The sequence below is a fragment of the Rattus norvegicus genome, chromosome X (assembly GCF_021556685.1).
Source record: "Rattus norvegicus strain SHRSP/BbbUtx chromosome X, alternate assembly SHRSP_T2T, whole genome shotgun sequence".
NCBI lineage: Eukaryota > Metazoa > Chordata > Mammalia > Rodentia > Muridae > Rattus > Rattus norvegicus.
In genome coordinates this window covers 103,256,529-103,328,617 of record NC_141554.1, presented here as the reverse complement: position 1 = coordinate 103,328,617, position 72,089 = coordinate 103,256,529, and the positions used below count along the sequence as shown (strand labels likewise).

The 72,089-nt window shown below is 36.4% G+C and overlaps 1 pseudogene; it reads left to right on the top strand.

The window, feature by feature from the left end:
• Positions 1–21,812: 21,812 nt before the first annotated feature.
• Add1-ps1 (adducin 1, pseudogene 1) lies at positions 21,813–57,822 on the top strand (annotated as a pseudogene).
• The last annotated feature ends 14,267 nt before the right edge of the window (positions 57,823–72,089 follow it).

Genomic DNA, 72,089 nt, shown 5'->3' with positions numbered 1-72,089 from the left:
GCATGTCCCAAAATCTCTGAAGATACGTTGCCAGCCCATAGATAATTTATATTTATATTGTTTTTGCTTACTAGAATACACATGTTATGCTATTAAGGAAGGGGAGGGGGGAGGGGGATGTTTGCCCGGATACCAGGAAAGGGAATAACACTTGAAATGTATACAAGAAATACTCAAGTTAATAAAAAAAAAATATCGAAGAAAAAAAAAAGTGAATAATCGAGAAAAAGAAAAAAATCATCAATAATATTTATGAGCAATAGAAAATCTACCTGTATTTTACATACGAGCAAAACAGTACATATTAAGACATCTATTAAATTATGATCAAGTTTACTCATTTATGAGTTAATATAATGTAGATTCAAAGGTAGAATGTTCTCTGCTAGAAGAATGAAATAAGCATATAAATGTGTCTATGATATCGATATTACATGTTTATATATTATATATATTATATATTTCATACAATTTTATAAATATTTTCTAATATTTATATAAGTATTATTATAGATATTATATTTTATTATATTATATCTATATATCATATATGATTATATAGTATAAATAATATGTGCATAGTGCATAATTAATAATATCTTTATATATTTTATACATTATATTTAGCTAATAATGTAAATATAATTAATAATATATAATTAATATATAATATTTTATAATAAATAATTGTATTGTATATAAATATATTGTGCAAATAAAATATATTATGAATTGAATTATAACATGCACATATATATATGGTCAAAAGAAAACGGAAATAATATAATTATACTTTAATTTTTAAAAATATAAAAATATTTAAAAAACATGTATACAAAATAATGGCAAGAAACATACAATATAATAGATGAAGTCCTTGCTACAACTGAAAAGGGAAACAATAAGCCTTATGAAACTTCATGGAGGCAGTTATATCAATCTGGGTCTTGATATAGACATACAAGGTTTTAGGGAAATAAATACTATTGTGTACTAAATGTCATGAGTACGACTATGCATTTCCTAGTGTTGATATTTTACATTTATCACACACTCTGTTATCATTGGAAACATCTGGGTATAACATAAATATGAAAAGAGATAGCCTACCTAAAAAAAACCCAATCAATTCAGAATTTAGTTTGCAAAAGTAAAAATATTTTACAGGGCAATAAACATAAATTATTATGACAGAATTCTCAAGTCCTGTGTACATTACATTAAAGATTTGGATTTCATTCTCTAATCAATTGGAAGTCTTTGTCAATGGAAGGTATCAAGTGTGATCTGTTATGGTCATAATTGTGTTAGAAAGAAATTCCTGCTTTCAGTGTAATGATTAGGTAGTGAAGAGTAGCCTGTGTACCCTTCATCAATGCATATATGAGAACAAGTAAAATGATAAAGGTTAAAATGAAATTATTACAATAGGAATGTAGTAAAGTTGGAAAACATATTATAGATAGACTAGCTGAGCAAATATATAAGGATTGTAAAAATTAAGAGAAATGATGAGACCAAATTTCTTAAGGTAATAGCCTAAAAGGTTATCACCTTACTTATTACTCATAAAGGTTACTACTCATTAAGTATAAAAGGACCTTTAGGTGGTCAAGTGTTAAGAAGAGAAGCATAAACAGTAATATTTTATTGACAGGAACTGTCTGTAATATATTTAAATATGGTAGGTGATATACACACAGGAATTTAGGATGAAGGTGAGGTAAAGATGTTAAGATACCACCATAGGAACATTTTTGAAGTGAGAAATAAGAGTCCTCCAACAAAGAGCTCAGAATAGGGGAGGGCATATGAAAATGGACAAACATACAAAAGAATATAGAAGAGAGAAAAAAAGTTTAGAATACACTCAAATAACATAAGAACAAATGATAATTAATTTTCTTGTTTTCATGCTATATAATGATTGCATAAGCTACCAATATTGGGGCAAAGGGGGTAACACATATAGTATAGTACTATTATCTAAGAACACCCCCCCATTTTTAAGGGTAATTTGAGTTGGTTGCTATTATTTTAATTTTTCAAGAACCATTAAATTCAATGGGTCATTGTTTTAAACATAAAAATATCTTTTTCAATCGGAGATGCCACAGTTTTATTTGATATCCAGCAGAAACATGACCTCCAGAACACATTTTAAATGGTGTTTGTTTATTTTCATAGATCTGAATTCCTTATCATTTCACAATATTGATTTTTATTGGCTATTTTATGTATTTATATTTCAAATGTAATCTCCTTTCCCAGTTTCCCCTCTGCAAATGCCCTATTCCATCCCACTTGCACCTGCTTTTATGAGGGTGTTCTCCCACCCACCTACCCACTCCCACCTCACCGTCCTGGCATTCCTCTACACTAGGGTATCGAGCCTTCACAGGACCAAGGGCCTCTTATCCCACTGATGGCAGATAAGGCCATCCTCTGCTATATATGCAGCAGAGGCCATGGGTATCTGGGAGCTCTGGAAGGTGGGGTCTGGTTGGTTGATATTATTGTTCTTCCTATGGGACTGCAAACCCCCTCAATTCCTTCAGTCCTTTCCCTCTCTCCTCGATTGGGGTCCCTATGCTCAGTCCAATTGTTGGCTGCAAGCAATTTGTAAATTCATTTGGAATAACCAAAAACCAGTACAGCAAAATCTATTCTTAACCATAAAAGAACTTCTGGGGGAATCACCATCCCTGACCTCAAGCTGTATTACAGAGCAGTCAGGAAAAAACTGCATGGAATTGGTACAGAGACAGGCAGGTAGATCAATGGAATAGAATTCAAGAGCGAGAAATGAACCCACACGCCTATGATCTTTGACAAAGGAGGTAAAACCATCCAGTGGAAAAAAAGATGACATTTTATACAAATGATGCTGGTTGAACTGGCAGTCAGCATGTAGAAGAATACAAATCAAACCTTTCTTATCTCCTTGTAGAAAGCTCAGGTCCCAGTGGATCAAGGACCTCCACATAAAACCAGATACACTCAAACTAATAGAAGAAAAAGTGGGGAAGAGCCTCAAACACATGGGCACTAGGGAAAATTTCCTGAACAAAATATCAATGTTTTTTGCTATAAGATCAAGAATCAACAAGTGGGACCTCATAAAACTGCAAAGCTTCTGTAAGCCAAATAACACTGTTAATAGTACACACAGCAGCCAATAGATTGGGAAAAGATCTTTACCAATCCTACATCGATAGAGGGCTAATATCCAATATATACAAGGAACTCAAGAAGTTAGACTCTAGAGAACCAAATAACCCCATTAAAATGGAGTACAGAGCTAAACTGTACTTTAATTTTAATATAGGATTTCCTGTCTTAAAAATGAAAGCTTATCTGGGACTTCCCTCTCTCTTCCAGTGCTAGATTTACAAGAATAGATTCACACTGCTGGCTTTTCTTGATATCATTGAGCATGTTAATAAAGAAATAAAACTAATAATTAACTTTTAACCATACTGAAGTCTTGAAAATAATTACTTAGAATCTAAAAAGAAAAACCATATTTTTTTCAGGTATTGAGAGATAGAATAGCAACTCTTCCAGCTCTTCCTGAGAGTCTCAGCTCTTCCTGAGAGTCTGGGATTGTTTCCCAGCACTCACATGTTGATTCACAACCACCTATGATTCTAGTTTCAGAAGATCTGATTCCCTCTTCTGACCTCTGCCAACTATCAGGCACTAATATGATAGACATACATATATGCAGTCAAAATACTGATAATATAATCATGTCTAATACATACATTTTTAATTTATAAAAAGTCGTATCACTTAAAGCAAGAAAAGGAGCAACTTTCCTGTATCATCATGTCTCATGAAAATCTTCTGGTGTAACAACCTGACATAAGTCTTAGGAAAATCTTCAGATGTAACAGGCTGGACAGACAAGGACTCAACACAAGTAAGGTCTCATCAGAAACTTCTGCAGAAAGCTCCATGCCCAAAAGGTCTAATTTGTGTTGATCCATGTCTGGGTACCTTCCTGTATTTTATAAGTTAAAAGCTTTCTCACACATACATTTGGCAAGGAAATCTACACCTTCCAAGTTGCATGAAACCTTCAAGCAAACAGCCAGTGTTAGAACAGTGCCCTAATGAAAGTTGCAAAGAATTCCCAGATGAAATCTGAAATAAAATGAATTTACAATAAAAATTGTTATAGGATACATGAAAAAGTAAGTCACAATAAATGATAATAAGCAGTAAAAATAAGCCAGAGGCTGAATGATAATTATAGATATTGAAAAAATTCACATTTAGAAGATAAAATTAGTTTTATATAATGCTTTAGGAAATGAATAAAATTTAAAATTTAAAAACAAGACTTTCATTATGATTTTCAGTTCATTTCAGTTGGCTACATTTTTGTAAAGTAAGTGATAGTTTAATCATTCTCCCTGTGGACAGTCATCCTGGTTTTCCAATACCACTTATGGAAAGGACACTTTTCTCTAGTGTATGTTTTTGGTGTCTTTGTAAAAAAACAAAACAAAACAAAGCAAAAAAACAGATGGTTGTACCTCCTCAGATTTATTTCTGAACCTCAGACTAAAACTTTTGGTCTTTTTGTCTGTTTATGTGCCAGAAATGTGAGAGATTTTGTTACTATGGTACTATGCTATAGTTTGAAATCAAGTATTGCAATAATTTTATTATCACTCATTTTGTTCATGGCTATTTATTTGAGTTTAGATATTAGGCATATATTGAGCAGAGAAGGCCTAAAAGCCCCCCTCCCCTGCAGTGTCACATTTCCTCCAACAAGGCCAGGAATCTTCATAGTGCCACTCCCTATGGGCCAAGCATTCAAACACTTGTGTCTATGGAGGCCATACTTATACAAACCACCCCAATATCAGATAACAACGTTGAGAAGTCAGACCTGTCCTTGCACCTTTGCCTAGTGTGTGGGGATTAGATTCAAGTCTCCATGATTGCATAGCAACACAATTTTCCATCAAGCTAACTCATAGGACTCATAACATGGTCATTTTAATATTAGTCCTGTTATATCCATCACTATCGGTGACCTATTTTTAAAGTTTTAAAATGTATGTTTATACATAAATATTATTATGCTTTTGTATCTGTACATGTATTTGGGTGCCCTTGAAGTCTAGAAGTGGACATTAGTTATCTTAGAGGTGGAGCTATAGGTAATGTGCACATGTAATGTGGGTGTTCAGAAACCATCTTCAGTCTTCTGAGAAATAGCAAGTGCTCTTGACAACTGAGACACTACTATCAGAGATTATCTACTAGAAAACTTACCTCTTGTGTGCTTTATAAACGTAACATTTTTTGGTTGAGATTATGCTGTGTATTTTATTTAACCTAAGAAAAAGGTTTTAATAACTAAATCTAGGGAAAGGCTTTCTGAATCATACTTCAGTAGCTTAAGAAATATGAATAACAACTAAAAGATGGGGCCATGTCAAATTAAAAGTCTTAAAACCCAAAAGTTAGAAAATTGAATACTAAACAAAATGAGTTACAGTTCTGCCTTATCAATGAAATTTGTTGGGAACTAGGATTCTGAAGAATCATTAGTGTTAGAGAGAGTCAAATTCAGCTAATTTCACCTCCTGGGGGTATGTGCCATTACTGTGAAGGTAAAAAGGTACTGTTGTATGGTCAACAACAACAACCACCACCACCACAACAACAAAAACATAGCTACAATATGCTCCTGTGAGAGCTTAGACCTAGATAATTGAATCCAAGAAATACAAGCTTGTGTTCATTGAAGGCCTACCTATTGACCGTCATGGCGACTTTCTTTGTTATGGCCCCAGATTTAGAATAATTCAACTAAAATCAACTCTGCTGCAACCATACAATATAATATTGCTAAACAAGTTTTTGATATACATGTATGAGTCGGGTGAATTTCAAAGGCATTAAAGCAAGTGAAAGAACTCAGAGGTTAAAGATAAAATACTACATATTGTTGCAAGATGTTTGATCATATTGTGAACTTTAAGAATCAGTTTCCAATTATGGATCAGGCTTTGGTCCTAGAACTTTTTGTTTAGTGTAAACAAGTACTTTTGGTGTGGCTCACCCTAGCATACACCTTTAATACTAGACCTAAATAAAGTCAACTCTAGGTCAAGAGGCAAAGCAAACAATCAGCTGGTAAGGAGTGAACATATGTAAACACAAAGGAGGGTCTTTGAATTAAAAGGTATTTAAGACAGCATGGAGAAAGAGAAAGCATTTTTTTCCCGTGAGACTTCAGTGGAGTAGGAAAGTCAGCTTATAACCCAGTCAAAAAAGAACACACGTGATACGAACTCACTGATAAGTGGATATTAACACAACAGCTCAGAATACCCTAGATACAATCCACAGACTATGTGAAGCTCAAGAGTAACAAAATGTTGACGTGTCAGTCCTTCTTTGAAGGGGAAACAAAATAATCTCAGGAGTTAGAGGGTGGGAGGGACTTGGGAGGAAGAGAGGAGGAGGGAAAGGGGCGTTAGAATCAGGTAGGAGACAGAGATGGGGATGATATTCAGAGGGTCAGAGATTTGAACAGATGTATGTAGCAATGGGGGGTGGAAATGGGGGTAGACCTCGACAATTCCCAAATATTAGGAAAGGAAGAGGCTCCCAGGAACCAACAGGGATGAGATTAGATGAAATTCCAACAAAGGAGAAGGAGAACCTGTAGAGACCATATCCAGAGGTTAGGCAAGGCACCCGGTTGGGGGATGGAGCCACCCTCCCGTCTCAAAATTTTAACCCAGAATTGTTCCTGTCTAAAGGGAATACCGGGACAAAATGTGGAGCAGAGACTGAAGGAAAGGCCATCCGGACTGCCCCACCTGGGGCTCCATCCCCTATGAAGCCACCAAACCCAGTCACTATTTCTGATGCCACAAAGTGCTTGCTATCGGGAGCCTGATATAGCTGTCACCTGAGAGGCTCTGCCAAAGCCTTACTGATACAGATCAGGATGTTTGCAGCCAACCATCATACTAAACACAGGGACCCCGATGGAGGAGTTAGAGAAAGGACAGAAGGAGCTGAAGGGGTTTGCAACCCCATAGGAAGAACAACAATATCAACCAACCAGACACCCGAGAGCTCCCAGGGACTAAAGCACAAACCAAAGAGGGACGGAGGGACCCATGGCTCCAGCCGCATGTAGTAGAGGATAGCATTGTCTGGCATTAATAGGAGGAGAAGCCCTAGCATTCCCCAGTGTAGGGGAATGCCAGGGCAGAGAGGTGGGAATGAGTGGGTGTGAGGGGGAGCATCCTCATAGAAGCTATAGGAGAGGGGAGAATGGAAAGTGGATAACATTTGAAGTGTAATTATATAAAATATCCAATAAAAAGAGAAAAAAGTCAAGTGGGCTCTTTCTCCGCATCTCCGCGCTAGCAGGCTTTCAACACAGCACTTGGCTCCTCAGTCTTCATTTGCTAAAGTCGAATGTTTGGAATGCTTTTTAACGTAACAATGTACTCCCACTTAAATAAAAGCTCATATAAAGTACCACGTAATTACTGTTAGGAAACATATCAAAAGTTCCTTGGAGTTGAGAGTGGTATAAAAAGTTATAAAGTGATGGACAATATATTATTCTGACTGTGATAATGCATAAATGGGAGTATGCACATGTGGAACCTATCAAATTGCATATTTAAACATATATACTTTATGCCAATTATTTCTCAATAAAGCTCTTCAAGTTAGAGTATGAGGCAAGTTGCATGTGTATATATGTGAGCATTTCTTTCTGTGTTTTATATAGCTCAATAAATTTTGCTTTAAAAGTATCTCTAAACCAGCATATTTATCTAATTTTAAAACCAAGTATGACCCAATTTTTAAACATTTGTGACAGATTCTCTCAGTAAACTTTGTTATACTATAAAATGCTATAAATTGAGATAGTTATTGCAGTTAAATTAAATTCTTGCTTTTATGCCATGATCTGGAGTACTAGTTTACCATGAATAATAAAAATAAAACAGATAACAGAGGAAAATTATCACATATCACTTTAAGGTAGCCTTTCATGTAATAGCCATCTTTTATTTCATCCTTGTAAGTGAGCATGTGAATCCTCTTTTACTCACATGTTGCATTTCTCTCAGTCACTCATAATATATGTAGGTTAATTAAAATAAACAAATTGCTGTGTGACATTTACATTTGGAAGTGAACTTGGATTTTATTCTTGTAAAATCCAGTGAGAAATGAGCTTTGATTGAATTGTAGTTCAGAATTCTATACACTACCCCAGCTACTATAATTTCAATATGATTAATCCTCTCTGATACTCATATTGAATTATAATATTTATTATAGAATACTGAGAGGCAGGGCCAAATAAGACATTAAAAGATGTTTAGGACTCCATTATAAGATGTAATTAATATAATAATAAATTAGTAGTTTCAAAGACTTGTCTTTCATTATGTGATACCTTGTGCCACCTGGATTCTGTTAACAAAAAAGTAAACCCTAGTCATATTTTGTGACCGTGGATTAGAAGTATGAGCCAAAATACACATTTACATTTACTCATGTTAAAGTTTTCCCAGAACTTATTTTCATTTTTATTTGTTTTAAGAATTTCTAGAATTTAAAAAAAATGTAGTCCTACCAATTTAGCTACAAATAAGTATACTTTCAATGATCTTTCCATACCTATACATGTTGAAAACTCGGTATAACTCCATTCCCTATATTCAGTACATATTATCACTATGTAATTGAATGAAAAAAATGTCATAATGATAACCTTCTTTGATTCTCTCCACTAAGGAAAATGCATGCCAAAAATTGGTGCTTTATTATTGGCACCAAAGTACTTTTGAATTCCCTCCTAACTTTAATACATTGATAGTTATTTGTGAAGCACTGCTTTGTGCTAGCACTAAGGTTGTGATGAAATTTTCTATTGTTAATCTGATTCCTAATAATATCTTGATTTTTATGAAGAAAAAATATAATATTAAGGTGTCATTTTAGATATACTGGTTCTTTTCAAATCTTTCCCCTTACTTTTCTTCCTCCCTTTTCCTCCCTGTTAGTTAAATTAAACTCTTGCTTCTAGGCAATGATGTAGAAAGCTAGTTTATCTGAAGTACAAAAGAAGTTAACATTGAAAACTTTTTTTAATGTTAGGCTTTGGAGTAGTGGCCAGCCATTTACTCAGACTTTTAAAGAGAGAGTGAGAATATTCCTTATGCATAATGTCCTTCTCTGATAACATTCATAGTGTTTATATATTTTTATTCTCTTCCTTTCCCAGTATATTCCTGAAAGAGTAGCAGTGTAAAGTATCATGTGCACTTCTAAGTTGTAGATAATCTGCAATTGCCATTACCAGGGGACAAGGGGACAACTTAGGTTATATGTGCATAAATGCATAGGTCCAGTAATCTCAAGTAAAGCACTAGTAAAGGAATCACATGTGCATTAAGAACTCACATTGAAAGAAAAGAGACTTTGCATGAGAATGTCAGCCCAAAGTGTATATCAGTGGATGTCAGGGCTGCATGACCAAAAATCAGAGTCTGAACTAAGGAGCACATATCGCTGCAGAGAAACTCTTAGGGGGTTGGCAGCAAAGGAAACCTGTGAAAGCTACACACAATGGAATGAAGAGATATAAGAAGCAATGAATGTCGAGAAGTGTTTGCCAATGAGAAAGAGGTGTGGCACAGTGAGTCAGAATATATGTGAGGTGAGCAAGCCACAACACACAAATTTTAATGACTGTAAAGTTTTGTTGACACACTCATGAGTTTTTCATTTCACCCTTACCTATGGGCTGCTTCCATACTCTAACTGAAGTTCATCAGAAGCTGCCTCAGGTATATTACAACCAGAAAATCCTAAACATTTACTGTTGGTTGGACCCTTTACATAAAGTTTTTCAACTTCAAGTCTTGATGTTTTGTTATCAAATGTTGCTGGTATCATAAATTAAATTCAGAAGTATTCTCTATTTTTATTCTGTGAAAGAGTTTCTGCAAGATTGATGCTGTTTCTTTTTTAAGAGTTTGAATCATTGGTGAAGCCATCTGGATGAGAAAATTTCAATGTGATAAAATTTAGAGTTATAGAAGAAATTTCTTAAATTCAGGATTTTCCAAAGAGGAACTCTGGTAGCCCCAAGAATTCTTGAATTTCCCCAAATAGTTGAGTCTATTATAGAGATGCTGTTTTTTTTTTTATTTCTAACTCATTCTCACTGTAGATAGATAGGATATGAATGATTCCATTCTTTTAATTCTTTCAATTCAAATTATATTTCAGTAGTCAGCACCTAACTCTGTCAAAGATAATCATATTTTGGAGCGGGAACCATTGCTGATTTATTGTGCATGTTTGGTCTGATTTAATGTGAAAATATGTTCAACACTCCCATTATGTGGACTGAATGTCTACCTTGTTTTTTATTTTGTCAATGTGTTCTAAAGTGAAGCTTAAGTATAGAAAATTTTTAGGTTCTTGTATTTCTTTATGGTAGGTGATCTGTTTTGCTTATGAAATGTTTTTACCTTGATTTGTTTTTATTTCAGTACTGAGTCTAATCAGCATTTTTGGTTTCAATCATAACAGTCAGATACACTGTCTCATGTTGCTTTTAGAGTTCTAAAATACTATTTCCTACAAACACAGTTTAAATAATTTGGAAAGAAATCCTAGTCCTGTAGACATTTGAGTTTAACATACATGAAAATTTTATCATTTTATGTATGTATTTATGTACGTTTGTTTGTATATATGTATGTGTATGTGAATATGCTCTACCATGTATGTTTGTGTGTGTATATGTGTGTGTGTATGTGTGTGTATGTGTGTGTGTATGTGTGTGTGTATGTGTGTGTGTGTGTGTGTGTGTGTGTGTGTGTGTGTGTGTGTGTGTGTGTGTGTAGGCAGGTGGCATGAATTATTCCTTTTCTTTTATTCTGTAGGTCCTGTTGGATAAACTCAGGTTGCCTAGCTCATCTGCAATCCATCTTGCTGGCACCTCAATTCTTTTTGCCTATTTCATCTGCAATGGAAATAATTATGTCAGTTTTCTTTGAGTTTGCATATTATATAGGTTTTTACTTTTTATTTTAAATATCATTAAATATTCTTATCTGAGTGGTATATAATGGTATTCAGTTTGACAATAGTGTCAGCTCATTGTCACTTTTATCCCTTTATAGTGTATACAGCCACTAATATGGCTGGATTTATATCTACTTTCTTTTTTGTTTACTTAGAATTTGATTAACTTTTAAAATTAATGTAATTTTAACTGGTATGAATAGAATATGTGTTCTATTTTCCTATTCCCTCCATTAGAATTTTATGTTTGTGTATTTTCATAATCTATTTCCTGGTTTATTTTGATATCTTCCCCCTTCTCTTTCTACCCTCTACATCCTCTCATATTTCTCTGCCATCCCTTCAAATTTGTGGCTTTGTTTTACATTAATTGTTTTTGCATGTGTAATTCTGTATGTCTATATTCATAAATATATTTTTTGAGGATGTACAATGTTACTTGGCTACATTTTTTCAATACTGACCATTTGGCATTGTCCAAACAATTGGTTTGATCTTCTGTGAGGAGAACCACCTCTTCTTGAAGTTTTCTTTAGTTGCCTATATAGTTTCTCATCTACTATTGAGGTTTTTTGAGCTTTCCCGCTTTAATATTAGCATGCCTGTTGGAGTTATCCTTGTTATGCTGCTGAGTCATGTTGGTGAGACTTTATGGGTGTAGCTTCCATCATTACTAAAAGACAAAGTCACAGAAAAGCTCCTGATCATGTGGCATTTTATAATCTGTCTAGTCCCTCTTGCTCAAGGTTTTCATAGATGCTCCCATTGGAACTGGTGTCTGTATTTTGATTAGTTGTGGTTTTCTGTAGTGTTCTCTGTTTCAAAGAGAAGTTTCCTTGGTGAGAAGTAAAGACTACATATGTTTGTGAGTATAAGGACAGATGTTAATGAAATGTTAAGGATTCTTCTGCTTTACTAAACTAATACTGAGTAGACTAGTTGGTAAACACATTAAGAGTTGGGAAACACAGGTACAGTTGCTGCCATGATGCTGCAGAAGAATCCAGATAACAGATCACTGCATGGAAGTGGCTGATTGAAAACTAGCCTAGAGATTATAGTGATCCAATTTTTATCAAAGGAAAAAGTACGTATATTTCTTGCTTTGTTAAAGATGAATGTAAATTAGGTTGCTCTTATTCCTTCTCAAATATTATTAAATATATCAAAACCATTAAACATTTTCTTGATGTTTCTGTCATTGTTATATTAAAATTTAATTGTTTTCTTTTATGTTGAAACCATTATAGATTTATAATAGAATTACAAAGAAAGGTACAAGAAAGTCCTGTGTACCTTCTATCTCTACTCCCATAAATTTCATATCTTGCATAAAACTATTATACAATACTGAATCCAGATGAATGTACGGATCTAAATGATGTAGGCAAATTGGTTAAGTTGTACATACTTCTTCCCACCCCTGTGTGTCTGCACTACTTTAGTTATTCTATCATGTAAATAGATTTATGGGGGCATTCCCGCAAACATGACATGCAACAGTGATATAAACAAGGCAGATGCCTTGTGCTAACATTTTATAGTCACTGTTATCTCTATATCCCTATATATATTCTGATCCCTGGAAACCACTAATACTTCATCTTTCTGACACTGCTTACTCCACAACATTGTCCTGTAAAATTCATGACACTGATTCTAGTTGTTTAATGTTTCAATAATCTATTTCTTTTTATTGTTGTGATATGTCTGTGCCAGAATTACTCTCACCTAATGGAGGCATATTCATTGTTTCCACTCTGGGCTATTCTGAAAAATATATGACATAATCATTTCTGAACTGATTTTTACATGTCCATACGTTTTTATTTCTCTGGGAAGGATGACCAGGAGTAAATTTGCTAAGTTGTATTATAATTGCATGTTAAGTGGTTTAAGAAACTGCCAACTTGTCAGAGTAGCTCTACTATTGTATATTTATACCAACAATGCTAAATTTTCACATAATTTCTAGAGTTTGTTGTTTTCTCTTTTTTCGTTAATTTGAGTCCTCTAGAGAAAAGAATAATGGACTCATTTTGGATTTCATTTGAATTTACTAATAGATTATGCTGTTTGCCATCTTTCATTTGACATTTTATGTATTTATTTGCTCAGAGACATAACTGTGTATTTTTATATCTTTTATTATTGACTATTGAAAGGTTGTCATATGGTCTAAATATGAGACTTTTTCATTTTCATGTATATTTTCATAAATAGTTTTTCTGTTGAGAAATTTATCATTGTATCTGTTAAGGTCACTATATAACTATTATTACTAAATTTATAAATTAGAGACTTCTTAATATTAGATAATAAATATTTCCTCCTTTATTTTTTTCTAAATACTATACTTTGATTTTTAATTCTTTTTCATTTACATTAATGATATTATTTGTTAATTTCTCCATATTATTTGAAACTTACATAAAATTCAGTTGTCTACATGCAGATTTCCCATTTGCTACATCATTAGCTGTTTAATATTCATTCTTTACTGATGTTTTTGAATGTTTGTAAAGTAAACAATACTGGCTAAAGTAATTTGAGTACTTTTGGGGTGTCATGGTCTTCTATTAATCTAGGTGGCAGTTTTTCCATTAATGTCACACATTGCAGATTAGTTAAGGCTAGAACAAGTTTTGAAATCACAAGAATGACTTCATAATCTATTAGTCATTTTAAATTTGTTATTTTACTTTGTTTACTTTTCGATATAATTCTCAGAATAATGTATCCTTAGCTATGTAAACGTTTCTTAGAATATGATTTTTAATTATGTATCAGCTTGAGAAAGATTGGGATCGTTCCATTGCATGGAACATGTTGCAAATTCTATTCTTTTCTTCATTGCTTTTCCTTTTCAACTAGTCCAATTTCTCCCTATTTCTATGCTTTGTACTACTTTCATATTGTCTTTATTTAGACTCTAGAAACAAAATCAAACATGTAGTGTATGGCTAAATTTATTTCCCATAATTATCTCTAGTTTGATTTATTGTGTCACAAATTATTGTTTCTTCTCTTTTATGAATAAATAATACTTCCTGTATATAGACACACATATGTATTTATGTGTGTGTGCATGAATGTGTACATATAAGGGTATTTGTATGTATGTTTGTGTGCAATGCATACATTCTACCTTCTTTATACATTAATATAAGGATACATACCTATACTCTTTCCATAACTTGATTATAGTGAATGTTGCCACAATAAACATGGGTTTTACTTATAAATCCAGAAATAAGGTAGATGAATAAGTTAAAGGTTCTATTTATATTTTTAAAGAAACTTCCATCTTGTTTTCTGTAATAATTCAATCACTTACATCCTCACCAGCATTTTCTGTTGTTTTCATGCTTCATTTTGTTCTCATGATGATAGCAATTTTGACTGAGATGAGATGAAATATAAAGTTAGTTTTGAATTATATTTTTCTGATAGCCACAGATGTTTAGCCTTTCATATGTCTATTGGTTATTTGTACTTAGTAGGATGAATTCCTCTTTATTGTATTTGCAAATATCTTGACTGAATTATGTATTTCATTTATAAGCTTTTAGTGTGTATGTAAAGGCAAAGAATTTCAAGATTTCTTTCACTCTGTTAGTCTCCTACTTGATGTGCAAAGCTTATTAATATGACTTTAATTATTAAAGTTTATCTTTTTCGTAAACTATTGGCGTATGTTTCTGCCAGAATTGTATTGTTTGATTATATTCTACTCAAGATAATCTATTACTTCAGTTCTTACATTAAGGTATCTAGTTTATTTTTATACATAGGACAAGATGGTGGTCTCATTTCAATCTTCTACATATGGTGTGCTTTTCATCAAGTATCATTTGTTGAAGAGGCTCCTTTCTATCAATGTCTTTTAGACAACTATGTCAAAAATATCATCGCTGTACATATAAGGGTTTATTTATGGATTTTACATTCTGTTCTATTGGTTTTCATGTCTGCTTCTATGTGCATTCCACGCTGTTCGTTTTGCAATGGCTTACAATACATTTTTTAAAAGCTAGAATAGTGGTGTTTCCTGCATTGACTTTTTTAACTGGAAAACATTAGGTATTTTGAAAATTTCTGTGCTTCTATATAATGTTCAGATAATTATTTATACTTTTGTACTCAGTGTTAATACTTTCATTTGTTTTCAATGAATTAATCAATACTTTCTGGTAATATGATGATTTATAAAATAGCAATTCTTGGTTGGCATGGTGGCACATACCTTTAACACTAGCATTCAGGAGGCAGAGGCAGGTGAACCTCTATGAGGTTGAGACAAGACTGTTCTATAAAACATGTTCTAGGACAGCCAAGCTGTTCCACAGAGAAACCCTGTCTCAAAAACAAAAACAAAAGCAAACCAACAACAACAAAAGTAATTCTCCCAATCCATTAACGCAGAAGGTCCTTCTATTCCCTGATGGCTTCAGTTTCTTTCTTCAGTGTTTCATAATTTTTCATTTTGAAGCTATGGGTTTGATTAGGGGTATCCCTGGGTATTTTCAAAAATAAAGTTTTTATTGACTGTATTATTTTTTTCTCCTTGGGTGGATATGAGACAGAGAGAGGGAAAGAGAGGGAGGGAGGGAGAGAGAGGAGAGGGGGAGGGAGAGAGAGAGAGAGAGAGAGAGAGAGAGAGAGAGAGAGAGAGAGAGATTTTGTGAATGTATGCCACAATATGTTTAGAGCCAGGAGGACAACTATGCTACTATGTAGAATTTCTTTTTTTAATTGGATTTTTTTATTTACATTTCCAATGTTATTCCCTTTCCCAGTTTCCTGTCCATAAGCCCCCTATTGCATCACCCTCCCTTCTTCTATAAGGGTATTCCCCTTCCCAAATCACCCTCCCCTTTCCACCTTCCCACACTGACATTCCCCTACACTGGGGGTTCCAGCCTTGGCAGGACCAAGGGCTTCTCCTTCCACTGGTGCCCCACAAGATCATCCTCTGTTACATATGCAACTGTAGACTTCTTTACATAGGTTTTGGAGATTGAAGTCAGATCATCAGATCATCAGGGTAATAGAGCAATCATCTTGACCTGATGAGTCAACTCACAGGCCAATCCCATAGCATTTTAAGGCTATTGGAACACAAAACAAAGCAAAGCAAAGCAAAAACAAAACAACATCTATTAACTTTCTCATGGATTTCTTGGCAATATTGTCATTATCCTATTTAAAGGTTCTAATTTTTCTATTGATTTAGTATCCTGCTACTTTGCTAAGTCTTTTTGTTAAATCAGTAATTTAGTAGATACATTCAAGTCTTTTACCCATAGGATCATATCATTTTCAAGAAAATATTAATTGTATATCTCCTTTTCCTATTTGTACCATCTTCTTTTCATTCACCTGATTCCTCTGACTAAAAATTTCAAATATTTTATTGAATAAGAGTCTTGTGAACAGAACTTATCTCATTCTTGATTTTTAAAGAACTATTTTCCAATTGTTGTATTCAGTATGATGACGTCTATGGCTTTGAAATATATAACATATAACATGTATAGTCAAGATCTTTCTATTTATTGTTTAGTCAGGGCTTTTATCAGCAAAGTATTCTGTACCTTCCAAATGTTTTATCTGCACTACAACAAAAAGCACCATGTGAAATACAGGATTTTTTTTTACCTTACACAATAGTCCACCGATAAGAGAAGGCAAAAGTTCAAACTGGAACTGAAGGAAAACATATTGGGGAAATCTGCTTTCTCTCTCTCTCTCTCTCTCTCTCTCTCTCTCTCTCTCTCTCTCTCTCTCTCTCTCTCTCTCTCTCTCTCTCTCCTTCCTTCCTATATTTTTAAAATGTATTTATGTATCACATTGCAAATATCCCACCTTCAGGGTCCCCCCTCCATGAGTTCTTCATTCCATCGCCCTTCCCCTTTGCATCTGAGAGGGTGTTCCCCATTCCCCAAACCCAACCTCCACCCCCACCTCATGTCACCAGCATCCTTCTTCCCTGGGGCAACAAGTCTCTACAAGATAAGGTACATACTCTCTCACTCAGGCCAGAGAAAGCCTGCTCTATAAGTGCTCTTTGGTAGCTTAGTCTCTGGGCTCTCCCAGAGATCTATGTTACTGAATACTGTTGGTCTTCCTTTGGGTTTACCAATCCCTCTAGTTCCTTCAATCCTTCTCCTAACTCTGACACATGGGTCACAGACTTCAGTCTAATGGTTGGCTGTAAGTATCTGTATCTGTCTCAATCAGCTGTTGGTAGAGCCTCTCAGAGGACAGCTATGCTAGGCTCTTGTAAGTAACAGTTTTTGGGATAGCTCCTGCTCCAGGTGCTCAGGACCCACATGAATGGTCATGCTGCAGCTATGTAACTTCTCCTCATCTTGCTTTCTTATACAGCTCAGGATTTCCTGATTGTGTAATGGTACTACCCACAGTGTGCTTGGCCATCCTTCATCAGTTGCCAATCAAGAAAATGCCCACGAATTGTGCCCATAGACCAACCCTGGTTGAAACTCAAATTCCTTTGTACTATTTGACAGCTGAAGCTGATGAGAAAATTATTGCCCTTAATCCTATTTCGGCACTGTCTTAGTTGGTTCAGTATTGTTGAACTATCCTTGTATACAGAGAATGAAACCATTCTAAGCTTGCTTTTTAGTAATACACCACATTTTCCACAAATTTTTTGCATACTGCACTTCCATTTTCACATGATTCTAAAACTATTTTAATTCCTTCCTGTTTTGTTCAGTGATTCACACCTCATTTTAAACTGTAATACTTTATCTGCATGTATTTGCATTATTTACTGTAGCTTTTCATTATATAGATTTCTACTTACTTTCTATTACCTTCTGATATAATGTACAAATATCACTTTTTCCCTATTTTTCCCCTGGTTTTCTTTGTAGCCCAAATGTAATATGTATGAGGAGCAAATTGCATATGTTAGAAGAATGTGTGATCTAGTATCGTGTTGAGTACTTTGTAGATGTCAGTAAAAGCTTTTTGATATGTGGTATAGTTTTAATCTGCTAATTTGACCATAAAAATTATTAATGTGAGCAGAGTATGCATTTATACAACTTGTATATGGAACTTACCTATCCAAATATGCTAATAGTATTTTTTAAATGAATTAGGTACACTGTTGTATGATTTAAAAACCATTACATTTTTCATTTTACCCCTTACCAAATATCATAGTTTTAACTTTTCTGAACTATTTTCACTGAAAGGGAGTTAAATTTCCTGATTCTGTTTTGTTTTTATGTGTTACTATTTCCACTTTTTGTGTATGTGTTTTCATACAACGCAATGGTTCTAAACCTTTCTAATGTGCAGCACTTTTATGCAGTTCCTCATGTTGTGGTGACCCTCAATCATAAAATTATTTTCATTGTTACATTATAACTCTAATTTTTCTAGCTATGGATTATAATACAAGCATTTAATATTCAGGATATCTGCAATGCAATACCTGAGAAAGAATTGACGCCCAAAGAGATTGTGACCCAAAGGTTGAGAACTCTTTTGTCATTTTTAAAACTTAATTCTTTTGTTTATTCCTTTTGTATCACTTTCACTGTCCCCTCACATTCACCCCTCCCACAATCCTTCCCCAATCTCCCTCTTTTTTTCTCCTCCGAGTGGGTAGGGGTCCCTCTGGCACTTCAAGTGTCTACCAGGCTAGGTACCTCCTCTCCCACTGAGGCCAGACAAGTCCAACCAGCTAAAAGAACTTATCCCACAGACAAGCAGCAGCTGTTGGGATAGCCACCAATCCAGTTTCTCAGGATCCACATGAAGACCAAGCTGCAAATCTGATACATATGAGCTGGGAGACAGTCCTCCTCCTCCTTTTCCAGTCTTATGAAAAACAAAAGAGGTCAGAACTAAACGTATGTATGTCAAAGATGTTCCTTTCTGTGATCCCTTTGCCTACCACATCTTTGGAGAGAGCATATAGGTTGTATGCTGTTCTTCCTTTTATTTTTTTTTTTCTTTAGCTTCCTCAGCAACCAAAGGGAGTGGTTTGTAGAGAGAGCCAATTGTAATAAAGTTTGCTCTGCCCTACACCTGAGCAAAAGCTAAAGCAGAATAAGATCCCCAGAGGCAGTGCTTTTGTCTGGTTTTATTTTTTGTGTGTGTCCTTAGACAAAATTAAAGTTGGTTACTACAACACTTCTCGGCATCTGGTACTTTTTGCAAGGCTTAGTGCAGCGTGGTGAGGATAAGAATTGCTTCAGAGTTGTAGCATTTGCTCAAATGGGACAGCAAGACTCTAGTTTCTTTTCAGATCACATAAAGTTTTGCCTTTGCAATGGACAGCTGTAAGTCCCATGAATATTCCTCAATTCAGAGCTCTGGTACTCCAAAATGTAGCTTCTATACCTAATCACAAACTTCATTCTACCAACCCCTTCTCTGATCTTTAAATAGTTTTCCAATTTAACAATACTCAGTGAAGTGTATCCTCACTCTCTATGTGTCATGGACTGAGTCTGCATCATCTGTGGTCCTACCTAGTTTTGGTTGAAAAGCTTACCCATATAACTAAACTAGAAAACTCTCAAGGACAATGCTTTCTGTACTACTGTTATGAAATTTGATTCTGGTTAGTTTTAACAGGAATTGTAAGACCAGTTGATTCCTGTAGCAGTAAGCCATCTCAGTGTAGTTCCCTAAGACTGGGCAAAGACTAAAAGCTAGGGAAATAGAACTTGCACAGTATCATGGTATGAAGATTTCAGGCCCCTGCCTGGTTAGACTGAATGAATGTATGTATGGTACTTAAACCTGTATTAGTTGTGTCTTCTTAGTTTCCCAATATATATATTCCCAATATATATATATATATATATGTATATATATATATATATATGTATGTATATGTGTGTGTGTGTGTGTGTGTGTGTGTGTGTGTGTGTGTGTGTGTGTGTGTGTGTATGCTGTACCTTCTACTTTTGCCATTCAGTGAATACCTGGTGTTACAGTGTTGAATTTCATTTTCTGTTCTATTCACCAGTGTTTAGTTCTCTAGGAAGTTTTCTTTTCCAATCTCTGTTTATTCAAAACTAAACTTCAACACATCCTGTAGTCAATCCCATGAAATATATCCATCTGTTGTGATGTGATTCCCAGGAGGACCTACTGATCACTTGAACTTCTAATCAGGCATCTTCCCTTATCTGTATTTTTGTTACATTCGATTGAGTCTAGAAAATTCCAATGTATTCTCACATGGCTAAGAGTCTTTACATTGAATAGATAACAAACTTTGTCAAATCTCCTTTCTATATTTGTTGCTATCTTTATTTTCTTAAATCATTTAATATAATGGATTTTATTAGGTAATGGGAAAATTAGTTAGCCTTACATACACTTGAATAGGATATTATTTATTTATTGCTAATATTCATCAGATATTACTTTATATTTGTCTAAATTTTAAGGGATACTAATAAATTTCTTTTTAATTCATTTTTCTGTTTTTGATGTCAGTATAACACTGATCTGATATACATTGTGACATGTTCTATCCTTTTATTTTTAGCAAAATTTGGAGTCAATTTCTTCTTTCAAAGTTTGGCAATAGCCAGTGAGTTCATATGAGCCTAGATCTCTTTACAGAGTAGCTTTATTTACAAATTTAGTTATTTCTTCTAACGTGTTGGGTGTATGTAGTTTCAAGGTCTGCAGCAGTATTCTGTGCTTCTTTTTTTCCATTGATAATCATGATCTCATGATCTCTCTCTCTCTCTCTCTCTCTCTCTCTCTCTCTCTCTCTCTCTCTCTCTCCTTTTCTCTCTCTGTCATTGTGATGATCTTGCTAGGTGACATTTGAATTCTTACAGAAAACTACCACTTTATCTCATTGATTTCCTCTATTACATCAGTTTTCATAAATTCACCACTCTCTGTTCTTTACTGTTCATCTACCCATTTACTCTCAATAGATTTTCCTCCTTTTCTTCCATCTTCTGTTTTTGCTTCAGGGCCTTTCATTAGCATGTAAGTGCTTTACTCCTGAGCCACAGCCCATGGTTTCCCCAATGTCAGGTTTATTCTTTGATTTGAGATCTTATTTTTTTCTGTATAATATAATTTAATGTGAATATGTATCATCCTGAACTGTATTAGTTGCATTCTATGTATTTTATTAAGTGGATTCTTGTTTTATTCAGGTCACAATATTTTTTGATTTTGCTATTATTTCTTTGATTCAGGGATTGTGTTGAAATGAGTTATTCAGTTACTAGTTGTTTCAACATCTACCCTTTGTCTTTATATTACTGATTTGTAGTTTGATTTCATTATTATCAAAGAACACACACCTTGTGATTACATTAATTTGAATTTCTTCAGTTAGGTTTGTAGATGCTTGGAAATTGTGTGTTATTGGGTAAAATACTCCCAAATACCAATTTTATCACACTATTCAGCTATTCTCTAGTTTTGCTGGGTGATTTATGTGTGTATATATAATTAGGTATTCTAATAATTGTGACATATAAAGCAATTAACTCAGAAAGTTATTAACTGCTTTCCTTCGGTTCTTAATTTTTGTGTGATGCTGGGTACAGAACCTAGAGATTTATGCATATTAGGCATATCAGACAATTACTTTATTTCTGGGTAATATTTGCAGTCCTCTTTTCTCTTTCTTTTGTAATTGGTTCTATGAGGTTCAAGCTCAGATAGCAGGGATGAAGGAGAGTTCACAAGAGACTGAGAGGTTGAAGAGAACTTCGAGGGTCATAGGCAAATCAGACATGTTCATTTACTATCATGAAGACGGGTACAAGCACACATGCAGATCCCTTCATAGGCAGCACAAGGAAAGGTACTCACGTCTGACTTAAAGTCCACATATATATAATCACACATAAGTGGATTACCTGATGGTTTACTTTTACTTTTCCTAAAAACTTTACTTCAGCCATTTCTTGCTGACTTACAGCCTTCTAGACAATGTCACATACCCAAATCAGTGTAATATTATTTAAATATAAACATACACCTTCAGGTCACAAGAAATTGCTCAAGATAGACTTGAACGCACTGTATCCCAAGAAAGCATTAAACTTGTGATTTTAATCCTTTTCCCTCACTATCTATATCAGCTTCTCAGCTTCTCTACCATGCCCATTTTATTTCTTCTTTTTTAAATTTATTACTCTGTAACTTCCTCTTCTCTGTTACCTTTTATCAGAAAATGTTGATATTGATATATGGTTTTCTACATAGTAACCCAGCGTTTTGATTAGGATAAGGCAAAAAAAAAAAAAAAAAGGATAAAGATGAAAGCTAGCTACACCTTTAAAAAGCAGATTACTTCATTATATATAGATACAATAAATAATTTATAACAGTCAAGATTATTTGAAAATGGTTGTGCATTAAAATATCACAAGTAAGGCTTTTTGGGAGGGTCATCATACCTTTCTTCATTTGTTTTCAACACCTTTATGCACATACTGGGTAACACTGGAAGAATGCCTGTGACTGGTTTTACACTGGTTTCTACCTGTATTTGGACAATTAACCATATATGAAAGTAGTAAATATAATTGAAGAACTCAATAAAATTGGTAAAAATTTCACAGAACTTCCTGGTGTTCAGTCTTCTGAAAGCCCACCACTACTTTGAATTACAATGGAAATTAAAGAGTGGGGTGATTAATTTAAAGTATTTTCCATTTTAAGATTTATTTTTATTAGTGCTGATTATGATTTGGGGTAGACTGGTATGTGACTGTAAGTTCATGTGCCCAGAGAAACAAGACAGATATATCAGATTTTCCAGAAGCAGTTACTGAGTACCCATCATTGGGTCTCCAGAAAAGCACAAATGCTGTTAACCACTGAGTCATGTCTCCAGCCTTAAATATCTCACATCAAATATAACTTTGCAGAATATTAATGAACAAAAAGGAAAACGGATTAATATTACTTAAAATTAAGCAAAGCTACAGTCAAAATAATAAATGGATAAGTGAATAAACACATATCTAAGTCATAGGAATTGACCAACTAAGACTAATTCTTAACCTTGATATTGTTATTCTACTATAAAGATTTTGTTTCTTTAAATAAATTCCAATTAAACATATATACAGCCTTTGAAAGTAATATCTCATTCTGGCTAAATTATAGAAAGCTCTTCCAGGTTAAAGATATTGAAAATAACTCTGAAAGCAATGTAAATGTTTGGATATTATTATTTGTACCCCAGATATATCTTTTTCACCAGTGTTGTATTTTCAGCAAGAAATTCTAATCCCATTGTTTAGAGCTTAGTTGATTAATTTCGCTTCAAAGTATATGAATACTCCTATACCATTTATGTGCTAAATTTAAAATATGTATTATATTCTTCAGATAAATATATACCACTTCTATATACATAGAATTATGTATCTTCTATTTCTGTTAAGTCTACTTTAGTAAATTTAAAGCAACCTTCACATAGCAACTAGGTTTAAAAAAAAAACTCTTATAAGAAAATGAATGATTTTACAGGAAAAATGAATGTCACACCACTTTTTCATTGACTAGAAGATAACTAATATCCTCAAGGATTCTAACACATTTTGACTGTGGCCTACCTGTCTGTGTAGATATTGATGCTTCACCATATGGCGTCAGAATGGTAGTTTCTCACATAATGCCAAATGACCTAGAAAAACCCATAGCATTTACATTGTAAATACTTGCTGGAGTATTCAGCACAAAAGTTTTACCTTGCTCATTTTGGATTTGTTGCCATTAAAGCTTTTCATTTCAATTCTATTTATATTTGGGTCATCATGAAAATATCCATGGTGTTGAGATTCTAACAACTTTGCTTTATATATGGTATTTTATAAAGATGAAGAAAGGAAACACACCTTGAAATAATTGTTCATTATTAGGCATTCTAGAAGAATGATTCTCTATGAGAAAAAGTGGCTTTGGTTATAAATTTTGTGGTAGAAATGGAAGCAAAGCTTTCATACATCTAACTCTCTTCATTTTACTTGCTCATACAAAATTATTTCACAAGTTGTGTGACAAAGCAACTTAACTGAAAAAATGGTATAAAAATACTGAGCTATGAAGATAAAGCAATTACAGAATATTCACAGGACTCTCAGTCACTTGAAACTGTAAAGCAATGTTGGCTTTATACAATAAAGGCTAAATTTTGAATATATTGTGCAGAAAAGAAATAGATATGTTTCTTCTAGGTGCTTCTCAGCCATTCGAGATTCCCCTGTTGTGAATTTCTCAGTTTAGTTCAACCCATTTTTTTTGATTGGGTTGTTTGGTTTTTTGATGGTTATCTTCTTGTGTTCTTTATATATTTTGGATATTAGCCCTCTATCAGATGTGTAGTTAGTGAAGATTTTCCCAGTCTGTAGGTTGCTAAATTGTCTTATTAACTATGTCCTTTGCCTTACAAAAGCTTTCCAGTTTCAAGAGGTACCATTTATCAATTCTTCGTCTTAGAGCATGAACCATTGAAGTTCTGTCTACAAAACCTGTGCCAATGAGTTCAAGGCTCTTTCCCAATGTCTCTTCTCTTAGATTCAGTGCATCTGTTTTTTTCTTGAGGTCCTTGATTCATTTGCACTTGAGTTTTGTGCATGGTGATAAATATGGGCCTATGTTCATTTTTCTACAGACATCCAGTTATATAAGCACCATTTATTGAAGATATTTTCTTTTGTCTATTGTATATTTTTAGCCTCTTTGTCGAAGATCAACTGTACATAATTGTGTGGTTTTATTTCTGGGTCTTCAGTTCTACTCCACTGATCAATCTGTCTGTCTCAGTAACAATACCTTGCAGTTTTTATCACTATTGCTTTAGAGTAAACTTGAGGACAGGGATGGTGATTCCCCTCAGCTGTTCTTTTATTGTTAAGAGCAGTTTTAGCTATTCTGGGTTTTTTACCTCTCCAGATGAATTTGAAAATTGCACTTGCCATGTCTTTGAAGAATTGTGTTGGGATTTTGATGGGGATTGCATTGAATCTGTAGATTACCTTTGGTAGGATGGGCATTTTTACTATTTTATTTCTGTCAATTCATGAGCATCTCCATTTTCTGAGATCTTTAATTTTTTTCTTGAGTAAATTCCTTAGTCATCAGAAAAATGCAAATTAAAACAACCCTGAGATTCTACCTTACACCAGTCAGAATGTCTAAGATCAAAACCTCAGGTGACAAGACATATTGTCGAGGATGTGGAGAAAAAGGAACATTCCTCCGTTGCTGGTGGGATTGCAAACTAGTACAACAAATCTGGAGTACAATCTGGAGATTCCTTGGAGAATTGGAAATAGACCTACCAAAAGACCCAGAAATACCACTCTTGGAAATATAACCAAAAGATGCCCCAACATGCCAGACAGGCACATATTCCATTATATTCGTAGCAGCCTTATCTGTGATAGCAAGAAGCTGGAAATAACCCAGATGTCCCAGAACAGAAGAATGGATATAGGAAATATTGTTCATTTACACAATGGAATACTACTCAACTATTAAAAACGAGGACATCCTGAGTTCTGCAGGCAAATGGACAGAACTAGAAAACATCATCCTGAGTGAAGTAACTCAGACCCAAAAGGACATGCATGGTATGTTCTCACTAATAAGTGGTTATTAGCCAAAAAGTACAAATAAATTACTGAGTATCCAAGATACAGGGCGCATAAATCAAAAAGGTCAACAAGCTGAAGGGTCCAAGTGAAGACTCCTCAGTCCCACTTGAGAGGGAAAAGAAAGAAACCATAAAGGGGGAAGGATGGAGGGACAGGGGAGGGAAAGGGATTGGGTTTGGGAGGACAGGGGAACAGGATCTGGTATTGGATTGGGAGAAAAGACTGAAGCCCTGAGGGCCAGCAGAAGAATGTAAACAGATGACCTCAGGAGGAAGGAGGTTGTGAGGCCTCTTTAGAATGTACTAGAGAGCTGGGAAGTGAGAGACTCTCAGGACTCAAAGGGGTGGGGGTCCTAGATGAAATAACCTACAGTGGGGAAAGGGAACTTGTTGAGTCTACCTCCAAGAAAAAGACAAGGCATCATGTGAGGGATGGGGTTGCTATCCCACTGTCAAAACTCTGACCTGTAATTTTTCCTGTCTAAAAGAAATGCAGAGATCGAAATAGAGAGGAGACTGAGAAAAAGAAGGTACAGAAAACAGGTCCAAAGTGGGATCCAGCTCAAGGGAAGGCCCCAAAACCTGACTCCATTAATGAGGCTGTGGTGCGCTCACAAAAAGGAACCTATCATGATTGCCCTCCCAAAGACCCAACAAGCAGCAGAAAGAGTTAGGTGCAGATATGTGCACCCGACCAATGAACAGAAGCTGCTGACCCCTCTGGTTGAATTAGGGAAAAGCTGGGGGAAGCTGAGAAGGAGGACAACACTGTAGCAAGACCAGCAGTGTCAATTTGCCCAGACACCCAAGATCTCTCAGACAGTGGACCACCAACCAGGCAGCATACCCCAGCTGATATGAGGCCCCCAACACATATACAGCAGAGGACTCCCGGTTCTGGGTTCAATCAGAGAAGATGCATCTAACCCTCAAGAGACTGGAAGCCCCAGGAAGTTTAGAGGTCTGTTGGGGTGGGTGGGATGGGGACAACCTCGTGGAGAAAGGGTGGGTGCAGAGAGGAGGTGTGGGATGTGGAACAGTGGGAAGGTAGACAGGGATGAGAATAAATCTGGATTGTAAAAAATAAATAAATTTAAAAAAACAGATACATTCTTTTATTTTTTTTCAATGACAGAAAATAGTATGTTGATCTTCCTGATACTACAGATGTTACAAATGAACAGACTGGAAGCTAAATAAAAGGGATATCACTGCTGACATTAAGGATGTTTTGTCTTAGGGTCAGGAAAGCCAACAAAATGTTAATGGCAATTAAAAGACAAGGACTCTAGTTTAGTTTAATTAAAATAAATGGAGAGGGAAAAATGAGTGTCTGTGAATGGCATAGGGGTGCAAATAATTGAGAGAGTCAGAAGGCATATTATCTGTCTTTGATTGAGAGGCTGTGGACATTTTGTCCCTCATTGCCCCATGCTCTCCTCTGTAAATTTTCTTTCATTTATATATTGCTTTGCTGATGAATGTATTTTGCTCCTCCTTTCATCATCCCTGTCTTAATGATGCACAGCCATTCGACCTTAGTCTCCCCTCATAAACAGACCACCACTACAACAAATGGGCACAATAAAACCATAACCTTGAAAAATATGTATCCTTCAGCAAAAGGAGATCTTTGTTCTTCACTTCCAAAAATTCTAAAATCGGTCCAGGATACAAAATTTGAAAAGAGAGGGGTTATCCTGAGCTATTTCTCCCATTTCATAAACATGCCTAAATCCCAAGATAAGTAAAGTACTGCTTCATTTTCAAATAGCTTGGTGATGTCTTGTTCTACATGATTTTGCATCTAGTGAGCCTGCAAAATACATGCGTTCCAGTTAAATACACACTTAAATCTTCTCCTTCTGCTGTCTGATGGGTGATTGGGTAATTTGTTTTTGGCCTTCGGTTAAGGTCTTACTCTCATTCACTGATGAGGATATTATCTGTTGAATTCTGATTATGCATTAAATTCCCCCAAAGTTTCCCAGGCAAAATTACAGTCAATTTTTAATTAGATCATCTTAGCATAAACAAAACAATATTATCTTAAAACAAGTTGTGGTAGGTGTGATTAATGCAAACAGTGTGGAAGTCTCAAAGCAGTGTTTTCATTACCAAAATAAATGAAATCCTCAGGGCATGGACATTTCAATGTCATCAAAACCCGGAAGGCGTTGTCTGTTGTCGTTTCTGGAGTTAAATAGACTAGCCCTTTTTTATAAGCTTACTTGTGAGTTTACACTTCCTTAAAATGCGTTTTCCTTGATGGTTTCTTGGATGAAAGAAAGCTCTTTTTGCGTTACAGCTCAAACTTCTTTGAGCTTAAAGAAGCTGCTTCGAGGAGCAAACTGCTTGCCAGAAAGACTGCTCGGATAAAGGAAATGCACAAGGCATTAACAGGATGAGAAACTTGTCCAAGTGGAAATTGTTACATGGGGAAAGAATGGTTTGTAGAAATGGGGCAGAAGGAAAAACTCTGAACGCATCCACTTTTAAACTGAATTGCCTCCCATATAAAAGAAATTTGGTGAAGATAGGGGGAGCAGAAGAGTCAGAATCCATTTGCATATGTGTATATGATCTTGCATATTCATTTATAACAACTCACCAAGGGTAAAAGCTATGTGTTCCCAGGGCCTACTTGTATATAAATATTTCAGCATGTAGTATATGCTAAAAATTACAAATTTATGTGCTATGGAGATAACTGTATGCTTAGTGGCATGCAAAAGTACAACTTGAGTATGGAACAAAACATCTGTGTGTGAATTCTTAACTCTGAACTCCACATTACAGAATATTAAGGAAATGCATTTTCTAATATGTCAGCCAAGATTACTTTCCTTAACTCTCATAACTTAGACTTGTAAAAGCTATTTTCAATTTATGAAAATAGTATCCATATTGCACTTTGGTAAATGACTTAGAGGCATCCTAGTTGAAGACTTCTGGTTCATTAGACAGTTAAACAAAATGATTGCTGTAAGACCAAGACCTATCTAATATGCACATGAAGATAATAGGGAGTTTGATAAGAATAAACTATGATACAAAGTCCTAGACAAATATAAGTAAATGGTAAAATATTTGGTCAAATTTTGTTGTTCAAAAGTCTGAATCTTGATAAACTAACTTGATAAACATATTTACAGAGCTTTTCTAGATCATTGCAATTAGGAGACTGGGTCTAAAAGGCTTTCTTAGGTGTTAAGTACTGAAGATTTTGTTTTGAAATCAATTCATGACTAAGATTTTGGGGGATGGTTATAGCTTGTATTGTTTACCTGTATTATGTACAGCAATGTGTACTTGACTGACATGTTTTTCATATTATGGTTACATATGCATAATTAGAGTAAATCATTTCACAAAATTTTCTGATATAACTGATTGTGCGATACTTCGTGATCTACTGTAGACTATCCAATCATTTGGAGTTTGTTTAAGTTACATGAACACAGATACATCTTTGTGATGACATTCTAAGAGGAGGAATATTTATAAAGCACACAGGGATCCTAAGATAAAAGTAGCTAAAGAAACACAATTTATTAAACATAGCAGTAACCACACTCATGATGAAAGGATTTAGAGTAATGAGCAGCATGTGATTTATTCCTAGAGTTCTGTCTCAGCTTTAACTAGTTTTAAAGAAATTATAAATACTATTGGCAGAGTCAGGTTCTTCATAGGGTTTGGCCACAAAGGTATGATTGTATTTGCACGCACAAGCGCACACACACACACACACACACACACACACACACACACACACTCGCACACGCACACGCACACGCACACACACTTTTGCTCAAAGCAAATAAATCATTGTTTTCACTCAGGAAGCAATTCTTTGCCTCAATGTTAGGTCACTCATTCTGTCTAATGCTATTCCTTGCTATCTCTAACTAATGACTTTCTGCGACTGATACTCTTGCTGCTTCTTTGCCAGGTTTCTACTAGTCTAAACTAACAGTTCAATGAAAAGCTCACTTCAAATTATCCAGAGGAGTTTTAATACACAATTCACAGGTTTCAGACACAATCATGGAGGGATAATGTTCTTTCCTGCTCTAAGAAAATCTTAAGCTTTCTACTTCTGCAATACTGTCAGCACAGAGCACAAAATGGCCTGCTATACAGGTAGCAAGTCAATCAGGGATAGGAAAGGGCAGCACAATTGAAATACAACAACAAATATTTCAACGTGTTTGCCTTCTTTTGGGGCTAGCAAGGCCATAAAGAAGACAGTGTTCGGTTTCATAAGAAAGCCAAAGGTATAACCAGAAAACTATCAGTCAAATCAACTTTCTCAGAAGCATGCTTGCTATGAACTCAGACACAATTTGCTCTTGTGAAGTGAGTGAACATTTTATTCTCTTGTTTTGACAATGACATAGGAATTTTCCAGGTGAACAAGCCCTCCTAATAAAACTTACTCTCTTACCAGATATAAGCTGGAAAAAGGAAGCAGTGCAAGTTTTTTTTTCTCAGTAAATAAGTGGGAATAAGCTTGGAATTAGTCACACCTTGAAGAGCACAATTAGTATTTGTGTATATCCCCTTTACCATAGGCACTCATTAACGGTTAAGAATGGTATTAGAGCTCACAGGTGGAATCAGTTATCACGGAACTTAAATGGATAGTGGATAACATTCAAAGCAGCTGAACTGATACACCTTGATTTCTTCATTTATACAATAAAACAGTACTTCTGTTTAGCATTCATATATAAACAGATTGTTTGGATGTCTCGGATGATAACTGAGTAGGTAGAAAGACTGTTGAAGGAAAGGGATGATCCATGGAAATATAATGTCACTGAATTTTTTTAAGAACCACATTTTTCTTTTCTCTACAATAAACCTACAATAGGGACTAGATTTTCAAAGGAAGGTGTAATGTGTAGGCTTACTAAATCGCATGTACATGTGTTATACCCTCAGAAGCATATAATTGTGTATGCAAAATGGATAATTGCATACAAAATTGTCCATTTGTGTGTGCAATTACCCATTTTATACACACAAATGCTTGTTTGAAAATCTGGCCCTAAAACTCTTGCTACAGATGAAAAAAATCAGCTTGCACACATGGTTTTTGAAACAGAAATTATGGCCTGCATTGACTATATAACTGCTGTCAAGTATTTAAGCTCTCTTCTTTTCAGAGTTGATTCAGAATATATTTTCAGGCTGCATAATAAGACTTCAACATGAAAGATAGTTTTTTGAGATGAATGTAGAACTTTTTATCCAGCTGACATTGAAGATGCTGACAAAGCTTCTAACAGCAGCAACTACTGATGAAGGTGGTGTAATCACGGTTGGGTATAAGAGGCTACACAACATGGGAGAAAATATTGGATGACAACTACGGACTACTACATTTTAAATAGTCCCCTGTTTTCTATAGTCTAGAATGCAGCAACAAACAAGCCTTTGCTTATTGGTCCATTTAAAAGTAGTTTGCCTTCTTTTATTGTTGACTGATTTTTATTATTTTATGTTAGTTTTTCTTAATTCTCAAAGATCAACTGTAACAGTAAGGTAAGTATACTCTATGGTGTACAAAATACTGTAAGATAAAAATCATTATATCAAAGGGAATGCTTCAGAAATTAGCCAAAAATACAGAATACTACTCTATCCCATTATATTGATCTTAACTACCTTCAAGAAAATAATCTTTTTTAGGAAGTTAATCTTAACATAGGTCTGTATATTTCTTGGTGTACTAAAAATTTCCTAATGTTTATTTAAATCACCTTATTTCCCACTCTAGGAAATCTTTCTGTTTTGCCTACTGAGAGTCAAATTTACTAAAACTTCTTTGATTAGGGTTCACCAAATTTTTTGAGTATTTCTACCCATGGTTACATGTGACTTTTTGCCTGATTTTATTCAAAACAATCTTGCTATTGTTTACCTAGTTTGATTGAACTTCCTCTGTTAGAAACTTTATCCTCCAAGTCTGAACAATAGATTTATTTGTAAAACCTTGTACTATGTCAAAACATGTACAAATTAGAACAGTGAAGAGACAACTATTTATTCCCAAATGTTTGTTAAGCCTTATATGATTCAAATTTATGTCACCAAGATCAAAAACTTTAGAAGTGATGTAGCCTGCATCACCATAGAAATTGATAATTGGTAGGTTACTATAATATAAAGCATTGTAAAAAAGATGTCAGTTTGTGACATAAAGAAAACTTGTGTACAGGAAGTGAAGTATGGGTTCACATATTTGATAGTCAACATCAGCACATTAAAATACTTAGGTATATTTTAAAAATCCTTTAATCATGTTGAACCTCTAAATCTTTCATCCTATTCACTCTTTCCAACAACTCCTGCAGACTGTAGACAAGGCGGTAATATTGTCATTTTACTAATAGTAAATCTGACAATGTGATGAGTCCATTCATTTTGAGAGATACTAATTACCAATGACTGTTAAATTGAATTATTTTGACATTGGTGAAGGCAGTGTGTGTGCAAAAACAAGGATGTGTGTGTGTGTGTGTGTGTGTGTGTGTGTTCCTCTTGTTTTGGCAGTGAAATTATTATTTTTTTTGTATTTTCTTCAGTTTATTAGAGTTTCTGTAGGGCTGCATTTGTGGGTAGGAAATATTTAAATTAGATTTTGTCATGGAGTATCTTATTTTCTCCATCAGTAGTGATTGAAAGTGCCGCTGGTATAATATTCTGGCCTGACATCTATGGTCTCTTAGAATCTGCAAGAGATTTTCCCAGGTCCTTCTGTCTAGTCTGTGTTGAGAAGGCTGATGTAGTTCTGATAGGTCCATCTTTTTATGTTACTTAAGCTTTTCCCTTTAAACTTTTGATATTATTTCTTTTTTCTGTACATTTAGTATTTTGATTTTCCTTTTTGGTTCAAACTATTTGGCTTTCTGTAACCTTCTTGTCAGTTTATAGTATCATTTTCTTTAGGTTGGGGATATTTTCTTCTATGGTTTTTATTGGAAATATTTTGTGGGCCTTATAGTTGAGAATTTTCTCCTTCCTCTATGTCTATTTTTCTTGGGTTTGATCTTTTCGTACTGTCCCATATTCCCTGTATATTTTGAGACAGGAACTTTTTAGCTTTACCATTTTGACAGATATATTGATTTCTTCAAAAGTATCTTAAATGCATGAGTTTCTCTCCTCTATCTCTTTTTCCCCCTGTTAATGATGCTTGCAAATGTAGTTCCTGTTCACTTAGGTTTTCCATCTCCAGGAGCTCCACAGTTTGTGTTTTCTTTTTACATTTTGTTTCTATTTACATTTTCCTTCTTGATTCATTTCCTTCACCTATTTGATTGTATTTTCCCTGTGATTCTTGAGTAATTTATTCATTTTTTTCTTTAAAGGCCTTTAACATCTTTATAAGATTGGATTTAAGGTCATTTCCTTTTGCTTTGTTTGTGTTAGGACATCATGGGTTTACTATATAGGATATCTGGGCTGTGACATTGCCATATTGCTCTGCCAACTGTTGATTGTGTTCTTACATTACTCTTCAGCCATCTGCATATCCTTGATGCCAGCAGGCCTCCAGGAATGTAGGCACGGTTGTGGGCCAGAAAATGGATTAAAGTACACAAGGCCCAATTTTCTGCTGCTGGAGGTTTCTCATGGGATCTTGGAAGACAAGGGGCCTGGGGAAGGGATCTACCCAATTGTCTGTATACTGGCAGGCCTCCCAGAATGCAGGCAAAGCTATGGGCATGAAGATGGAACTTAGGGGATAGGATACCTCTTGCTGGTTGTGCCCCAGGATGAATTGGTAAGCAGGGAGTTGGAAGGTATGACAGGGGTCTCATCTGGATATCCCTGGTGCTCACAGACTTTTGGAAATGCAGATGGAGCCATGGGTTATAAGATGGATTTGTCTCTATATCATCTGGAGGAACAACAGATACAAGAAAAATGAAAAGATTTGGAAGGATATCAAAGAAGTACGTAGTGGACAAAGATGGATTAATAGTGATATGGGAAAATGGACAGAAAGTGACTTACCTGGTGAGAGATGTCAATACAGAGAGACACTAAGGACATTTGAAGAAGTTTTGAGGAGTCGTAACATATTATTTTATGTTTACTTAAAATGTGTATGTCTATGTGAATAAGTGTGTGTGTGTGTGTGTGTGTGTGTGTGTGTGTGTGTGTGTGTATGAAATGGAGTTATACCACTTAGGTTACAGTGCTCTCCGCAAAAGCTGACCATTTAGTTAAATCCCCAGAATCATCCATGAGACACATCCTTGAGTTGTTGGGCAGGTTTGAGTATAGGTCATTGCTTTTTCCATTCTTTATCTCTGCTGGTTTCCTAAACAAGTATAATTTTTATGAGTTTTCTTAGTGCTGATCCTGATACCCTCAGATAAGGTAGCTAACATACTTTATGAAGGAAGTTTCTTTTTCCAGTAGGCAAAAGCCAGTAGAGAAATCTCCAACTGAGAGAAACAGAGAACAACCCACTGTGGGTTGTTCAGCTCTAGTCAATACATCTACAATACAATCCTTAAGAACTCCTAAGGCTCAAGGAACATCAAGGAAGTGGAGACAGAAAGACTGTAAATGTGTGTGAATAATAAAGAAAAGGAGGACATAATTTGGGAAGGTGTATGGGTGAAGGAGAAGTTGAAGAAATGCAGGAATGAGTTAAATATATTACACATATATCATTTATAAATTTCAAGCAACAATCACCTGTTCAATTAAAGTTTGGCATTCTGAGAAGACATGTTCCCCTCCTGGTGAATTAAAACAAATTTTAATTGATATTTGAAGATAGAATGAGAAAAAAAGTTGTTCTTAAGGAAACCGATCTAACTAGGTGTAGTAGAAATCACAAGTGGCTCATGGTATAGCTTAGGCATTTTTTAAAGTTAAATATGCAAATTAAAATACAGGCAAAACATCAAGTATGGGCAAAATGGAGAACCAAAAAACAGAAGATCCTTTTTGAATACTCTCTACTGGCATGTGAGTGAAATTGTTTAGTTAATTAAAAAAAAGTGATAGTTTTTATCTAGAACTTAAAGTTTTATAGATTTGAATCATTTGAATCCTGAAAATAAACTTATGGTACTTTACCACTTAGCTATCAGAAACACACATTTTACCATATCAATTACAATTGAGAAGAATAAATTGACTATGTCTATAGTTTTAAATCATTAACAGAAATATTTTTTAAAAATCTGAGTAGTTTATTTCCAAGTTCCTTATGTAAACATTTATATATTTCCCAGTTGGTGTTGGGATAATTTGTGACAGCATGTAATATTTTTTAATGTCACTTTTGAAAATTCTCAGATCTCAAGAGTACAACTTTTTAAAGGAACAAAGATTTAAGAAGCAATTTTTACTTAAATATTGTCATATTAATCTTCCTAGTATTTGTCTTCCATGAACAAATACTCTTCAAATGGAGTAAAACTATATAAAATGCTGCTATGTTAACATGTGTTTTGGTGAAAAATAATCTAAAACAAATGTTAAAGGTACATTTGTAAATATGTTATATTAATTACTTGTGGTATAATTATACTACTTTGTAAGATTCTATTCTTGAAATGATTGCAAACTTATTTATTTTTCCCATTTGCTAAAGGATAATAGTTGAAGATAATATAAACCATTACTCAAAGAACGAATCATTGTGATTTTCTCAACTAATTTAACTTTTTTACTTAGTTATAACAAAGCCAGCATACCGAGTATAAATCAGAAATTATAATCAATCAAAAATATATGAAACAATATCAAGTTGCATTATAATTAAAAGCAAGACTTGCCTAGCTTAATTGCTGAGAACACAATACAACTGTGGTCAATAGTCACTTCTCATTCATTTTGATGTTTTGGGGATTATTCCTTCCATTAACAAGTGTGGATATAAAATATAAGCAGGAAAGATTATCTGTACAAATTAATTCTGACTCTGGCAAAGATCAGCTCGAAACAAATGTCTTATCAATAGTTCAGGAGCCTTTCTTATAGACAAAGCGTCATGTTATACTTTGAATAACCAGAGAGGAAGTCTATATAACAAAAATAAAAAAAAAGAAAACCAGAAATGTGCAAGCTTAGGAAATTTTTAGTGTTTCTATAAGGAATGGTTTTATAAAACTAAGATTACAAAATACATAAAGATTGATGGGCTGAAAGGAAAGGTGTAACTTAGCCCTTGTCACTTTTCATATACCTCTTTTCTAGTGAGTATAAAAGATTTGGTGTTTAGTAATGTTGCTTACATTGAGAAAGTATTGGCTTTTATCTAGATGGGGCAGGCAGTAGGGCATGGACACTTTTAGCAACCAGATATAGTCTAAATGAAAGAATACAACAGAACTCTGCAGAGCTCTATAAGGATTTATCTGGGCTCAGCATGATATGGTGTTGCACAACTTTAATCCAGGCAGGTGCATACATATAAATTAGAAGTAAGTTTGGACTACTTAGAAAATTATCGACCAGCGAATGCTATATTGTGAGCCCACTCTAAACTAATAACAACAACAATGACAACAACGACAATAATAATAACAACAATAAAAATATTCCATTTGGCCATGCTTGTAGAATTATGTTATCAGTTTTTATCAATTTATCATGTATTTCTTTCAAGTTTATATACCTAGTAAATAGTATAAGCATTCAGACTGCTTCAATGACCATCCCCTTTTCACTCTTTTTCCCTGTCTTTTCATTCTATAACATATGAAGGTGAAGCAGACACACACACACACACACACACACACACACACACACACACACACTCATACAATCAAAACTAAGGCGATGATCGAAGGCTGACGACTTAGGGTCTTAGTGTACATTCCAAAATTAAAACACTATAATCACTTAACTCCTGAGAACTAATATCCATTAGAGGAAACATGCATTATCTGAAGAGAGTCTGATCCTTCATTGACAATTGTGCTGGTTATATTAACTTGACACAAGCTAAAGTTATGTGAGACAAGGGAACCTTGATTAAGAAAATGCCTCCATGAGATTTGGCTGTAGGGAAGCTTGTAGATTTCCTTAATTAGTGATTTATGGCTAAGATTCCAGCCCATTGTGGACAGTTCGATCACTGGGCTGGAAGCCCTGTGTTCCATGGCTCCAGCTGCGTATGTATCAGAGGATTGCCTTATCTAGCATCAATGGGAATGGAAGCCCTTGGTTCTGTGGAGGCCCAAGGACCCAGCATAAGGAAGGCTAGAGCAGTGAGTGGGTGGAGGAACACCCTCATAGAATCAGGGGCGTGGGGAAGAGATAGGGGATTTGCTAAGGAGAAACTGGAAAGGGGATAACATTTGAAATGTAAATAAATAAAATAACCAATTTTTAAAAAAGTCTCTGAGAAAGCCAGTAAGGAGCATCCTTTCATGGCTTCTGCATCAGATTCTGCTGACAGATTTCTACCCTGTTTGTGTTCTTGTCCTGACTGCCTTTGATTCTGAACCATCTTATGAAAATGCAATTCAAATAAACCCTTTTCTCCAAAACTTGCCTTTTTTATAATTATATTTCATGGCAGCAATATAAATGAGTAAGCCGAGAATCATTCTAAAATTCAGTTACCTATATTAATATCAAAGTAACTTAAGCCTAGGTTACCTGGAAATTTCTTGTATTAGATCAGGCTGTCACCCAAGGTTTCGTAAGTTACAAAATTCAACTTGGCTAATGATGGCTTTCTCATCTCTTAACTAGGACTTCACTGTGGCCACAGAAAGAAATAGACTCCTTTTGACATGGTTCCATTTGTGTATTTTAGATAAACAACTAATTTCAGTCTTTATAGAAGAGGCAAGGATCTTAAAACAAGAAGAGGTGGGTGAAGCCTTTAGAGGGCAAAGCTCATCATTTACTGCATTATAATGGACATTTCAAGTCACAGAATTAATCATAATACAAAGACTGAGAAAAAGCCATTCAAGTATTGATGAGAAGATCAGTACAATCATATTGCTAAGTGTGACAATTCATGAAGAGCCCTTCACAACCTCATGTATAGATTGCTTGGTCATTATCTAGTGTTACTATTTGTGAGAATGGGTGAAAACTGTAATATATAAGGTACTAATGGAATAAGTAAATTTTTGTAGTTATGCTTTTGAAACATAACTTGTCCCTGATCCCTTCCTATATCTGTGTTTTAGTCACTGTGTTGCAAACAACCTCCTTCTCACACTCCTGCAACATGCAAATATGATGTCTTTGGGCCAAAGCAATGGAGGCAGAAAACCATGAACTGAAGTTTCTGAAACTGCTGAGTCAAAATAATTCTTTTCTTTTCCTCACTTGTTTTGGAATACTGGTAAGAAGCTAGTTAACACACAGGGAGGCTGTAAATGACAAGGAAAATAAGGATACATGTTATTTTTGCTCTCAATAATGCCATAAACATGTACTTATAAATGAGGAAACCAAATATTCAAGGCTAGCCATGTGTGGAATCCTTGAAAGTCTCAATGGAAAGTTCTGATGAAACTGACTTAGAACTAGAGGACCAAAGGATATTTACTGCCAAGCATCTATTTGCAGGATTTTCTTTACTCTGGGTATGTATTTCTACATAACCTTCATTTCCTTAAAGAGCTTTACTATAACTAAAACTATAGAACATTTTAACAGTCCTTCTATTAAACTAACTTTCTTCCTAATAATTACTACCTACCAGACTATTTATTATCTATCTTCTTTTCACCCCACAATTATGTTTCTTGAATACAGGAACTTGGCACATCTCATTCCCTGATTAATCTGCAGCACCTAGAACACAATGTGCCAAGTAGCTATTCAATTAATATTGATTGAGCCAATATCTTTATTAACAGGGACTAGTGAGATTCCAAAGACAATGCTTTCGATGGGCATCAAAAGCCAGAAAACCTATTGGCAGCTATACTTAGATCTGACGTGGGCACTGGAATAGAATCAAACCACATGTGTTTCAAACTCCTTTCACTTGTTTATGCCCTAGAGAGCCTCATTCACTAATAATGTTATGATCTGTTTTGACCTGGATGTAATATGCCATCTCAATTTATTCTATTTTGAACCTTATCCAAAGCAAAGCCACAGCACTACCTATGAAGGTGTTGTAAATATTTCTGGATTTTTTGTATGTGTTACATTTTCTACTTTAGAAAGATGTAAAGGAGTGGTGAAAGAACTAATTGCTTTGAGAATATAAGAACCTAGATTCAACGTTTACTTTCTGGTTTTGGATGTGCCTTTGCAGTTAATGAAATTCATTTTCCTCACCCTGGTGGATAAATCATTCTCGTGAAGCCAATACTAAAGTCATTCATTTTAGTGGAAACACTCTACAAAAGGAGAGCACCAATTGCTCAGCTTGTATTTCATGACCCATCCACAGTTTCTATTTCATTAACCTAATCCAATATTAATAATACTATTTACAGTGCATTGAAAATTAGATTTTCTTACAGAAAAATCTTCCCTTTACCATACATTCCTCAAAGACATGAGCTTTGATTGTATTTGCTCATGTACTTAAATATTAACTATGTTCTATACTCAACTCATAATTTTTCTCAACATTCATCAACTATAATTTTGAAATTTATAGGTATATACATATATGTACCCACACACATATATGTATGATTATGTATATATGTATGCAGTATATATCATGTATGTATGTATGTATGTATGTATGTATGTATGTATGTATATTCATTAGCAACAGAGTCAGACCTATAACTGTTCTACAACCATAGCACCAAAATACTGAACTTCAGGCATTGCTGTACTTTCAAAAAAGAGAGTTTATGTCTAAGAGTGGTACCCAACTAAGATGCTGATGGTAATGCACGTTAAGAAAAAGAAAGTTGCTTAGAGGGGACAGTGCCAGCATGAGACTGATTATCAAGATAATAAGATAATTAGAAGACATTTAAAGTTAAAGGCTAATCAGTTCTTCTTCCTTTTGGTACAAGCACAAAGCATTGTGATCATGTACATGCCCATTTCTAAGGTAAGAAGAGTGAAGTTACCGTCCTCCACATGGTATAAACTTCCTAAGAGAGCTTTGGAATAAAAGTATGTATGGCTAGAACAATCTATCTAAATTTTAGGAAAAAAAGAAAATAATCTTACTGAGCAGAATGAAAAGATACTACCACTGAGGATAATAAGTTAATCTCCTCAGATCACCAGAAGAGTTGTGTTCCAACCTAGAAATTTAAGGAAGCCAATTTTATGGTTCAGATAAAAGCAAATCAAAAAAGATGGACAAAAACAAAAACTTGATGTCCAAATGAGCACACTGTTCTTTGGAAATATGTATTATTTAATTTTGACTAACCTGTTTCCAAGTTATAGAATATTAAATGCATTTCATCCTAACTTACAAGAAAACAGACCTTCAAGGAATCTTTTTTGTCCCCCAAGGGAGACTTGCAATTGGAACAGACATGCAAAGGCATAACAAGCATTGAGGCTCTTCTGTAGGACCTGCTGCCTTTGCACAGATGATTTTCTTTATATTGAGGTAGAAAAGTCTCTTTATGGAGGTCTCTAAACACAGCTTAACAAACATGCCCACCAGATGACTCTAGCTTTGTGCAAACAGGGTCAGGTGTGTAGAAGCACAACGCTGAGTCTATGGCTCAGAGTTTCTCATCCCTGGCAGGCAGATGTTGAATCTACCTTCAGTAGTACTAGAAAGCCCTCACTCGGTATGCTGTCTAGAAGATTACCCACAGACAAGCACAGCTGAACAGTAAGAAACTGCAACCTTGAATAGTGTGTGATTTTGCTCCACTTTTTTACAGGGTTGCAAAGAAAGGTGCATTTTTCTGATCTGGTGCCTGCTTCGATGAGAGAGCGAGGGCTGTGCAGGGGTCTTTAGTATGGGGTAGAAATAACAAAACAGTAAACCAAAAGGCATCGAGGGTTGGATATATTCTTTGTGGTTAAGCATACAACCAAAACAAGCTATTAAGCAATCCTCATGTTTAACAAACATAGATCTGTTGGATGATTGAAAAATCTTGCAGTCTCCATACATGTCAAATGTGATGTGAAAACAGGTAAAGGAGAGAGACATGCCTTTTTGATAGGTATTCATTCCCAGAGTTAAATGGACTCCAATGTCAGCGAGAATAAGTCACCAATGTGTCCTTCTACCTGCAAGGCATCAACTACAGAGTTTTTCTTTAGAGGGTCACAGAATGATTGCACTCATCACACACTGGATTGAACCTGTAGTTCATCTGGTCATCTGTTCCTATGTTTGAATGCTACTGTTATATGGAGAAATCAAGGCAAACTCCAGTCACATCTTGTCACAGAAATGTGCATGCTCTCTTCCATTGCATGCATCTATCTACTTAGTAACTTAGAATATGTATATTTCTACACTTAGTAATTCTTCATCAGCCTGGCTGTTTAGATTGGATAAGCCACCATAGTTGAGATTTTGATACTATTTTGATAGCAGCAACATTGATTTTGATACAATTTTGATATCAGCAACATTCTGATAATACCATTCTAAACAAAATGCTGTTGTGAGAGGGGTTATTTTAATTAATAGGATTTTAAAAGCAAACATTTATGAATATATAAGTGGATAAATGTGTAAGTAAACAGGAAATATAAAATAAAGTTGGAGACATGTAATCTAGTCTTCATTGTTATGTCCAGAAAAGCAATCAATCTTCTGATATATACTTTTGTTCTATATATTAGGGTATGCTGGCAGTTTTTATGTACTGGCTTCAAAATCTCTCCTCATTGCCGATCCTCATTGTATTGCTGCTATTTTAACTGGACCAGATTTCACTACATAAAATTAAAACTGCAGCAGTAGAAACAATGTTCCCTAGAGTTTATATCACAGTGATGAAATGTGCCCTGTGAGATTTCCTATTCTTTAAGTACACATTTTTTTTCCTGAAAAGTGTGCTCTGCAGTTATATAACTAACCAAGCTTAATATTTCCTCTTAAGATAACATTAAATTTAAAACTAATATATAGGCGCATGTTAGAGGACCTTTTGTTTTGTTGTTGTTCTAAAGGGATTTTTTTTTAATAGTGAAATTTGTTGTTGGAGTCCCTATAGATAGAGCCTCACAATATGTTGATTAAGCATTTCTCTCCTGTTGAAAAGTGGCTATTTTAAAGAATATTTGCTTTGTTGGACTGTTATGGAAATCCTTTAACGTTAATCCACACAAAAATCATAGATCTACTGCAAGGACTTTCTCTACAAGGTAAATGGTTGAAAAAATTCAAAAAAACAGCTTCCTGTATTTATTCCATATTTTGAAAATAACACATAAATTCATTTTATTTAAATTTTATATGTAAAGTAATGGGATATTAATATGTTCGTCATTGTTTCTTATAGACCTCATAAGTTTGGTTAATTTTTAATTAATTATTTTTATGTGACAGAAAATTCCATGCTCAAGCAATATTTGATATTTGGTTGGACTGTGACTCATTCACCCAAAATTATATATATCTATTTTTTGTAGGTCTTCAATGCTATAGCTTTACAGCCACTTCAAATATCTTGAAATGCAACATAGGTACTGGATATCTTACTACATAAAACCATCATAGCTATACTTCTATACTGAAATATAGACAACTATTATTATTTATATGTGTTTTCTTATAGGTTTTCACTTCAAAATTTAAACATCAATAACTCTGGAATACCAAAGAAATTAATTAAAGGAGATTCTTGCCTATACAGGATATTTTAATAAAATTTGCCTGCCTATAACATCTACTGGAAAACTTCATTTTGAATATACATTCAATATACATTTATACACACATTATATATATATATATATATATTTCTAAACACACCTTCTTATGTAAAATGTTTTATATGATCTAGAAAAGAAATAGAACAATTCAATGACTAGAAAAGTATACTTAATTGGGAACCTCGGAGATTAATTTAGCCTACATGTTAAAACTTGTAGAAAGCATCCCAGGAATTTTTCCTTTTAAAATAACTATGAGGAAGTAATAATCTTAATATAAGATCATTCATTAGATCCAAAAGCACGTCCATGGTATGTACTCACTGATACACTGATATTAGCCAAAAAAGTACAGAATGCCCATGATAAACCTAACAAACCCTAAGAAGTTAAACAAGAAGGAAGGCCTAAGTGAGGATGCTTCAATTCCATTTAAAAGTAAGAGCAAAATAACTCTGGGAGTCACAGGGAGGGAGCTATCTTGATGTGGGGGATGGCAAGATCAGGTAGGATGGCATAAAGACAGAAGCCCGGAGGACTAAGAGACTTAATTGAAATAAGCAGCTGCCAAGCTAGGGGTGGAGGGAATCTCTAGAATACCCAAGAGACCTGGGATGGGGGAGGCTCCCAGGACTCAATTGGGGTGAAATTCCCAATAGAGGAGATAATGGAACTTTAAGAGACCACTTGCAGGACTTAGACAGAGCTCAACAATCCACCTACATAATGTTTGACCCAAAATTGCTCCTGTCTAAAAGAAATGCAGGGACAAAAATGGATCAGAGATTGAGGGAATGGCTGACCACTGACCTTCCCAAACCTGAGATCCATCCCATGGGCAGGCGACAAACCCTGAAACTATTACTGATGCTATGTTGTGCAGGTTTTCCTTGCAGATGGGACTCTAGTATGGTTGCCTTCTGGGAGTCTCTACCAGTAATTGACTGAAACAGATGCAGATATTCACAGCCAGGTATTGGACTGAGTGAGAGGAAGTACTTAAGGAATGGAAATGATTGGCAACCCCATAAGAAGAAAAACAGTGTCAAGTTACATGGACCCCAAGGAACTCCCAGAGACTAAGCCACCAACTAAAGAGCATATAGGAGCTTGTCCATGGTCCCTGCCACATACATAGCAAAGAACTGCCCTCTCTAGCCTCAGTGGTAGAGGACAATAATGTAGAGACTTGATGCTCCAAGGAAGGGGATCCTGGGGGTGGGGAGCAGCACCCTCTCAGAGGCAAAGGGGAGGGGGAATGGGTGAAGAGCTCTGCAAGGGGGAACTGGGAAGGGAGACAACATTTAGTATGTAAATAAATAAAATAATCATTTTTAAAAAGGAAAAATTAATTTTGAATAGAAATATGATGCAGGCCCTGAAACTTATTGATAATGAGATTAATAAGAAATGAATCATGTGACTACATTGGGAAAGCAGTTAACTTTCAACTTCTCATTGACATTATGTGCCTTACTGACCGTGGTAAAATAACATAAAACAAACATCCATCAATAAGATTAAGACAGTGATGACAAATAGGACAGGGTCTGTCTATTCTAAGATTATTTAGCACTTGTGAGTGGACAGTGTAACTTGAAACACACTTGACAAATGACAAATATGTGATAAAAGTTTTTCTAGTTTAGTAACAATTCTTAAATGTAATACCATTTTGATAATGAGTTATGAAACAGAACACTTACATTCTACATTCCTTAAAACTTTTAAGCTAAGAAAGAGTAGCTGTATGACAATGAATACAAACTTATCTTCTTATTAAGACTATAGAAAATCATACAATTTTCCTTTAGTGAGACTGTAATATGAAACATAATTTATGTATTTGCATGATTGTTAATATATTTTTCCTTCTGTGTCCTGAATTTTCTCATATTTGACTGATTTAAAAAATAATGTGAACAGGTAATTTTGTTATTCTGGGTAAATATTACCTTCTCTATTAATTGGCACATTTGTGACAGATACTTTTTCTTAAATAGGAGCTCAAAAACTATATGTGCCTCTGTAGGATTCACAAAATCAAAATCTATTTATCATAACACTATTATATTTGGAATTACAAATTGTGATTTAAATAGAAAAATGCCAAAATTCTTGACAAGCTTGTTGATTAAACCAGTGGGGTGTGTGTGTGTGTGTGTGTGTGTGTGTGTGTGTGTGTGTGTGTTATTACTTAGTTTAGTGTTGGTAATTCCCTGGAAAAACTGTAAAGACAATATGTTGTCGATGTCTGTTTTTTACATGTCTGTTACCATCCAGGTACCGAAATAGCTGTGATTCCCATGATCTGTAGGTATATGAGACCCTCCCAAGATTGAGCCCACTCACATTTCCTGTAGAAGTGGGAATGGCAGCGTTTTCTTTGAGATGTAGCTTTCTTTTCTCTGCCAATGCTCCTGTAAATAACCCTTGCTAGACTCAATGTCTGATCAAGCTTGACTCAGGTAGAATGATTGCTTTGGTCTGTCATTGCCCTTTTTATCCTGGGTAACTAGAAATAGAATCCCCAGGAAAAGTTACAGAGCAGCTGTTCAAAATGCAAAACTGCTTCAAATTGGGGATTTTATTTTGCAATGAATTGCACATAAACGAAAAGTGTGAATGCTAAGAAATGTCATGGAGTGAAGACATAAAACATTATGTCACATGTGTCAATGCAAAACAGTCATTTCCTAAAAATGAATAAAAGATGCTAGAATATTCCTGTGGTAAATATGAATGACCAGGGTCTGGGAACAGAGCTGCACATGGTTTCAATAGTTACAGAAGGGAAGAAAGTAAAAAAAAAAAAATCAAGGTACTAGTTAAACACACTGGTAGAAACTTCTGGTCGGTGGGTTCTTGAAATGCTGGAAAAATATCATCTCCGGGTCTTAGATACTTATTGGATGGCATTAGATTTTTGGATGGGTAGACTCTACTAATCTGTTAGTACATTTTAAAGGCTTCTGAAAGTCATGAGAGTGTTAAGTCAAAAGCAGCGTTGGGCAAAAATGCCAGTTAAAGAGATTAAAAATATTGTAGGATAATTTGGCTCTTGGTCTGTAGCATTCTGAGGCTCCATAATCACAGAGTTCTAACCAGTCATCTTGTAGAACCTCTAAGACAAGTTCTGCTTTTTCCTTCATTGCAAACATAGGCTGTTCCTTCTAATATGTGTGGTTTCAAATCCACTGTTCTAGAAGTGAATAGTAAATATTGAAGTTAAAAAATCAATTCTTATATGTATCCTAATAATGAATAAAAATAGCATGAGCCATGACAACTATAGTATCGCAGTTTCTGTTCATTCAAAATGTTATGGTGATATATATGTATATCCAGCACCCACTAAATACATTTTATGAAGGTTTTGAAGGAGTGTGTCCTTATGCTAATTTTTTTCTTTTGAGACTGAGAACATAATCTTGGGTAGCTTAGAACTCAGTGTGCACACCAGGCTGGCTTCATCAGTGATTTTCCTGCCTCTGCCTCTCAAGATTATATCTGTGTGTCACTTTGTCTATCTGGAAGTTTTCTTTTAGCTGTCTTCCATATTATAAAAAAAAAAAAAACGACCACTCTGTTTATGTAATATCTTTCATATAAATAGTTAAAACTTAGATTTTTACAATTGCGTTGTTTTGCTTGCATTTAAATTGAAATATCATTTGCACATTTAACAGATCTTTTAGATAAATACTACATATTAGCTTATGATTCACACTTATAGGTCCTGAAGACTAATTAAATATAAATGCCTATATATAAATCTTAATATATATTTATAAATCTTAAACAAATCTAACAAAACTATAATCATAGTAACAAGATTTGAATATATGTATAAAGCCATAAAATTTTACATGATTAAAGTTGACGAGATGTCAAAATTTCAAATCTGACCAAATATTTCCTATTAACTAAGCAACATTTACATTAGTAATACATACATAGTAGGAGCCTCCAAGATACCTCAGCAGGTTATCTATTAATAATATATAAACTGCATTTTATCTCATATTATGAATAAAATCATTATTAATTTATAATTAATTTACACTTGTTGTTTATTGATATTTACCACCTAAAGAATGAAAAACTAAAACATTTTCACATTCAAGGTCTACAAAATTTGTTATTTTTCATCAGATATAAGTAAGGAAGTATATAAAGTTAAAAATATGTTTGGTACTTGCATATAATTGCAACATAACTTGGCATTTCGGGTATTCACATTTTATTGTATCCAATACCTGCTGAAATTTAAAATCAATTATGAGATAAAATTTAAATTTTTATCAGACTTTTATAAATATATTTTATTGCCTGCCCTTATGAATAAAGTATTCTCCATTCCATTATTTAATATAAATCAATGTCACATTTAATGTGTATCATGTTGATAACTCCATACTTTCAATTTTAAAATTATATGAATTATTTAACATTGCAAAATATTTCTCTTCTGCCATGTGTGTATAACAAACTAATATGTGAATATTTGCAAGGTTATAAAAATAAACATTTTTAAGTGCTTGAAATTTATCTTTCATTTTTCACAAATCTATTGTGTTTATGATATCTGAGGAAAAAGATTATATTGTCAATTAATTTTATTAAAATAACAACCCAAGGCATGATATACTAAATACAAATTAAAATGTATGGAAATAAGTTTCATTCCAAATACATGACACATCACCACATGCAAATTTACTGAACTGACTAATAATAAAATTAATAAATACAATAAGGGCAAAGGATACTTATTTACACAAACAAGAAAAATTTCAACTGTATATTTCACAACTCTATTAATAAGAGTATGTAGAGAAACTGGCATAGTCCCACTTTTCTGATGGCAAGGAAAATTGAAAGTTATTCTGGATAGCAATAGCAACATATCAAGCAACAGAACTGCTCATATCCTTCTTTTAATAACTTCACTCATGCAATTACTTTAAGAAAGCTACTAAAATAAGAAAAAACTCTATCTAGAAATGTCTGTTCACTCAAAGATAGAAAATCTACAAATGGAGGCTTCAGTGATGCCACATAGAAGTAGGATCAAGCAGGTTATACCATATCAGATTTTAAAACATCCATTATAATTGGTAAACACAAAGTAAAACAAATAAAAAATCAACTCATAAGATAAGAAGCAGGACAAAATTGAAGTCATGGTATGCTTAAATGATGTAAAATATTCATGCATATGGCTAAAGACTTTCTAGAGAACAGAGAATTAAAAATAGATGTGAGAATATGTGTATTTTCTTTTTCTAACTTTCCTGACAATGTAAGTAATTTCATTTTAACTTCCATCTAGATCCAGCCTGCCTATTATTCCCATATATTTTTGCCATCGATGCCAATCTTTATGTTCTTTTGTAACTTTCTGGCAAAATCTAAAATCCATATAATACCAAATATGAAATGTTCTGGTGCTTCCCTAGCTATGGACAATTGGTCATAACCAGAAGCAATAGTATGAATAAAATTAGGGAAGGACTAATAATCAGTCATTCAATTCAATTGTCTTTTGCCTCCTGTGGCCATTTTATCATTATAAATTTTATTTTTCTTTTATTTTCTCATGTCTTATAATGCTTGTTTTTTTTTAATTATCTTCATTGTGTTTGATCTGATCTCTCCTCCTGACTCAGCCTCAACAGATTTCTTGGGTTAATACAGGCTACTCACTAAGAGTTCTGTAAAATTATGTATAGTCCATGTAGAATATGGTACATTCTATAATCCCAGCAATAAAATTCTAAGAGAGGAGAATGGTGAAGGTTGAGGGAAGGAAAGGATGAGGACTGCAGCAGGAGGCAATGGGGGTGCTGCAGCCAGGAAGAGACGCTGCAGGCCAGGTGGTGGGTATACTCTGACCCAACCTTAGAAGCTGTGCACTTTCCCAGATTATCCATGGAAGACCCTATAAAATATGTGCAAAGAGGCTCTCTGCTCCCAGACCCCGTGAGAGAGAGACCCAACCTCCTGGTCAGGTGGGCACTCCTGAGGCTGCAGAGCATAAGAGACCACCAACACTGCTCACCCCTGCCCACATCCCTGGCCCAAGAGGAAACTGTATAAGGCCTCTGGGCTCCCGTGGGGGAGGGCCCAGGAGAGGCAGGACCCCTGCCTGAGACACCTCCAGAACCTGAGGGAAACAGACCGGATAAACAGTTCTCTACACCCAAATCCCGTGGGAGGGAGAGCTAAACCTTCAGAAAGGCAGACAAACCTGGGAAACCAGAAGAGACTGCTCTCTGCACACACATCTCGGACGCCAGAGGAAAAAGCCAAAGACCATCTGGAACCCTGGTGCACTGAAGCTCTCGGAAGGGGCGGCACAGGTCTTCCTGGTTGCTGCCGCTGCAGAGAGCCGTGGGCAGCACCCCACGAGCGAACTTGAGCCTCGGGACCACAGGTAAGACCAACTTTTCTGCTGCAAGAAAGCTGCCTGATGAGCTTGGGACACACGGAAGCAGAATTCCTCTAGGACCGGGCACGTTCTGTGTTTACCAGAAGTCCCACACCTGCGGATCCTGGCCCGCAGCAGCTCTCTGCTCCCAGACCCCTTGAGAGAGAGATCCAAACGCCTGGTCAGGTGGGCAATCCTGAGGCTGCAGAGCGGAAGAGACCACCAAAGCTGCTCACCCCTGCCGACATCCCTGGCCTAAGAGGAAACTGTATAAGGCCTCTGGGCTCCCGTGGGGGAGGGCCCAGGAGCGGCAGGACCCCTGCCTGAGACACCTCCAGAACCTGAAGGAAACAGAACGGATACACAGTTCTCTGCACCCAAATCCCATGGGAGGGAGAGCTAAACCTTCAGAAAGGCAGACAAACCTGGGAAACCAGAAGAGACTGCTCTCTGCACACACATCTCGGACGCCAGAGGAAAAAGCCAAAGACCATCTGGAACCCTGGTGCACTGAAGCTCCCGGAAGGGGCGGCACAGTTCTTCCTGGTTGCTGCCGCTGCAGAGAGCCCGTGGGCAGCACCCCACGAGCGAACTTGAGCCTCGGGACCACAGGTAAGACCAACTTGTATGCTGCAAGTGACCTGCCTGGTGAACTCAAGACACAGGCCCACAGGAACAGCTGAAGACCTGTACAGAGGAAAAACTACACGCACTAAAGCGGAACACTCTGTCCCTATAACTGGCTGAAAGAAAAGAGTAAAACAGGTCTACAGCACTCCTGACACACAGGCTTATAGGGACAGTCTAACCACTGTCAGAAATAGCAGAACAAAGTAACACTAGAGATAATCTGATGGCGAGAGGCAAGCACAGGAACCCAAGCAACAGAAACCAAGACTACATGGCACCATCGGAGCCCAATTCTCCCATCAAAACAAACATGGAATATCCAAACACACCAGAAAAGCAAGATCTAGTTTCAAAATCATTTTTGATCATGATGCTGGAGGACTTCAAGAAAGACGTGAAGAACGCCCTTAGAGAACAAGTAGAAGCCTACAGAGAGGAATCGCAAAAATGCCTGAAAGAATTCCAGGAAAACATAAATAAAGAAGTAGAAGCCCATAGACAGGAGACACAAAAATCCCTGAAAGAATTCCAGGAAAACACAATCAAACAGTTGAAGGAATTAAAAATGGAAATAGAAGCAATCAAGAAAGAACACATGGAAACAACCCTGGATATAGAAAACCAAAAGAAGAGACAAGGAGCTGTAGATACAAGCTTCACCAACAGAATACAAGAGATGGAAGAGAGAATCTCAGGAGCAGAAGATTCCATAGAAATCATTGACTCAACTGTCAAAGATAATGTAAAGCGGAAAAAGCTACTGGTCCAAAACATACAGGAAATCCAGGACTCCATGAGAAGATCAAACCTAAGGATAATAGGTATAGAAGAGAGTGAAGACTCCAAGCTCAAAGGACCAGTAAATATCTTCAACAAAATCATAGAAGAAAACTTCCCTAACCTAAAAAAAGAGATACCCATAGACATACAAGAAGCCTACGGAACTCCAAATAGATTGGACCAGAAAAGAAACACCTCCCGTCACATAATTGTCAAAACACCAAACACACAAAATAAAGAAAGAATATTAAAAGCAGTAAGGGAAAAAGGTCAAGTAACATACAAAGGCAGACCTATCAGAATCACACCAGACTTCTCGCCAGAAACTATGAAGGCCAGAAGATCCTGGACTGATGTCATACAGACCCTAAGAGAACACAAATGCCAGCACAGGTTACTGTATCCAGCAAAACTCTCAATTAACATTGATGGAGAAACCAAGACATTCCATGACAAAACCAAATTTACACAATATCTTTCTACAAATCCAGCACTACAAAGGATAATAAATGGTAAAGCCCAACATAAGGAGGCAAGCTATACCCTAGAAGAAGCAAGAAACTAATCGTCTTGGCAACAAAACAAAGAGAATGAAAGCACACAAACATAACCTCACATCCAAATATGAATATAACGGGAAGCAATAATCACTATTCCTTAATATCTCTCAATATCAATGGCCTCAACTCCCCAATAAAAAGACATAGATTAACAAACTGGATACGCAATGAGGACCCTGCATTCTGCTGCCTACAGGAAACACACCTCAGAGACAAGACAGACACTACCTCAGAGTGAAAGGCTGGAAAACAACTTTCCAAGCAAATGGTCAGAAGAAGGAAGCTGGAGTAGCCATTCTAATATCAAATAAAATCAATTTCCAACTAAAAGTCATCAAAAAAGATAAGGAAGGACACTTCATATTCATCAAAGGAAAAATCCACCAAGATGAACTCTCAATCCTAAATATCTATGCCCCAAATACAAGGGCACCTATATACGTAAAAGAAACCTTACTAAAGCTCAAAACACACATTGCACCTCACACAATAATAGTGGGAGATTTCAACACCCCACTCTCATCAATGGACAGATCATGGAAACAGAAATTAAACAGTGATGTCGACAGACTAAGAGAAGACATGAGCCAAATGGACTTAACGGATATTTATAGAACATTCTATCCTAAAGCAAAAGGATATACCTTCTTCTAAGCTCCTCATGGTACTTTCTCCAAAATTGACCATATAATTGGTCAAAAAACGGGCCTCAACAGGTACAGAAAGATAGAAATAATCCCATGCGTGCTATCGGACCACCACGGCCTAAAACTTGTCTTCAATAACAATAAGGGAAGAATGCCCACATATATGTGGAAATTGAACAATGCTCTACTCAAAGATAACCTGGTCAAGGAAGAAATAAAGAAAGAAATTAAAAACTTTTTAGAATTTAATGAAAATGAAGATACAACATACCCAAACTTATGGGACACAATGAAAGCTGTGCTAAGAGGAAAACTCATAGGGCTGAGTGCCTGCAGAAAGAAACAGGAAAGAACATATGTCAGTAGCTTGACAGCACACCTAAAAGCTCTAGAACAAAAAGAAGCAAATACACCCAAGAGGAGTAGAAGGCAGGAAATAATCAAACTCAGAGCTGAAATCAACCAAGTAGAAACAAAAAGGACCATAGAAAGAATTAACAGAACCAAAAGTTGGTTCTTTGAGAAAATCAACAAGATAGATAAACCCTTAGCCAGACTAACGAGAGGACACAGACAGTTCGTCCAAATTAACAAAATCAGAAATGAAAAGGGAGACATAACAACAGATTCAGAGGAAATTCAAAAAATCATCAGATCTTACTATAAAAACCTATATTCAACAAAACTTGAAAATCTTCAGGAAATGGACAATTTCCTAGACAGATACCAGGTATCGAAGTTAAATCAGGAACAGATAAACCAGTTAAACAACCCCATAACTCCTAAGGAAATAGAAGCAGTCATTAAAGGTCTCCCAACCAAAAAGAGCCCAGGTCCAGACAGGTTTAGTGCAGAATTCTATCAAACCTTCATAGAAGACCTCATACCAATATTATCCAAACTATTCCACAAAATTGAAACAGATGGAGCACTACCGAATTCTTTCTACGAAGCCACAATTACTCTTATACCTAAACCACACAAAGACACACAAAGAAAGAGAACTTCAGACCAATTTCCCTTATGAATATGGACGAAAAAATACTCAATAAAATTCTGGCAAACCGAATCCAAGAGCACATCAAAACAATCATCCACCATGACCAAGTAGGCTTCATCCCAGGCATGCAAGGATGGTTTTATATAAGGAAAACCACCAAAGTGATCCATTATATAAACAAACTGAAAGAACTGAACCACATGATCATTTCATTAGACGCTGAGAAAGCATTTGACAAAATTCAACACCCCTTCATGATAAAAGTCCTGGAAAGAATAGGAATTCAAGGCCCATACCTAAACATAGTAAAAGCCATATACAGCAAACCAGTTGCTAATATTAACTAAATGCAGAGAAACTTGAAACAATCCCACTAAAATTAGGGACTAGACAAGGCTGCCCACTCTCTCCCTACTTATTCAATATAGTTCTTGAAGTTCTAGCCAGAGCAATCAGACAACAAAAGGAGATCAAGGGGATACAGATTGGAAAAGAAGAGGTCAAAATATCACTATTTGCAGATGACATGATAGTATATTTAAGTGATCCCAAAAGTTCCACCAGAGAACTACTAAAGCTGATAAACAACTTCAGCAAAGTGGCTGGGTATAAAATTAACTCAAATAAATCAGTAGCCTTCCTCTACACAAAAGAGAAACAAGCCGAGAAAGAAATTAGGGAAACGACACCCCTCATAATAGACCCAAATAATATAAAGTACCTCGGTGTGACTTTAACCAAGCAAGTAAAAGATCTGTACAATAAGAACTTCAAGACACTGAAGAAGGAAATTGAAGAAGACCTCAGAAGATGGAAAGATCTCCCATGCTCATGGATTGGCAGGATTAATATAGTATAATGGCCATTTTACTGAAAGCAATCTACAGATTCAATGCAATCCCCATCAAAATACCAATCCAATTCTTCAAAGAGTTAGACAGAACAATTTGCAAATTCATGTGGAATAACAAAAAACCCAGGATAGCTAAAGCTATCCTCAACAATAAAAGGACTTCAGGGGGAATCACTATCCCTGAACTCAAGCAGTATTACAGAGCAATAGTGATAAAAACTGCATGGTATTGGTACAGAGACAGACAGATAGACCAATGGAATAGAATTGAAGACCCAGAAATGAACCCACAACCGATGATCACTTGATTTTTGACAAAGGAGCCAAAACCATCCAAAGGAAAAAAGATAGCATTTTCAGCAAATGGTGCTGGTTCAACTGGAGGGCAACATGTAGAAGAATGCAGATCGATCCATCCTTATCACCCTGCACAAAGCTTAAGTCCAAGTGGATCAAGGACCTCCACATCAAACCAGGCACACTCAAACTAATAGAAGAAAAACTAGGGAAGCATCTGGAACACATGGCCACTGGAAAAAATTTCCTGAACAAAACACCAATGGCTTATGCTCTAAGATCAAGAATCGACATATGGGATCTCATAAAACTGCAAAGCTTCTGTAAGGCAAAGGACACTGTGGTTAGGACAAAACGGCAACCAACAGATTGGGAAAAGATCTTTACCAATCCTACAACAGATAGAGGCCTTATATCCAAAATATACAAAGAACTCAAGAAGTTAGACCGCAGGGAAACAAATAACCCTATTAAAAAATGGGGTTCAGTGCTAAACAAAGAATTCAAAGCTGAGGAATGCCGAATGGCTGAGAAACTCCTAAAGAAATGTTCAACATCTTTAGTCATAAGGGAAATGCAAATCAAAACAACCCTGAGATTTCACCTCACACCAGTGAGAATGGCTAAGATCAAAAACTCAGGGGACAGCAAATGCTGGCGAGGATGTGGAGAAAGAGGAACACTCCTCCATTGTTGGTGGGATTGCAGACTGGTAAAACCATTCTGGAAATCAGTCTGGAGGTTCCTCAGAAAATTGGACATTGAACTGCCTGAGGATCCAGCTATACCTCTCTTGGGCATATACCCAAAAGATGCCTCAACATATAAAAGAGACACGTGCTCCACTATGTTCATCGCAGCCTTATTTATAATAGCCAGAAACTGGAAAGAACCCAGATGCCCTTCAACAGAGGAATGGATACAGAAAATGTGGTACATCTACACAATGGAATATTACTCAGCTATCAAAAACAACGAGTTTATGAAATTCGTAGGCAAATGGTTGGAACTGGAAAATATCATCCTGAGTGAGCTAACTCAATCACAGAAAGACATACATGGTATGCACTCATTGATAAGTGGCTATTAGCCCAAATGCTTGAATTACCCTAGATCCCTAGAACAAACGAAACTCAAGACGGATGATCAAAATGTGAATGCTTCACTCCTTCTTTAAATGAGGAAAAAGAATACCCTTGGCAGGGAAGGGAGAGGCAAAGATTAAAACAGAGACTGAAGGAACACCCATTCAGAGCCTGCCCCACATGTGGCCCATACATATACAGCCACCCAATTAGACAAGATGGATGAAGCAAAGAAGTGCAGACCGACAGGAGCCGGATGTAGATCGCTCCTGAGAGACACAGCCAGAATACAGCAAATACAGAGGCGAATGCCAGCAGCAAACCACTGAACTGAGAATAGGTCCCCTATTGAAGGAATCAGAGAAAGAACTGGAAGAGCTTGAAGGGGCTCGAGACCCCAAAAGTACAACAATGTCAAGCAACCAGAGCTTCCAGGGACTAAGCCACTACCTAAAGACTATACATGGACTGACCCTGGACTCTGACCCCATAGGTAGCAATGAATATCCTAGTAAGAGCACCAGTGGAAGGGGAAGCCCTGGGTCCTGCTAAGACTGAACCCCCAGTGAACTAGACTGGTGGGGGGAGGGCGGCAATGGGGGGAGGGTTGGGAGGGGAACACCCATAAGGAATGGGAGGGGGGAGGGGGATGTTTGCCCGGAAACCGGGAAAGGGAATAACACTTGAAATGTATATAAGAAATACTCAAGTTAATAAAAAAAAAAAAAAAAAAAAAAAGAATAAAGAACACCAAACAGTCCACGAAGGGAAGTGCTGGGACATGCTTTTGTCAAGGAAAATTGTTATGTACGATCTAAATCATGGTAGCCTGGTGAAAATAAAAGGCTACATCAGGATAAAAAAATTGTGCAAGGAATGTTGACACGTAGGCCACAGTGGTGACCTCACTACCTCCAAACACTGTCCTTCACAAGGAGAGTTACGTTGACAGAGTCGATGAGAACAATCCAGAATATTTGCAGGAGAGGAACATGGCACCAGACCGTCATTGGGACATCAATATGCTGGAGCAGAAGAAGAGGTGTCTATTATTCTACAAAGTCCTGCCTTCTATGAAGAACTAGAATCTATGATACAAGAGCAGTTTAAGAAGGGAAAGAATCCCACAGGCCTGTTGGCATTACAGCAGATTGCAGATTTCATTACCTCATGTACCAAATGTTTACCCACAAGGAGGAATGGATGCCCTGAACATGAATCTTGGTGTGGTTATTTCTGAAGGACCTTAGAAGATCTGATTCTATTACACATGACAAAGGGGAGTAGTGACTGTGGTGTAAACTAGCAGCATTTTACAGACTAGCAGATCTCTTTGGGTGGTCTCAGTTTATCTACAATCATATCACAGCCAGAGTGAACTCTGAGCAGAAATACTTCCTCATCGTACCTTTTGGACTTCTCTACATTAGAGTAACTGCATCCAGCTTGGTTAAGGTCAATCTATAAGTAGATATAGAAGACCGTGGAAGAACTAACCTAGGAGTCAATCATGCTGGCTCCACTTTGCATTCTGCAATTTATGCTGCACGACCAGATGCCCAGTGTATTATGCACATTCACATACCAGCAGGGGCTGTAGTCTCTTCAATAGACTATAGACTCCTACCTTTTTCTCCAGAGATGTTGCTTATCATGACAATCATGGCACTCTGGTTGATGAAGAGGAAACAATTTTGATTCACAAAAAAATCTGAAAAAAAGGATGTAAAAAAAGAAAGAAAGAAAATCTGGGCCCTAAAAGGAACGTTCTCATTCTCTGGAACCCCAATTAGAGAGAGCATAGAGGAGGCCTTCTCTAACATCCATAACCTTATGGTTGCATGTGAAATCCAGATTTGAACTCTGGTAAGTGCTGGAGGATCAGAGGACTTAGTTCTGCTGGATCCTGGGAAGTGCAAAGCCAAATCCCACTCTCCAGGGACTCCAGCAGGAGGAGGCAGTGGATCACCTTCCAAGTGGCAGACTAGGGAGCAGAAATGTGAAGCTCTTATCTGGATGCTTGATAATCTGGCTTCAGAACTGTCTACCCTTAATGATATCCTGCTTTGAGATCACGATATAAAAAGTACAGTGATGTGGAAGCCCTTTCAGTGTTACAGGCTAGTGATGGCAATTCGTGCACTTTCTTACTCTACAGACAGTTTTTAGAAGTAACAGAGAAACAAGACAAGATGGCTGAACTCTGGCTGACCCTTCTGAGGAGGGGCAGAACGGAAGCAGTCTCAAGTCAAAGACTAAGTGGACTAAAGAGGATGGACATAGAACTTCTATCTCTGCTGTTTCTAACCTGTTTGTTCCACTAAACACTAACCCAAAAGAGGTCCAGGAGAGGAAGAACAAGATTTGAGAGCAGAACTTACAGGATATTAAGAAGCTAGAACCTCAGTCCCAGGTTTTGTGTGGTATGATGGTGGACAGAAGACTTGTTCAGGGGGAGCTGGTGAGGGACTCCAAAGCCAACACTGAGAAGGAATACCAGCCCTATGTCATTGTGAGCACCACAGTTCCCAACCCATAGACTATGAACTAGAAGAATACCACCGAGAGGTGGAACAGAAGCAGAAGGGCTCTGAAAAGAACTTAAATGAGACAAGAGAGCAGAAAAAGTCCCCAGACTAGTCGGCTGTCCCGACCTAGTACGCCTATCAAACTAGAAGACCTTCCCCAGAAGCAGACATCCAGGGATCACAATGATGCCACCACCTTCAAACTGACTCCCCCTGACCTCTCCCCTGATGAGCCTTCAGTAGCACTTGCCTTCCCCAGACCCCACTCAGTCCCTTGTTGATTCTGATCCTGAGCCAGCCTCAGCCTCAGTTCCAGATGCTGAAGAAGTAGCCTCACTCTGCCACGATTCCCTCTTTTTTCCTTGTGTTCTTTCTTCTCCTGTATTGGAAGGCAAAAAGCCAAGACCTCCATGTAACTGGAGCCCCCCTGCCTTGTCTGATCAGCCCCTGCACCAGTGCTAACCCAGTACCAGTATGTGCTCAGATCCCCTACCCTAGGCCTTGATTCTGTGAGAAGTTGGGATTAGCCTGAACCTGTGAGTTGTGCCTCCCTTCAGGAGGGTGACACTGAATCCTGGCCCAGGCTGGAAGCCATCAGAGGCTTCTGCCAGCTCTGGTTAAAGTATCCTATTCCAGAGCCTTGCCTCTCGTTCTCCTTTCTTTCCTTCCTTCCTTCCTTCCTTCCTTCCTTCCTTCCTTCCTTCTTCCTTCCTTCTCTCTCTCTCTCTCTCTCTCTCTCTCTCTCTCTCTCTCTCTCTCTCTCTTCCTTTCTTTCAAGTATTATTTTTCTTGGATATTTTATGTATTTACATTTCAAATATTATCCCCTTTCCTGCCTCTCCTATACCCCTTCACCCTTCCTGCTGCTTCTATGAGGATGCTCCCACACGCACCCACCTACTCCCACCTCAATGCCCTGCCATTCCCCTACATTATGAAAACAAGCCTTCACAAGATCAAGGGGTTTTCCTCCCACTGATGGTGGACAATGCCATTCTCTGCTACATATGCTGCTGGAGCCATGGGCCCCTCCATGTGTACTCATCGGTTGTTGGTTTATTCCCAGGAGCTCTGGTGGGGTCTGGTTGGTTGACATTGCTGTTTTCTTATGGGGTTGCAAAACCACTCCAGTGACCTCTGTTCTTTCTTAAATTCCTCCATTGGGATTACTTTGCTAAATCTGATGGTTAGCTCCAAGTATCTTATTCTCTAACAGTAAGGCTCAAGCAAAGCCTCTCTGGACACATTCATATTTGACTCCTGTTAGCAAACACTTCTTGGCATCAGCAATAGTAACTGGGTTTGGTGGCTGCATATGGGATGGATCCCCATGTGGGGCAGTCTCTAGATGACCTTTTCTTCAGTCCCTGCTCCACTCTTTGTCTCTGTATTTCCTCCTGGGAATATTTTGTCCCCCCTTCTAAGAAGGACTGAAGTATCCACAGTTTGGTTGTCCTTCTTGAGCTTCGTGTGGTCTGTGAATTTTATCTTGGGTATTCCAAGTTTTGGACTAATATCCACTTATCAGTGAGTGCATACCATGTGTGTTCTTTTGGTATTGGGTTACATCACTCAGGATGATATGTTCTAGTTCCACCCATTTGCTTTCACTCTCCTTTCTTTTGTGATATCAAATTGTCTGCTTAGTTTCCATCCACCCTGTGTAGTCTCCCGGCTAGCTAATTGGACTATATTTTGCTGGCATCCTCTGCTCAGTTTTGTAAGTTATCCCATTACAAAGGTATCCACATACCCCAGCCATGGTCTGAGAAAGCATTCTCATGTCCGTCAGCAGGCCAGGGCACTCAGGCTGCCTTAGTGACATGGGTTAAGCCTGCTGCCCTAGCAGTGAGCAATCCTGTATATACCCAGCACAAAGCTATACATCATCTAACTGGTAATCCCATGACCAAAACCACATTCAGGCTCTCATAGTTGATTTTATTGGGGTCTTGGAATTTTCTCTTGGGGAACAGATACCAAGAGGGCGAAGAGTCGTTTCTAAAATTTTCTTTTAACAAGTTTGCGATTTAGCCTCCATTTTAACTGTGAATTTAAACAGGCCACTTTTTGTGTTTTCAGTTGTAGAGTCTGTGACAGACTGCTGAACACTCTTGACTTGTGTGGGGAGGTTTTGAAGAAACAGGGACCTTAACTCAGTCTGAACAATGCCCTGGTTTTAATAAGGGCTACTTGTGGTAGAAGCCAGCCTTGGAGGTGCCACCTAATATCTTGCATCATTCATGGAGCCCATGACCTTCTTGCTCGATCCTCTATGAATTTTTATTTAACTTTCATCCCTGGAAAAGGGCTTGAAACTGCTTAGTGGGAAAGGATGAGTGTCAGGTGGAATCCTAAGCCTTAAAGAGAAATCTTGTTTCAAAAAATAGTAGCAATATATTTCATAGTTGAAATTGCATCATTCATTCAAAAAGTAGATCTAGAAAAACGGATTTTAAGGTCACCATCAGCAACATAATAAATTTAAGCCCCACTTAACCTACATGAGACCCCAAACTGACAGAAAGAAATAAGAATAAATATATATGATAAATAAAAATATGTGAAACTAATTTATATCAGAATAGAGTTGTTAAAAATATAATGGTTAAAATATAATTGCATATAATTGTTAAAATTATTAACTCTGGTCAAGCACGATGATTCACAGTTTCAATCACAATACTTATTTAAAAGGCTAGCAAAATAAACTCCAAGTTCAAAGTTAGCCTATGTACAAAGTGAATTACAGGTCAGCAAGAGTTATACCCTGAGACCCTATCTCAAAATAAAGTAAAATACAATAATAACAAATAATATAAAAATACCCTTTATATGACAAAACTGCCTGTGTCCTGAGTCTAGTCTTATCAGGTGTTATCTGAAATTTGGGGAAGAGTAATTTAACTTCTGTAGTTCTATCTCTTCATCAGTGGGACAGAGATTAATAGTAGTTTTATAGAGGTTGTTGAAACAATACAAGGAAAAGTCCTTGTGAGTGTTTGAGAATATTTGGCATATAAGACATATTTAATAATTTTAGAAGTTATTATCTAAATCCATCCTTTTTCCTTTTCACTTTTATTACAATGCATGCATAACCCTCTGCTTTGAACTGTGATTGAATTTCATTGCCTCCTGCCTGCAGAAGAACATTATCTAGTGAAATTTCACTTTTATTACTATATTTTCAGTGCATTGCTTCAGTACATACTCTCCTACATCACCATTTAACTATGCTTAGGCATCTTCCCTGTGATGCCTTCACACCTATATTTCTCAACATATTTTTCTCTAGAAATCATTTTCAAAGTATAGCACACATTGCATTCAAATGGAAGACAGATTAAAACAGACTATTGAGCTGAAACCTAGCATTTTTAAGAGAAGCCACAAGAATTTTTAAAATGGTGTAAAATGAAGCATTTCTGGCAATAGTCTAAGTAACGAGTTGTTCTTAGTTCAAACATCATGCTCTGTAGACTTGATATGTGTTATTCTCCACTCACTGATGGACCTTGAGATCTCAGGATTCTCTTAAAACATGCTGTCATTGTAGGATCAGCAATAATGTCAAGGTTGGCTTTGAGGTACCTTGTTTGCACTGTCACTCCCTCCTTCCTTATTTTTTTTCTTCCCTAGAGAAAACATGCTGTGAATCTTCACCTTACACTTTGTTAGGGCATGATTTAAGGAAAAGCAAACATAACCTCGAATAGCAATGACATTCAAGGCACAAAAATAGCAACAACCTTCCAGGGCTGCAGATAAGCAAAAGCAATTAGAATGTGTAATAATTAGTTAGAGTGAGACATCAAATGTGGCATAATTCTCAGCTGATTGAACACTACCATAGAATGTGGAAAAATAATTCTTCCATTTTCATGAGTGTACCATATGATAGGGCTAGAAGTATGTTTCAGATCATGTTTTAAAATATATTTTGAAAACACATGGTTATCCAGACAAAATAGAAAAATTTAACTTGGTTAAGAGCCCATGAAAGACATAGTTATACAAAGTGATGGTGATGTAATGTACTTAGTTTTTCAAGGCTTTTTCTCTGATTTTTTTCTGTTCTTTTCCTCATTAAACAGTTCAATCTTTTCAAACACTATGGGTGTGGTTCCTATGTTAGATGTATATCATTATGAATAACATTAGCTTCTTATTTTGTAAAATAGCTATGATGAAGAAATGTTACCTTAAATATATTCTACAGGGTAATTTTTTTTTCCTATCAAAGTTGTTATATTTGAAGTAAAAAGAGTGTGTCACAAAGCCATAATTATGTCCCTCATTTTCTTTTAAGTGTGGTTTGATATTGATAATGTATTGTTATATATTAGTTCATTTGAAATAGATTTTTATCTCTAATAATGATTTTCACATGATTCACTCTCAGTAATACTGTACAGTTGAAAACCAATAATTACTGCCAACAGCCTTTCTTTATACATGTTGCATCTATTAATGTTTAGTTTAATTAAATAATACTGAGAAAATTTCAAAATATTTATTCATTTTGCTACCCTAAGACCTTGTTAATAAAATTAATAGATTCCATGTAATATAACTATATTTTACAAACCAACTAGTATGTTTACTAAGTTTATTTTATGATCTTTGGAAACTAAAAATCAATTAGCTTCCATTATCTCCTCAATTCTTAAATGCTGTGCTGTTTATGTTGAAGTTTTTGAAGAAAATATAGCACTGCATCAATTGCGGTTGATAAGGAGCCAAATGCTGTATGAGTTACTTGTCCACTTGCTGTGATGAAACATCTGAGAAGAAGAAATATATGGGGGAACGGTCTTATCTTGCTCACAGTTGGAGGGAATATCACATCATGGTTGGAAAAGGATGACACCAGGACCTAGAAGCAGCTGGTCAACTTCTCATCACACTCTGAAAACAGACAGCAAGAAATGCTATTGTTCAAATCCTTACTCCTTTTTACAACCTTGTAGTTCCAGTAAGTCACCACATCAATTATCATAATGAAAACAATCCCTTAAGTATGTGCTGTATATTCAGGTAGATCAGCAAAATAGAAGCAGAAGGAGCTTCTTTTTATGTGGCCACAATTACCTGATATGAAAACTACACAAATACCAAAAATTTTTTAGTAAAATTTTAGACCAACTTCACTCATAAATATATATATATATACATAAATTCTCAATATGATACATGGAAGCTTAAGTAATGCAAATTGATCAATTCTTATCTCCTTGTACAAAGCTAAAGTCCAAGTGGATCAAGGACCTCCGCATAAAACCAGATACCCCGAATCTAATAGAAAAGAAAGTGAGAAAGAACCTTGAACACATTGGCACAGGGGAAAATTTCCTGAACAGAACACCAAATGGCTCATGCTTTAAGATTAACAATTGACAAATGGGACCTCATAAAATTGAAAAGTTTCTGTAAGGCAAAGGGCACTGGCCATAGGACAAAACAACAATCCACAGATTGTGAAAAGATCTTTACCAACCCTACATCCAGTAGAGTAATATCCAAAATATACAAAGAATTCAGGAAGTTAGACTTCAGAGAATCAAATAACCCTACTAAAAATTGGAATCTAGAGCTAAATAAAGAATTCTCAACTGAGAAATCTTGAACGGCTTAGAAGCACTTAAATATTTTTCAATATCCTTAGTTATCAAGGAGAGAAATAAAAATGACCCAGAGATTCCACCTCATAAAAATCAGAATGGCTAAGATAAAAAAACGCAGGCAACAGCAGATGTTAAGGATGTGGAGAAAGAGGAACCTCTCAAAAATTTTAACACAAAAATGTTTCTGTCCAAATGAAAGACGGGGACAAAAATGGAACAGAGACTGAAGAAAAGGCCAAATAGGGACTGCCCCACCTCAGGATTCATCCCATCTGCAGACAGCAACCCCCCATACTATTCCTAAAAAAGCTCTTGCTAACAGGAACCTGATATGGCTGTTCCCTAAGAGGTTCTAAGAGCAATATAGATGCAGATAAACCAGTGCTGATGGAAATACTCACAGCCATCAGATTGAGCCTGGGGACCCCAATGGAAGTGCTAGGGAAAGGACTGAAGGAGCTGAAGGAGTATAAAGCCCCATAAGAAGAACAATTTCAAATGACTGGACCACCCAGATCTCTCAGGGACTAAATCACCAACCAAAGAGTATAAATGGAGGGACCTATGGCTCCAGATACATATGTAGTAGAGGACGGCTTTATCTGACATCAGTGGGAGGGGAGGGAGGCTTGATGCCCCAACATAGGTGGATGGTAGAAGTGTGAGACAGGAGTGAGTGACTGGGTGGAGGAGCACCCTCATCAGAGGCAAAGGAGAGGAGGGAGAGGGGGGATTAGATGGGGAGCTTTGTGGAGGGATAATGAGGATGGGAGATATCATTTGAAATGTAAATGAATAAAATGATAATAAAAAATACATGCAAACGTAATAACAAAAGATAATCCATCATGATTCTGCAGAATTCACCCAGAGATGCAAGAATTGAACATTTGTAAATGGATACCTGTAACTTAATGTATAAACATACTGAAAGAACAAAAACATGTTCTCATTAGACATGAACAAAACTTTGACAAAATCCAAAAGCTACTCATGATAAAAGTACTGGAGAGAGTAGGAATACAAGGGAGAGACATCAACATAATAAAGGCAGTTTACAGCAAGCTCAGGACCAACATCAAATGGAGAGAAACTAAAACTATTTCCTGAACATAAGATCTCTTCATACAGAGTAACACTTCTACTCTTTGCATACCTACATACTATAGCACTTAAACCTAGGTCAAAAAATAAGAAAATTGATGGATACACAGAAGATCATAACAGAAACAACAAAGTCAAAGTATTTTTGCTGATGATACATAAATGAGCCTAAAATCTTGACCAGGAAACTAAATCTGTTAAAAACAATTTTAGGAATGTAGCTGGATACAAATTAAACAGACACACAAAAAATAATCAGCAGCCCTTGTATATACAAATGACAAAAGGACTGAGAAAGAGATCAAAGAAAAATACACTAGTCCATTATTTTTAAATTTAGCCTCATTAAAATTCAGAAGACTGATCTAGTCTCTGCCAGAATCTATCAGGAAAGGACCCTAATCCCTCAATAGCATACATATCATATGTAAAAACCTCAGGAGCTAAATCTGCACTGTATACATGTATATTCTTCTCTACATTCCCATGAAAATGGCCCTTTATGTTCTGTTTTAAAAAATTAAAAATTAAAAATTATGTTCTGGTTTAAAATATTCTCAAACCAACAGTTTTGAAATGTTGAATATTCTTCCCACAAACTCTTTCCAAATGTCTAGGAAACATGTTTTCAGATTTAACTTAACAATGGTTCCCTATCTCAGTATCGATTTTCTGCATTAGTTACTTACCTCTTATTGTGACCAAATGCATATTAAGAAACAATTTACGGAAAGGAAGACTAATTTTGGCTCACGGTTTTATGGTATAGTTCACTGTGCCAGGGAAGTCTTAGTGGCATGATCTTGAGGCAGCTGGCTATATTGTGTCTGCAGTCAGTAAGAAAACAGCAATAAAGAATAAGACTCAGTTCACTTTCTCCATTTACTGGGGCAAGTAAGAATGTGTTTCCCATCTCAACCCAATCTAGATATATCCCTCACAGATATACCCAGAGTTTAAATTAGTGTAGATAATCCCTCACAGGTATTCCCAGAGGCTTATGTCATAGATGACTCTGAAAATCCTGTGAAATTGACAATATTTTTCCTTTAAAATGTTTATTAATTCATTCACATATGTGAATACTCTTTATTACTATATCTGGCAAATGATAGTTTCTACTTCATTACTTTCTAAATTATGCTAAGAATTTTAGGCCCAGGTGGGAGGGAGAGCTAAACATTCAGAGAGGCAGACAAACCTGGGAAACCAGAAGAGACTGATCTCTGTACATACATGTCGGACACCAGAGGAAAACACCAAAGGCCATCTGGAACCCTGGTGCACTGAAGCTCCCGGAAGGGGCGGCACAGGTATTCCTGGTTGCTGCCGCTGCAGAGAGCCCGTGGGCAGCACCCCACGAGCGAACTTGAGCCTCGGGACCACAGGTAAGACCAAATTTTCTGCTGCAAGAAAGCTGCCTGGTGAACTCAAGACACAGGCCCACAGGAACAGGTGAAGACCTGTAGAGAGGAAAAACTACAAGCCCGAAAGCAGAACACTCTGTCCCCATAACTGACTGAAAGAGAGGAAAACAGGTCTACAGCACTCCTGACACACAGGCTTATAGGACAGTCTAGCCACTGTCACAAATAGCAGAACAAAGTAACACTAGAGATAATCTGATGGCGAGAGGCAAGCGCAGGAACCCAAGCAACAGAAACCAAGACTACTTGGCATCATCGGAGCCCAATTCTCCCACCAAAACAAACATGGAATATGCAAACACACCAGAAAAGCAAGATCTAGTTTCAAAATCATATTTGATCATGATGCTGGAGGACTTCAAGAAAGACGTGAAGAACTCCCTTAGGGAAACACAGGAAGACATTAATAACCAAGTAGAAGCCTACAGAGAGGAATCGCAAAAATCCCTGAAAGAATTCCAGGAAAACACAATCAAACAGTTGAAGGAATTAAAAATGGAAATAGAAGCAATCAAGAAAGAACACATGGAAACAACCCTGGATATAGAAAACCAAAAGAAGAGACAAGGAGCTGTAGATACAAGCTTCACCAACAGAATACAAGAGATGGAAGAGAGAATCTCAGGAGCAGAAGATTCCATAGAAATCATTGACTCAACTGTCAAAGATAATGTAAAGCAGAAAAAGCTACTGGTCCAAAAAATACAGGAAATACAGGACTCAATGAGAAGATCAAACCTAAGGATAATAGGTATAGAAGAGAGTGAAGACTCCCAGCTCAAAGGACCAGTAAATATCTTCAACAAAATCATAGAAGAAAACTTCCCTAATCTAAAAAAAGAGATACCCATAGGCATACAAGAAGCCTACAGAACTCCAAATAGATTGGACCAGAAAAGAAACACCTCCCGTCACATAATAGTCAAAACACCAAACGCACAAAATAAAGAAAGAATATTAAAAGCAGTAAGGGAAAAAGGTCAAGTAACATATAAAGGAAGACCTATCAGAATCACACCAGACTTCTCGCCAGAAACTATGAAGGCCAGAAGATCCTGGACTGATGTCATACAGACCCTACGAGAACACAAATGCCAGCCCAGGTTACTGTATCCTGCAAAACTCTCAATTAATATAGATGGAGAAACCAAGATATTCCATGACAAAACCAAATTTACACAATATCTTTCTACAAATCCAGCACTACAAAGGATAATAAATGGTAAAGCCCAACATAAGCAGGCAAGCTATAACCTAGAAGAAGCAAGAAACTAATCGTCTTGGCAACAAAACAAAGAGAATGAAAGCACACAAACATAACCTCACATCCAAATATGAATATAACGGGAAGCAATAATCATTATTCCTTAATATCTCTCAACATCAATGGCCTCAACTCCCCAATAAAAAGACATAGATTAACAAACTGGATACGCAACGAGGACCCTGCATTCTGCTGCCTACAGGAAACACACCTCAGAGACAAAGACAGACATGACCTCAGAGTGAAAGGCTGGAAAACAATTTTCCAAGCAAAAAGTCAGAAGAAGCAAGCTGGAGTAGCCATTCTAATATCAAATAAAATCAATTTCCAACTAAAAGTCATCAAAAAAGATAAGGAAGGACACTTCATATTCATCAAAGGAAAAATCCACCAAGATGAACTCTCAATCCTAAATATCTATGCCCCAAATACAAGGGCACCTACATACGTAAAAGAAACCTTACTAAAGCTCAAAACACACATTGCACCTCACACAATAATAGTGGGAGATTTCAACACCCCACCCTCATCAATGGACAGATCATGGAAACAGAAATTGAACAGAGATGTAGACAGACTAAGAGAAGTCATGAGCCAAATGGACTTAACGGATATTTAAAGAACATTCTATCCTAAAGCAAAAGGATATACCTTCTTCTCACCTCCTCATGGTACTTTCTCCAAAATTGACCATATAATTGGTCAAAAAACGGGCCTCAACAGGTACAGAAAGATAGAAATAATCCCATGTGTGCTATCGGACCACCACGGCCTAAAACTGGTCTTCAATAACAATCAAGGAAGAATGCGCACATATACTTGGAAATTGAACAATGCTCTACTCAATGATAACCTGGTCAAGGAAGAAATAAAGAAAGAAATTAAAGACTTTTTAGAATTTAATGAAAATGAAGGTATGACATACCCAAAATTATGGGACACAATGAAAGCTATGCTAAAAGGAAAACTCATAGCTCTGAGTGCCTGCAGAAAGAAACAGGAAAGAGCATATGTCAGCAGCTTGACAGCACACCTAAAAGCTCTAGAACAAAAAGAAGCAAATACACCCAGGAGGAGTAGAAGGCAGGAAATAATCAAACTCAGAGCTGAAATCAACCAAGTAGAAACAAAAAGGACCATAGAAAGAATCAACAGAACCAAAAGTTGGTTCTTTGAGAAAATCAACAAGATAGATAAACCCTTAGCCAGACTAACGAGAGGACACAGAGAGTGCATCCAAATTAACAAAATCAGAAATGAAAAGGGAGACATAACAACAGATTCAGAGGAAATTCAAAAAATCATCAGATCTTACTATAAAAACCTATATTCAACAAAACTTGAAAATCTTCAGGAAATGGACAATTTCCTAGACAGATACCAGGTACCGAAGTTAAATCAGGAACAGATAAACCAGTTAAACAACCCCATAACTCCTAAGGAAATAGAAGCAGTCATTAAAGGTCTCCCAACCAAAAAGAGCCCAGGTCCAGACGGGTTTAGTGCAGAATTCTACCAAAACTTCAGAGAAGACCTCAACCAATATTATCCAAACTATTCCACAAAATTGAAACAGATGGATCACTACCGAATACCTTCTACGAAGCCACAATTACTCTTATACCTAAACCACACAAAGACCCAACAAAGGAAGAGAACTTCAGACCAATTTCCCTTATGAATATCGACGCAAAAATACTCAACAAAATTCTGGCAAAGCAAATCCAAGAGCACATCAAAACAATCATCCACCATGACCAAGTAGGCTTCATCCCAGGCATGCAGGGATGGTTTTATATACGGAAAAACATCAACGTGATCCATTATATAAACAAACTGAAAGAACAAAATCACATGATCATTTCATTAGACGCTGAGAAAGCATTTGACAAAATTCAACACCCCTTCATGATAAAAGTCCTGGAAAGAATAGGAATTCAAGGCCCATACCTAAACATAGTAAAAGCCATATACAGCAAACCAGTTGCTAACATTAAACTAAATGGAGAGAAACTCGAAGCAATCCCACTAAAATCAGGGACTAGACAAGGCTGCCCACTCTCTCCCTACTTCTTCAATATAGTTCTTGAAGTTCTAGCCAGAGCAATCAGACAACAAAAGGAGGTCAAGGGGATACAGATCGGAAAAGAAGAAGTCAAAATATCACTGTTTGCAGATGATATGATAGTATATTTAAGTGATCCCAAAAGTTCCACCAGAGAACTACTAAAGCTGATAAACAACTTCAGCAAAGTGGCTGGGTATAAAATTAACTCAAATAAATCAGTAGCCTTCCTCTACACAAAAGAGAAACAAGCCGAGAAAGAAATTAGGGAAACGACACCCTTCATAATAGACCCAAATAATATAAAGTACCTCGGTGTGACTTTAACCAAGCAAGTAAAAGATCTGTACAATAAGAACTTCAAGACACTGAAGAAGGAAATTGAAGAAGACCTCAGAAGATGGAAAGATCTCCCATGCTCATGGATTGGCAGGATTAATATAGTAAAAATGGCCATTTTACCAAAAGCAATCTACAGATTCAATGCAATCCCCATCAAAATACCAATCCAATTCTTCAAAGAGTTAGACAGAACAATTTGCAAATTCATCTGGAATAACAAAAAACCCAGGATAGCTAAAGCTATCCTCAACAATAAAAGGACTTCAGGGGGAATCACGATCCCTGAACTCAAGCAGTATTACAGAGCAATAGTGATAAAAACTGCATGGTATTGGTACAGAGACAGACAGAAAGACCAATGGAATAGAATTGAAGACCCAGAAATGAACCCACACACCTATGGTCACTTGATTTTTGACAAAGGAGCCAAAACCATCCAAAGGAAAAAAGATAGCATTTTCAGCAAATGGTGCTGGTTCAACTGGAGGGCAACATGTAGAAGAATGCAGATCGATCCATCCTTATCACCCTGTACAAAGCTTAAGTCCAAGTGGATCAAGGACCTCCACATCAAACCAGACACACTCAAACTAATAGAAGAAAAACTAGGGAAGCATCTGGAACACATGGGCACTGGAAAAAATTTCCTGAACAAAACACCAATGGCTTATGCTCTAAGATCAAGAATCAACAAATGGGATCTCATAAAACTGCAAAGCTTCTGTAAGGCAAAGGACACTGTGGTTAGGACAAAACGGCAACCAACAGATTGGGAAAAGATCTTTACCAATCCTACAACAGATAGAGGCCTTATATCCAAAATATACAAAGAACTCAAGAAGTTAGACCGCAGGGAAACAAATAACCCTATTAAAAAATGGGGTTCAGAGCTAAACAAAGAATTCACAGCTGAGGAATGTCGAATGGCTGAGAAACACCTTAAAAATGTTCAACACCTTTAGTCATAAGGGAAATGCAAATCAAAACAACCCTGAGATTTCACCTCACACCAGTGAGAATGGCTAAGATCAAAAACTCAGGTGACAGCAGATGCTGGCAAGGATGTGGAGAAAGAGGAACACTCCTCCATTGTTGTTGGGATTGCAGACTGGTAAAACCATTCTGGAAATCAGTCTGGAGGTTCCTCAGAAAATTGGACATTGAACTGCCTGAGGATCCAGCTATACCTCTCTTGGGCATATACCCAAATGATGTCCCAACATATAAAAGAGACACGTGCTCCACTATGTTCATCGCAGCCTTATTTATAATAGCCAGAAACTGGAAAGAACCCAGATGCCCTTCAACAGAGGAATGGATACAGAAAATGTGGTACATCTACACAATGGAATATTACTCAGCTATCAAAAACAACGAGTTTATGAAATTCGTAGGCAAATGGTTGGAACTGGAAAATATCATCCTGAGTGAGCTAACCCAATCACAGAAAGACATACATGGTATGCACTCATTGATAAGTGGCTATTAGCCCAAATGCTTGAATTACCCTAGATCCCTAGAACAAACGAAACTCAAGATGGATGATCAAAATGTGAATGCTTCACTCCTTCTTTAAATGAGGAAAAAGAATACCCTTGGCAGGGAAGGGAGAGGCAAAGATTAAAACAGAGACTGAAGGAACACCCATTCAGAGCCTGCCCCACATGTGGCCCATACATATACAGCCACCCAATTAGACAAGATGGATGAAGCAAAGAAGTGCAGACCGACAGGAGCCGGATGTAGATCGCTCCTGAGAGACACAGCCAGAATACAGCAAATACAGAGGCGAATGCCAGCAGCAAACCACTGAACTGAGAATAGGTCCCCCGTTGAAGGAATCAGAGAAAGAACTGGAAGAGCTTGAAGGGGCTCGAGACCCCAAAAGTACAACAATGTCAAGCAACCAGAGCTTCCAGGGACTAAGCCACTACCTAAAGACTATACATGGACTGACCCTGGACTCTGACCCCATAGGTAGGAATGAATATCCTAGTAAGAGCACCAGTGGAAGGAGAAGCCCTGGGTCCTGCTAAGACTGAACCCCCAGTGAACTAGTCTATGGGGGGAGGGCGGCAATGGGGGGAGGGTTGGGAGGGGAACACCCATAAGGAAAAGGAGGGGGATGTTTGCCCGGAAATCGGGAAAGGCAATAACACTTGAAATGTATAAAAGAAATACTCAAGTTAATAAAAAAAAAAGAAGAAAAAAAAGAATTTTAGGCCCACACTCTGGGCAAGTACAGTAGCTTCAAAAACTCAGATGAATCTAGGACCATGGTGGGTGTATTCCCAGGGTATATCCCAGGGGATGAGGTCCTGTAAGGAAGTGAGACAAGTCTGTGAAACTCGGCATCATATGGCATCTTGTGTGGAGTAACAGACCCTGGAGATTCAAACATAGGTCTTTGTGGAGCTAATTCAGAAATTCCCTATAGATCCCTAGCATATGGTTTGAACCTCACAAGTATTGTCAATGATATTTTCCATCTGGATGTCCAATTGACCAAGGACAGTTTTTAAAAGACATGTTTTCTTTGTTATATTACAATATCGCTTTTATCTTAAATCAGAAGACTGTGTTTACATAAGTCTATTTCTGGGCTCTTTTGTCTTAGCCATTTGCCTGTACTTCCAAGCTTTTATCCAGTATATCACTGCCTTGGTTCCTGTTGTTTTATACATTCACATATGTGATATTTTATATTGTCAAAGTTTGGTTCTCTCTACAGAGTACCTGTGACCCTTCCTGGACTTGTGTGTCTAACTGAATTTTAAAATCAGCTTAAAATTCCCCTGGCAAGGTTCTGTTACTGTTCTGTCATGGTTTTACTGTAGTATAAAATAATTAAATATTTGAAGTACAAATATTTTCAATTTAAGATCCTATGTACTTCTATC